Genomic DNA, 72,089 nt, shown 5'->3' on the forward strand with positions numbered 1-72,089 from the left:
ACAAGTTGGACCAATTAGATTGGTCAGTTCAAGAATTGGGTATTGTCCGATTCATTTATAAATTTAATTTTCAAAACATATTATACTAATTTATCAAATTAATATCATCTTCAAAATTTGATTTTTCACAATTGAATGAAAATGATAAAATTATTATTTATTAAGGATAAATTTCTGTTTCTTTTTTTTTTTCACATATACTTCTATCAACTAACGAAAGGTTCTTTTGTCCATAAAATTAAAATTTATGTTGCATTTGGGAGGATGAGTTTAGAACCTTGGATTTGAATTTGGAAAATTTTCAATTCAAATTTACTTTTTATCTAAATCCACTATAAATTCAAATCCAAGGACTCCCCAAACATGGGGTTAATGAATTTTTTGATAGTTTTCATAAACTCAAGGGTGGAGTCATATTAAAAAAAATAGGAGCATTGGTGGATTTTATCCTTTATTTTTTTTATTTTTTATTTAAAAACAATGTGGTGAGAAATTTTTATATTTTATAGCAGCAAATAATATATGCAAAGTCTAATAATTTCTCTCATTAATTTTTTTTACGAGAATTTCATTCACATGGACACCTTATTTTTTGAACTAATTTGTTCCTAATATTTTGACTAATTTATATTAATGCTCCCAAAAGATAATATTATGACATGTTATTATTATATTTAGAATAATAAATTAACATTTATTTCGTTCCTTACATTTAGGAGCATGTATTTGTTGGGTTATTTCCTTCCATGTGGAGGAAAGCTCAAGTGGAATTTATTAAAAGTACAAAGTCCAATCATTTAGTGTGATAACTTAAAAGAAGTCATAAAAAGAGAGGGGAGAGGGGAGGAGCCGCCACTTTTCAAAAGAAAGAGAGAAAAAACGTGATTTTTTTTTTCTCTCATACTGCCCAGATTTCATCAAGACTCTAATTCCACTTCGTCCGTAGTTCGATTGAACTCAAATTTGGAGGAGAGGTTCACTACTTAAAGAGCTATAATCTGAACGGTGGATATCGAATTTTGAGTTCAGGAGTTGGGATTTGTGCTTGTAATAACCGCGATTTTGATATATTCTCTCTAATTCTCTTTGTTTTTTCCAAGATTAATGACATATTGATGACATATATTTGTAGCCTCTAATTGCGTTTGGAGAAGACTTTGTATACCTATTATTTGGTTGATAGTCGAAATTTCAATTGAACTAGGTCCCGTGGTTTTTCTTCCTCACACTAGGGAAGTTTTCCACGTTAAAAATTGCTTGTGTTCTTGTGACTTGGTGTGATTGATTATTTTTCTTATTATTTTCAGCACGTATAAAAGTAGAGATACACTATATTTATATGCTTATAGGGAGAAGAATTATTCCGCTGTGGTTGTTCGTTGATATCTCTCCCAACAAAGTGGTATTAGAGCCATGTTGACAGATTGTCAGGTTGGTAGTTTGAGTTATGGAAGCAAATACGAGTAGAATGATTAATCTCAATTGTTCAAATTATCACACATGGAAAGGAAAAATGGAGGATCTTCTTTATGTGAAATATTATTACCTACCGGTGTTTAGTGTTGAAAAATGAGAAAAAAAGTCTGATGTGGAATGGACTTTGTTACATCGACAAGTGTGTAGGTATATCAGGCAATGGGTAGATGATAATGTTTTGAACCATATTAGTGGAGAAACAAATGCACGTTCTCTATGTAGTAATCTTGAATAGCTATATGCTAGAAAGATTGGAAATAATAAGTTTTTTCTGATTAAACAAATGATGGCTTTGAGGTACTACGACAGGACTCCTTTATCTGATCTCCTGAATACATTCCAAGGAATTATTAATCAGTTGGCTAGAATGGGTATTAAGTTTGATGATGAGATACAAGAGTTATGGTTGCTTGGTTCATTACCGGACTCATGGGAGACGCTCAGAACTTCATTATCTAACTCCGCTCCCAAAGGTGTAATCACAATGGATATGGTGAAAAGTTGTTTGCTAATGAAGAGATGAGAAGAAAAACACAGGAATCCTCTTCACAATCAGAGATTTTGGTTATAGAAAAGAGGGAGAGAAGTAAAAGCAGAGGTCTGAAGGACAGAGATATTAGTAGAAGCAAGTCCAACAAGTTTTCAAATGTTAAGTGTCATCACTGCAGGAAAAAGGGACACATCAAGATATATTGCAGGTAATTGAAGAAAGAAAATAAGAATGAGAAAGGGAAGGAAACAACAAATGGAGATGACAAAGATGGTGATGATAAAGTTGCTACCACCACTCATGTAGACTTCCTCATTGTTTGTGATGATGAGATGATAAATGTTGCATACCATGAGACCATTTGGGTGATTGACAGTGGTGTCTCCATTCATGCTACATCTCGGAAGGATCTCTTTACATCCTATAGATCCGGTGACTTTGGAACTATAAAAATGGGCAATGCTGGCTTGGTTAAAGAAATTGGAATTGGGGATGTGTATCTGAAGACAAATAATGGCAAGAGTTTAGTTCTCAGAGATGTTAAGCATATTCTTGACATTCATTTAAATTTGATTTCTGCAGGTAAACTTGATGACGAAGGGTATTGCAACACTTTCAAAGATGGCCAGTGGAAGCTCACCAAGGGTGCTATGGTTGTTGCTTGAGACATAAAGCACTCTGCACTATACGTTCTGCAAGCAAAGATCTCCAACAACATTGTTAATGTGATGGAGGATAATGGTACAATAGAGTTATGGCACAAGAGACTAACTCACATGAATGAGAAGGGACTAGCTCTACTAGTGAAGAAAAGTCTACTATGTGGACTGAAAAGTACACTTTTGAAAAGGTGTACTCATTGTTTGTCAGGGAAGTAGAGTAAAGTTCCCTTTAAGAATTCCCCTCATTCGAGAAAGTCAGAGATACTGGATTTGGTACATTCAGATGTGTGTGGCCCTATGAAGACGAGATCACTTGGTGGCTCCGAATACTTTGTGACCTTCATAGATGATCATTCAAGGAAGTTGTGGGTATATACCTTGAATTCAGAAGACCAAGTGTTAGCTGAGTTCAAGCAATTTCAAGCCCTGATTGAGAGATAGACTGAGAAGAAACTGAGGTGCATCCGAATTGATAACAATGGAGAGTATTCTGGTCCATTTGATGAGTATTGCAAACAATAGGGTATTCGGCATCAAAAGACAACTCCAAAAAGTCCTCAGTTGAATGAAATAGTAGAAAGGATGAACAGAACACTGGTTGAGAGAGTGAGGTCTTTGCTTTCACAAGCCCAGTTGCAAAAATCCTTTTTGGGGGAGGCATTGAGCACTGTTGCTCATGTGTTGAATCTTACACCCTGTATTCTTGTACAGTTTGATGTGCCAGACTGAATTTGGATAAGTAAGGATGTTTCCTATAATCACCTGTGTGTTTTTGGGTGCAAAGCATTTGTGCATATTCCAAAATATGAAAGGTCCAAACTTGATGAGAAAGTTCGACAATGTATATTCCTTGGCTACGGTCAAGATGAATTTGGACACAAGCTTCATAATCCAATTGAGAAGAAAATTGTGAGAAGCAGAGATGTCGTGTTTGTAGAAGATCGAATGATTCAGGATATTAAGAAGGCAGAGAAAACTATGTCTCAGCAAGGTGACAGTTTGATTGATGTGGATCCAGTTCCTTTGAAGAATTTTCCAGCTCAAGTTGAGAATGATGTTCAGGATGACCACTAGGGTAGAGATGATGTGGATGTTCCCTTACAGGTTTAGGGAGATGTTGATACTGATGAGCAGTTGACAATGGCAGAGATTCCACCAAAGATTCCATCCAAAAGGTCTACCAGAGACCAACATCCTTCCACTCGGTATTCAACAGAACAATATGTGTTATTGATTGATGGGAGAGAGCCCTAGTGCTTTGTAGAAGCCAAAGAAGATGAACACAAGATAGAGTGGGTTGAGACCATGCAAGATGAGATGTAGTCATTGCATGATGACCACACCTTTGAGCTAGTGAAGCTACCTAAAGGAAAAAAACTTTGGAAAACAAGTGTATTTATAAGAAGAAACCAAATAAGTTCTCTTCACGGCCACGGTACAAAGCTAGATTGGTTGTAAAAGGGTTCGGTCAGAGAAAAGGTACTGACTTTAATGAGATCTTCTCTCCAATTGTAAACATGTCATCGATCCGTATAGTACTCGACTTAGTTGTAACGACATGCTTAATTTTCACCTTTTTTTTCCATAATAATAAAACCATTATCACAAAACTCAGCAGATCATAATCCACTCGGACCCTTGGGTACCAGGGATACATCAGAACACATAATGGAAGCCTAAGCAGTAGGAAACATACATTCATATTATCTGTTGACTCTATGAGTCTAATCCATTTTTTGATAATGACAAATCACTTGATATTTGATATATGCATGGAGTTTGTGAACAAGAACTATATTAAGCATGCATGGAAAGCTAACGACTCATGGAAGCCTTCAAGTAAAGCTTACAAATCTTGGCAAGATCCATGGAACTCAAAGAGTACGAGAATCAAGATACAAGCGGCAAAGTTCAAGAACATCCTGGGAATTGGTATTTAGAACTCATGTACTTACATTGTCATATGATTTAATTTGAGGCTCAACATAACTTAGAATGATTTTAGGATTCATACATTTCATGTACATTATTAGGGAATTTTCATAGACTTGAAAATGTTTTTAAATCATGGAAAATATGTTTTATAAAAGACACAAGAAAAGAAGCAAAGCAGAATTTAAAACTAGAGAAGAAAAATTAAGAAAAATGGGACTTTGGTAGCTTGAACTTCACCTCAGTCGCCTGAAGAATTTCTTTAGGAGCCTGAAGATTTAGTTCAGTAGCCTGAAGAATTAATGGGAATCACAGCAAGTTGGCAGAGGCTCTTCGGTTGCCTGACCTTAGAACCTCAATCACTTGAACCCACTTCAGGAGCCTGCACTTCCCTCTTTAGGAACCTGACCCTGTATTCCAACTTGGTTTTTCAAAGGCTTAAGGAACTTCGGTCACCTAGGCTTTCGACCTCAGGCGCCTGAACTTGTGGGAAACTTAAAAACTTGTTTTTTTATTAAAAGAACTCACGAGCTATTTCATTGATCCAACAGCTGAGATCAATTCTAAGGGTAAGACACTATATATACTAAATATCTAAACCCTAGAACATTGCTAAGACACTAAACAAGAGAAGAACACATCGTATTGCAAGATTATAGAGAAACTTGAGGTGATTGTCTGCACTTCATTCTACTTTCATTGTCTTTGGGGAAATCTATTCTGAAAATCAAAGAGCATTCATTCATTCAACTGTACTTCAATCCAGTATTGAGGTTTGATCTTTCAATTTATTATTCTTAAGAACTTCTAATGCCATTACGTGCTATTGATTATCATTAGAAAAGTTTTGATCTTGAGTGTGCATATTCGTATAAAAATTGATTTTTGAAAAGATCATTGCTTGAGAAAGCTTGTTTAGCTTGGTTGATTGTTTTTTATTCATGAGTATATAAATATACATATATATCGTTCATAGAGCTTATTATTGAAAAACCTATTTTGATTAAAATGTTGATCTTGAAAGTGCCTATACATATACATAGTTATTCTAAACAAGATCATTACTTGATTTAAGTTGTGTGATTGATTAAAAGGTTCTTTCAAGTGTGTGTTTTCTAAAGGATCTATATTTTAGATATATTAACGCTTGATTAAATATCCTTGGTACCTATAACTATATATTCTATTGAGGAATAATTTTAGAAAAACAATATACATAGTTTGTGATTGAATACTTAAAAGAAAAATTTAGTGATTTTGATTGATTTAATATTCAAGACAAAGTTTTTGTTAACAAGTTCACTTCAAATATATTTGTGCGTTTTTGCAAAGTAAACAAAGAACCCTAGTATACTCCAAAACATTTTAAATATATCTTTACTTGGGAGTTTTGGTTAAATAGGGATTTGTGTGTTGAAGCATATCATACATTAAAACAATTGTATCGTTTTCATACATTCATGAGCTTCAAGTTATATCATATGTTAATGTATTAGGAATTTGATTTATACTCACACACTTTTGTTAGAAGCATTTTTGAGTGTTATTTTTCAGATTCTATTGTATACACGGTTCGGTGTGTGAACCAGTGTGTGAGGAGAGAGCTGTATCTCTTGTAAGCAGCGGAGTAGAAAGGAGTTGTACCTCTTGTAAGCAACGGATTGTAAGGGAAGCTCCGTCCCAATTTAAGGAGCAGGGATTTAGTGAATCCTTGAGTGGTTGCTCTAGGTGAGGACGTAGGCCAAGTCGGCTGAACCTCGTAAAATTGTGTTTGTCTTCTCTCTTCCCTTTACTCTTTATTTTTCAGCACAGCATTTAAATTGTGTATATTGCATGGATAGGTTGGATAGCCTTACACATACATAATTGAGTGACAAGAAGTTTTTGGTAAATATATAAGAAGGGTTTAAGAGGTAAATAAGTTCCAAAGAATTTTTTTAATACCCAATTCACCCCCCTCTTTTGGGATTACACCTGATTCAACATTTGGTATTAGAGCGGGTTTACTTAGACTTGATAGTTAATTTGTAAAACGATCACATGGCACATATTGGTGTAACTCCATTCGGTGAGGGACACTCATCCACTAGACCACCCATTTTCTGTGGTGTAAATTACACCTATTGGAAACGTAGGATGAGCATTTATCTACTGAACGTAGATTGGAAGGTTTGGAAAATAGTAACTAAGGGAAGTCATATTCCCATGAAAGTAATTGATAAGATTAATGTACCTAAAACTAAAGATAAATATACTGAGGAGTATTGGAAGTCAGTTCAAATCAATGCCACTGCCATGAACTTACTTTTTTGTGCATTAGATGTCAATGAATTTAATAGGGTAATGGCATGTAACTTAGCTAAAGAAATTTTGGAAAAATTAGAAGTTACATATGAAGGCACTAAGGAAGTCAAGGATAGTTGGATAAACATGGTCACTAGTGAATATGAAGCGCTTAAAATGACAATTAATGAATCCATTCAATCCATGTACACTAGATTCACACACATCATTAACTCTTTAAATGCTCTTGGAAAAACTTACCTTACTTATGAGTTGATCAGGCAAATACTCAAGAGATTACCTCCAGTGTGGGAAGCGAAAGTTACGGCAATAGCAGAAGGGAGAAATCTCAAGGAGATGTTGGTGGATGAACTCATTGGATCACTCATCACCTATGAGCTGGCAATAAACGAGAGGAAAAAGGAGTAAAGCAAAGCTAAGAAGGTCACTACACTTAAGGCATCATTAAGCTATTCAAGTGAAGGAAGCGATTTCGAAACAGATGATGACATGGCCTTACTAACAAAGAAGTTCGGGAAGTTCTTGAAGAAGAACAAAAAGTTCAACAGAAAATTCTGGAACTCTAAATCAGAAAGAGGGGAGCAAAGCATGAAGAAAAAGAAGGAGGATCCACTAACATGCTACGACTGCCGAGAAGTTGGACACATCAAGCCTGAGTGCCCCAAGCTTATAAAAGCTTCAAAGAAAAAGAAGAAGGCGCTGAAAGTCAGCTGGGATACACACAACACTTGCAGTTCAGATCTGAATCCAGTGACGACGAGGTTGCCAATCTGTGTCCAATCTGTGTCTAATGGCACAATCATATGATGAATTGAAACAAGAATACCTGAACACTATTAAAATGCTTGAGAAGAAAACAAAGAAAATTTCTGAGTTGAGAAGCAAAGTCAAAGAACTTTCAAATCTAGTTGAACACCAAAATGAATTCCATGCATCTTTCATAAAAGATAAAGATTTGAAAGTTGAGGAGTTAGAAAAGGATTTGAAAGATAAATCTGAAATTATCTAGAAATTTTTTGAAGGACAAAACAATTTTTAAAAGCTCCTAGGATCTCAAAGAAATTCCCTAGAAAAAGAAGGGCACGGTTTTAATGGTAAAGAAAATATAAAGAAAAGATATCTTACATGGGATATTTTACAAAAGAATCAAAGTCATATGTTCCAACCAAGAATCATTATAGAAATACTACATGTTTTAAATGTAGAAGGTTGGGTCACGTACAATTTGACTATCCTTTCAAAAATAAAGATGTAAAAATAAAGAAAGTATGGAAGGTCAAAGGTCAATCTAGCACTAATTCCCCAGGACCCAAGACAATCTATGTACCAAAGCTAGTTGTTTAATTGTGCCTTGTAGGTTTGCTTAAGATCAGCATTCTCAAAAGATAAATGGTATATGGATAGCGGATGCTCGCGTCACATGACCGGGGATAAAACAAAATTCACATCCATCATACTCAAGGATGAAGGATTTGTTACTTTTGGAGATAATGCTAAGGGAAGGATCACAGGTGTCGGTAAAGTCGGTAATGATCCGTCACTTGATTAGTGATGATGCTTTATTAGTTGAAGGTTTAAAGCACAATTTATTGAGCATAAGTCAACTATGTGATAAAGGCTACAAAGTATCATTTGAACATGACAAGTGCATAGTTGAACACAAAACTGATAATAAGATACTGTTCATTGCTAAGCGTCATGAAAACGTATATACCACAACCTTTGATAACTTAACTTCACAGAGGGTGACATGCTTATCTGTTATGAATGAAATAAGCTGGATTTGGCATAGGAGACTAGGACACGCAAACATGGATTTAATCTCAAAACTAGTTAAGAAAGAATTAGTTAAGGGACTGCCTAAGACTAAATTTGTGAAAGATAAAATCTGCGATGCATGCCAACTAAAAAAATAAGCAAGAACAAGCTTTAAGAATAAGAAAGAGATCTCCACTACTAGGCCACTTCAAATGCTACACTTAGACTTATTTGGACCAAACCCAATTCAGAGTTTAGGAGGAAAGTCATACGCTTTTGTCATAGTTGATGATTTTTCAAGATACACATGGGTACTATTCTTAGGTCACAAAGATGAAGCATGTGAAAAATTTATAAACCTGTGCAAGAAAGTCCAAAATGAAAAGGGATACACAATTACTAAAATTTGAAGTGATAGGGGTAGAGAATTTAAAAATCAAGGCATGGAAGACTATTGTAATTCATTAGGAATTGCCCATAATTTTTCAGCTCCTAGAACACCACAACAGAATGGTGTAATTGAAAGGAAGAATAGGTCTATACAAGAAATGACCAGAATTATGCTTAACAAACATAAATTAACTAAATACTTTTGGGCCGAGGCAGTGAATACCGCCTGCTATATGCTAAATAGAGTTCTGATTAGACCATCACTTAATAAGACTCCTTATGAATTATGGAATGGTCGTAGACCAAACATATCATATTTTCATGTCTTTGGTTGAAAGTGTTTTGTGCTTAGAGACAATGAGCATCTAGGAAAGTTTGATGTGAAATCAGATGAAGGTATCTTCCTAGGGTATGCTTTAGATAGTAAAGCCTATAGAGTGTATAACAAATGAACATTGACGGTCATAGAATCTATTCATGTAGTGTTCGATGAGTCAAATCCCTTCTCCAAAAAAACTAATGAAGATGAAATTGAATTAAACAAGGAACTAGAAGAACTATTAATTGAGAATGATTCAGAAAAGAAAAATGAACTTAAAGAACCATCCATTGAAATTGATCAAACTACAAATGAGGTTAATGAACCACCTAGAGAATGGAAATACATAAAGAATCATCCCATAGATCAAATAATAGGTGAACCATTACGTGGAGTACTTGCTCCTCTCTTAGGAACATGATTAGTCATTTTGCATTTCTATCTCAAGAAGAACCTAAGAATGTGAGTGAAGCTATAGAGGATGAATCTTGGGTGTTGTCCACGCAAGAAGAATTAAATCAATTTGAAAGAAACAAAGTATGAACTTTAGTTCCTAGACCTGAGGATAAGTCAATCATAGGGACCAAATGGATATTTAAGAATAAGAAAGATGAACATGGAGTAGTTGTGAGAAATAAGGTAGATTAGTAGCTTAGGGATATAATCAAGAAGAAGGTATAGATTTTGAAGAAACATTTGCCCCTGTAGCTAGGATGGAAGCCATACGAATGCTTTTAGCATATGCAGCTTTTAAGGATTTCAAGCTATATCAAATGGACGTCAAAAGCGCATTTTTAAATGGCTACATAAATGAAGAAGTGTATGTAGAACAACCCCCAGGCTTTGAAAACCATAAGAATCCAAATCATGTGTATAGACTGACGAAAACCTTGTACGGTTTAAAGCAAGCTCCTAGAGCTTGGTATGAAAGGCTAAGCGGTTTTCTATTAGAAAATGGATTTATAAGAGGAAAGATAGATACAACCCTATTCATAAAGTCTAAGAAATATGATATTCTCCTAGTGCAAGTATATGTAGATGACATTATATTTGGCGCTACAGATAAAGAATTGTGTAATGAATTTGCCAATACCATGCTAAATGAATTTGAGATGAGCATGATGGGTGAACTAAACTTCTTCGTAGGACTTTAGATCAAACAAGAAAATCATGGAATATTCATAAATCAATCAAAGTATATTATAGACTTACTCAAAAAGTTTAATATGGAAGACGGAAAAATAGTAGGTACACCTATGAGCGCTTCATTGAAATTAGACAAAGATGAACAAGGTATACCAATAGACGTCAAGCTATATCGTGGAATGATAGGTAGCTTGTTATACTTAACTGCCAGTAGACCAGATATAATGTTTAGCGTATGTTTGTCCACAAGATTTCAGTCTGCTCCAAAAAAGTCTCATTTGCTAGCTGTTAAACGGATACTTAGATATTTGATAGGAACCGTGGACATTGGGTTATGGTATTCTAAGTACACATCCTTTGAGATTCTTACTTATTCATATGCTAATTTTGCGGATAACAAAGTGGATAGGAAGAGCACTAGTGGTACTTGTCATTTCTTAGGACACTCCTTGGTCTCTTGGTTTTCCAAGAAACAAAATTCAGTTGATCTTTTCACAGCTGAGGCTGAATACATAGCGGCAAGTAGTTGTTGTGCTCGAACGCTTTACATGAAGCAACAATTGAAGGATTTTGGATTAAGTTATGAAACAATCCCTATAAGATGCGATAATACGAGTGCAATAAATATCTCACAGAATCCCATATTACATTCACAAAATAAGCACATAGAAATACGACATCACTTTCTTCGTGACCATGTGCAAAAAGGGGATGTAACACTAGAGTTTGTATGCACGGATGAACAATGGGAAGATATATTCATGAAACCACTTATGAAGGATAGGTTTATCCAAATTAGGCGTGAATTAGGTCTCATGCATAGTCGAGAGGTTGCTTAGAATCATGTTAGATGATATAATTCAATGGGAGCAACATCATTTACGATATAATCACTTGGTATTGCATTAATCAACAATTGGACACATTCAAAACCTTAAGATCTCTAAGGGGAAAAGAACATAAGGGTGCGTCTACTCATGTTTTATTTGTTTACATCTTTTTGTTGATGTCAAAAGGGGGAGAAAACTTGGAAGCAAAAATAATGCAATGGAACCAAAGGGGGAAAAACAGTTGGTTGATGTCATGGTTGAAACATCATGAGCATATTTATTATAAGCATATTTCATAATTTATTTGGATTTAGGCTAAACACTTTGTGTATGAACACGAGCATATTGTCATTCATTGATTATTTGATGCATTAATTGAGGGGGAGCCTTGTTAGGTGTAACTCATTATATATTTTTGCTCGTGCATTTGTCATCATCAAAAAGGGGGAGATTATTGACTCTACGAGTCCAATCCGTTTTTTGATAATGACAAATCACTTGATATTTGATTTGTGCATGGAGTTTGTGAACAGGAACTATATTAAGCATGCATGGAAAGATAACGAGTCATGGAAGCCTTCAAGAAAAGCTTACAAATCTTGTCAAGATCCATGGAACTCAAAGACTATGAGAATCAAGATACAAGCGGCAACGTTCAAGAACAACTTGGGAATGGGTACTTAGAACTCATGTACTTACATTGTCATATGATTTAATTTGAGGCTCAACATAACTTAGAATGATTTTAGGATTCATGCATTTCATGTACATCATTAGGAAATTTTCATGGACTTAGAAATGTTTTTAAATCATAGAAAATTTGTTTTATAAAAGACCCAAGAAAAGAAGCAAAGAAGAATTTAAAATTAGAGAGGAAAAATTGAGAAAAATGAGACTTCGGTAGCAAGAATTTCACGTCAGTCACCTGAAGAATTTCTTCAGAAGCTTGAAGATTTAATGGGAATCACAACAAGTTGGCAAAGGCTCTTCGGTCGCCTAACCTTGGAACCTCAGGCACCTAAACCCACTTCAGGAGCCTGAACTTCCCTTTTTAGGTGCTTGACCCTGTATTCCAACTTCGTTTTTCAAAGGCTTAAGGATCTTTGGTTGCCTGGGCTTTTGACCTCAGGCGCCTGAACTTGTAGGAAACTTAAAAACTTGTTTTTTTATTAAAAGAACTCGCGAGATATTTCATTGATCCAATGGTTGAGATCAATTCTAAGGGTAAGACACTATATATACTAAATATCTAAACCCTAGAACATTGCTAAGACACTAAACAAGAGAAGAACACATCGTATTGCAAGATTGTAGAGAAACTTGAGCCGATTTTCTGCACTTCATTCTACTTTCATTGTCTTTGGGGAAATCTATTCCGAAAATCAAATAGCATTCATTCATTCAACTGTACTTCAATCCAGTATTGAGGTTTGATCTTTCAAGTTATTATTCTTAAGAACTTCTCATGTCATTACGTGCTCTTGATTATCATTAGAAAAGTTTTGATCTTGAGTGTGCATATTCGTATAAAAATTGATTTTTGAAAAGATCATTACTTGAGAAAGCTTGTTTAACTTGGTTGATTGTTCTTTATTCAAGAGTATATAAATATACATATATATCATTCATAGAGCTTATTATTGAAAAACCTATTTTGATTAAAAGGTTGATCTTGAAAGTGCCTATACATATACATAGTTATTCTAAACAAGATCATTACTTGATTTAAGTTGTGTGATTGATTAAAAGGTTGTTTCAAGTGTGTGTTTTCTAAAGGATCTATACTTTAGATATATTAACGCTTGATTAAATATCCGTGGTACTTATAACTATATATTCTATTGAGGGATAATTTCAGAAAAACAATATACACAGTTTGTGATTGAATACTTGAAAGAAAAACTAAGTGATTTTGATTGATTTAATATTCAAGACAAAGTTTTTGTTAACAAGTTCACTTCAAATATATTTGTGCATTTTTGCAAAGTGAACCAAGAACCCTAGTATACTCTAAAACATTTTATATATATCTTTACTTGGGAGTTTTGGTTAAAAAGGGATTTGTGTGTTGAAGCATATCATACATTAAAACGATTGTATCGTTTTCATGCATTCATAAGCTTCAAGTTATATCATATGTTAATGTATTAGGAATTTGATTTTTACTCACACGCTTTTGTTAGAAGAATTTTTGAGTGTTATTTTTCAGATTCTATTGTATACACGGTTCGGTGTGTGAACGAGTGTGTGAGGAGAGAGTTGTATCTCTTGTAAGCAACGGAGTAGGATGGAGATGTGCCTCTTATAAGCAGCGGATTGTAAGAGAAGCTCCGTCCCAATTTAAGGAGTAGGGATTTAGTGAATCCTTGAGTGGTTGCTTAAGGCGAGGACATAGGCCAAGTCGGCTGAACCTCGTAAAATTGTGTTTGTCTTCTCTCTTCCCTTTACTCTTTATTTTTCAACACTGTATTTAAATTGTGTATATTGCATGGATAGGTTGGATAGCCTTGCACATACATAATTGAGTAACAAGAAGTTTTTGGTAAATATATAAGAAGGGCTTGAGAGGTAAATAAGTGCCAAAGAACTTTTTTAATACCCAATTCACCCCCCCTGTGAGATTACACGTGATTCAACACTATCATAAATACAAAACCATCTATCATAAAACTAGAGTTACTACATCCACTGTATTTAAGTACATACATCCCAAAATAAAAAACCTAGCGACATTTCCAAAAAAATTCGACTGTCCCTAGCAAAACTTACCCTTCGGAGATGGCAAATAAATAGTACTAAATCGAAGGAGCTTTACCTGCTCTCCTATCAGGGGCTCCTGAAATGTTTATAAAATTTTGGAGTGAGACACCTCTCAGTAAGGGAAATAAACTAACACTAGGGTGTGGCAACAAGAGCATTTCTGTGGTATACATATATTCATAAACATAACCAGTAAAACTGTATATATAACATTTATGGGAAAACATGTATAATGAAAACATGACAGAATATACTGTATTCTCATAGCATAACTCATCTTGTATAATAATAATACAAAACAATCCTAGTAGGTTAGCTGGCTATTGTCATGTATTACCCCCACATGACTGGGTTGTGTGGCTCGAAGGCGAGAGCTCACAATGGTTGGCTGACCACTACCAAGTCAAAAGTACAGTATGTAAGTCAGATGGGTCTACCAGACCTGGTCAGTACACCAAGGGCGCTCAAACACTTCTTAAAAACCACATCGACCATCCAATCTCACACCACTTCATACAATGACGTTAACACAAATATCATGATAAATCATGAACACATAGCATCGATACTGTGCAAGTGTTAGCCTAAACCAAGCCAACCAGGTTCTGATATCATATAGCATATACTGAAATAGTGATACATGGATATTTTATACCATTAATTATCAAATCAATCATATCATTTTGTATATATACGTATATCATGAAAATCATCGGCCCGTACGCCGGTATTTCATATTTTACCATAACTCGGCCCGTACGTCGGCAAATCATATCCATAACTCAGCCCATACGCTAGAAAATCATATCCATAGCTCAGCCCGTATGCCAGAAAATCATATACATAGCACGGCCCGTACGCCGGCAAATCATATCCATAGCTCAGCCTGTACGCTGGCAAATCATATGCATAGCTCAGCCCATATGCTGACAAATCATATACATAGCATGGCCCGTATACCGGTAAATTATATCCATAGCTCAGATCATATTTTGGAAAATCATACACATAGCACGGCCCATACGCCAATAAAACATATAAAAATCTCAGCCCATACGCCGATTTTCCATTATACAAACAAATCTCTATCATATTCCCAGAAAATAATTTTTCATTATAATTTCTACTTATGCCACACGAAAGAGGATTTTTCATATATCTAACCTACCATCATTTTCAACAGCATTTCCAAATATAAATCATATATAAATATATTAATTTCCTTGAAATCAAATGCTATAATATTATACATATTTTCTATAAAATACTAGCTTAGTTTATCCCCTTACCTAATTCCTGAAAAGCCCCAAAAAGAAATACTCCTGCACCCGTAGGGTTCCCCGCTCAACACCTTGAAAATGACATTTTTCATAACTAAAGTTTAGTATTTCTACGCATACTACACTTTCTACAACTGTCAAATAGTCAAATACTGAGTAGAAAACCTTACTCTACATTTGGGATGGTTTCCAACTCAGCCCCACTAATGATCTGCTCCGGTAAACTTGGAGAGAACTTCGCCAAGAGCGTCATGGTGGCTTCAGAACGTCGAACCGGCGAGAATTTGGCCCGAGATCGTAGAGAGAAGATAGGAGGAGCATAGAGGAGAGAGAGAGAGAAATGTTTGCGCAAGATTTTGACCAAAAATGAAAGTTGGCCCTATTTATACACTGAGCTTCATCGACGAGCCACATCACCTCGTCGATGAGGTAAACAGGAAATTCTTTGACAAACTCTCCCCTTCGTCGACGAATTTCAGAGTCGCCCAAAAAAATTCTCTTGGTATTTTCTCGTCGATGATACATACCCTCGTTGATGACACCCTATGTTATCCTCATCGACGAATCCCCTGTATTTGTCAACGAGTCCTTGATTAAATTCCTCAGTTATTACTCCCAAAGTGCAATGTTGTCGACGAAGTCTACTGTCTCCTTCTGTTTCTGTTTCCATTTTCCTCCCTTTTTATTATTTAAATACCATTATTCTTCGGGCCATTACATTAGTAACTAGTCTTGACTTGGAAGTTGAGCAGATGGATGTAAAAACTGCCTTCCTTCATGGTGATTTGGAGGAAGAGATTTATATGAAGCAGCCAAAGGGTTTCAGAGTAAAAGGGAAAAAAGGATTATGTGTGCAGGCTAAAGAAAAGCTTATATGGTTTGAAAAAAGCACCAAGACAGTGGTACAAGAAGTTTGAGTCTGTTATAGGGGAGCAAGGCTAAAAGAATACAACTTCAGATTACTGTATATTTGTTAAAAAATTATCTCATGATGATTTTATATTTTTACTGCTATATGTGGATGACATGCTAATTGTTGGCAGGAACCCTTCAAGGATTGACCAGTTGAAGAAGCAATTAAGTAAGTTATTTGCTATGAATGATTTGGAGCCAACAAAGAAAATTCTTAGCATAAGAATCAGTGGTGAGAGGAGTGCCAAGAAGTTATATTTGTCATAGGAGGAGTACATTGAGAAAGTGCTTTAGAGGTTTAATATGGACAACACTCATGTGGTTAGCTCTCCTCTTGCTACCCAATTCATACTAAGTATAAAGGAATGTCCTTCTAAAGATAAGGAAAAGGAAGACATGAAAAGAGTTCCTTATGCCTCAGCAGTAGGAAGTTTGATGTATGCAATGGTTTGCACAAGACCATATATAGCCTATGCAGTTGGTGTAGTTAGCCGATTCTTGTCAAATTGATGTTGGACTCAACCCTCAATCAACACACATGAGAAACACTTTAAAATAAGAATTGAATCGACCAAACATTAATCAAACAAATCATGCTTTATCACATGAGTCCAAAATTTTGAAAAGGTTTATAGTTCAATTCGAAATTCAATCCTAAGTGGTTCTTTCACAAAAGAATCAAGTGATATGCTTATGAAAAGGCTATTCAATCATTCAATAAAAAAGGTCTATTTAATCACAATCATATTCCAAAATTGAAAAGTAAATATATATTAAAATTCTGAGAATTTTAGTTTTAGGGAACTTCAGTCACCTAGAGAGGAAAGGTCAACAGCATGGGGCCACAAAATCAGGGGTTTTTTTGGCTAACAGAACAAGGTCAGACGACTGGGCTTGGGAGGGTCAGTCGACTGACTGAACATTCAGGTGAGATACCAAGAGAGGAAAAGGGTTAGCTGACTGAGCTTTATGGGTTAGTCAGCTGACTGAATGTTTGTGGGGATACCGAGAGTTAAAATGGGTTCAATTGACAGGGCTTTTGGGGTTAGTCGACTGAATAGTGGGGAATGGAGATAAAAATTGGGTTTTTAAGGGTTTTGTGAAACAAAGGCTTATGAGGACTTAAACATGGATCTCAAATAAAGTTAGGGTTGGATTAGGATGGATATTACCATGTGGAATCGTTGGATATCTTACCAATGATCAACGAACTCGAATCAAACCAAGAAATTCATCAAGATCACGATGAATCGGCGTAGGTTTTGTTGTTGTTGTCGAATACGAACGGTGTGGGGATATGAGATGGTGAAGATATAATGGATAGATGTGTTCGTCTCACACCAACTGATCTTCGGGGAGAATGTCGTAGCCTCTCGCCACTCAATCTCAAGGATCGGAACAAAGCTCTGAGCTTTCAAAGGAAGAACCTTTATTCAATAAATAATAATACTTGGCAAAAACTATCTTCCAGCATTTATAATAGTAATATATATAAGGAAAATAAAGACCTAGCAATAAATGACCTAAATGTCCCCGTACAGGCATGGGAGACAACTCACCTATTGTTCACAAATTAAAACTCATTAACTTATAAATTAAATACCTAGCACAACTCAATGAAATTAATTAAATGTAAATAAGGTCAAAAGGGAAGCCTAAGTTTTGTGAGGCCTAGAGGAGCTATGTGGGGCCCAATAGGTTCATGTGGGGCTCACAAAGGTCTTGAGCTCGAAATTGCAAAATCATAACTCAGGGCTTCTTTATTTGGAAAAGTCTTAAGTATCTCCATAAGGTCTTCAAGGGTCTCCATAAGTTCTTCAAGTGTCTCCATAAGTTCCAACAATGGTTATCAAGCATTGTGGACATCCAGGGGTCGTCCACGTGTGACCATGTCTACGAATGAAACGTAGTCACCATGTTAGTGAAGAATGTAGACATCTGGAGGTCGTCCACGTATCAGAACATCTACAAAATGAAGGGGTAATGCATGCCGATCTCCATCATCTCTTCCGGGCCCAAAAGAATTCTTCTTCGAAGAATTAAAGACGAAGTGCTGGGAGTAACATTTCGAGTTGAAACGAATTAGATCTTCCTTCAAAATCGAACTGCACTCTAAAAGTGGCTTATCTCTCCACTTTATCTAGAATTTATGATAGGATCCAGCTCATGTGATCATGGTTTTGTTATCCAGAATTTCCTCAATTTCATCACGGTTCTTGGATATTGGTGGTGATGGGGGCAAAGGAAATTTCTGTGGTTTAGGTTCATGACGAGTGGAGAATGGAGTGGGATCACCTACAGGGTTAGAAATAGGTGGCTTTGCAAAAGTAGATACTTCAAGAAATGGAGTTAAGTCCTCAACATTAAACTCATTACTAATGCCAACTTCAATGGAAATATCAATCATATAAGCATTAGAACTGATTTTCAATAAAATCTTGAAAGGACCCATCTTTTTTGGCATATAACTTTCTTTCCTTTCCTATCAGAATACGTTCGAGACAAATACAAATCATAACCATATCACCCTTTGAAAATTCTTGTAACCTACGATGAATATCAGTAACAGATTTATAATTTTCATTGTTCCGATTGATCTTCATTCTAATTTCAAAGTGTAAGTCATGTATGTGTTTAGCAAAAGTATCAGTCGGCTCACTCACTCTAGACTCAAGTGATAGTGGAATAATATATGCAGGCTTTTTAGGACTATATCTTGTGATATCTTGACATGGGTTGAGTATGGAGGTCCTATCCATTGAACTACTGAATGTAAATTTGGCTACAAGAAGGCATAAATCCCAATCTATGTTGTGGTCAACTATGAAACATCTCAATATGCTGCTAAGGCTCCTATCAACTACCTCGGTTTTCCCATCAGTCAGAGGGTTATAGGCACTAGAAAATTTGAGTTTGGTGCCTAACATAGTCCTCAAGGCCTTTAGAAAGTAACCTATGAGCTTCACATCTCTATCAAAAACAATGATTTTGGAAAACCTATTCTTGAAGTCAATTTTGTTGGTTACTCTACAATTGATGCATATGCTCAAAGTTTTACCTTTCTTGGGATTAGGGAAAGTAGGGCAGGCAAGTGGAACTAAATTCTTATGAACAAATTCATGTTCCTTCAATTCATTCACTTATTTTAGCTCCTCATGTTCTATCGGGTTTACTCTAGGATGTCGTAAATGAGGCAAAGATGAACAAGAAACAAGATTTGTGACAATGCAGTATCTTTTCCATGAGGGGTAGCTCACTAGGTGGCTCAGGAATGACATTATCAAACTCAAATGGTAGGGATGATACTTCTAAGGGTGTTTCTTTCTCAGGAAGGGGTGTTTTAGTCTCCTTAGTAACATCCATCAACACTACCTTTGTTTCTTGACTTTCTTGCTCAGACAGCTTTTTACCTATGGTGTTCAAGGATTCTCCACTAATTTCTCTCTTTTCCTTCTTTTTTATCTCACTATCTTCCTTTTCAAGTGCCAAGTTTAGGGGTGCTTTTCCTTTGTCCATAGATTGTTGGACTGGGAAATTGCTCTCTCGAGAGGTGACTAAACCTGATTGCGTGGGTCAGTACTTGTCATAACTTTGTATCTTTTGGGAGTATGACTCTTTGGAAGAGCTATCAAACCGTTTTCCCATAGGCCTTTTAGTCATTTGCTCAAAATCATATGCTAAATTATAGGCATGTTCAAGGGACCCAATATGATATGGAAATAGTTTACTCCTTAATTCAGGCTTTAGTCCTAGGCAAAATTGGAAGATATGCTAACTGACAGTCACATAGACACCACATCTTATAGACAACTCATCGAATTGACTCATGTATTCTAACATAGTCATGTTACCTTGACACAAAATGTAAAGTTGATCTATAATGTGCTTTATATAAATAAGGGGTTTATACTTCTCTCTTAACCTGTCATTCATTAGATCCCAATGCTCAATGGGTCGATGATTTAACCTTGCTTCCTGCCGCTCGACATTTATCCAATGGAGCTTGGCTTGCCCCGTTAATCGCATTTTTGCAAACATAACCCGATGAGGGTCGGTCATCTTACATCAATCAAAATAAGCATCCATCCCAGTCAACCAATCTTGGAAGACTTTAGGATCTTTTTGTCCATCATAGGTGGGGGTTTATATCCTCATTACATCCTTGTATGGATCACGATGGTCCCAACGGTAAGGTCTCCTAACATGAAGGTCATCAACGTCATAGTCCTCATCATCCCAATGTTAGGCATAGGACTCATGATGTGGGGGTCTCCTAGCAAAGTCATTCTGATGATTCAATCATCATTGTGAAAGGAGAGGAGGTCTCTCTCTAGGAGGCATAGGTTGTCCTCTTTCATCAATAATCCTACGTCCTCGGTAAGGATTCCTGACTTGTTAGACATCCTAGGGGTTGGACAAGGATTCAAACACACTAGGGAAGCCCTTGGAATGGTTTTTGGTCACACAAAGCAGGGTCAAGTGTAAACCTAACCAAATAAAGTTCCAAATATCAAAAATTCTAAATATAGGTGGGCTGGCTTGGGCAAAACCATCACCTGTTTTTCGAGAAACCCAAGAGCTGCTAATGGCTTTTTAGCAACGGACACCTTTCGGTATTTGGGACATAACTTTTGTTATAGACCTCCAAATAAGGCGATCCTTGTGTCAAAAGAAAGCTAATAAAATTTCCCACAACTTTTTTGTTTACTATTTGTGAATATGGTAAGGTTTTGATAGTAAAATCACACATCAATTTGAAAGACGGACAATGAAGATGTTGGGACTTAGAAGGTTCGCCTAATCCGACCTAGTCTCTAATACCAAGATGATGTAGGACGGGGTAAGGTAACCTAGTCCTACGAGTTTCAACCCTCAATCAACACACATGAGAAACACTTTAAAATAAAAATTGAATCAACCAAACATTAATCAAACAAATCATGCTTTATCGCACGGGTCCAAGGATTTTGAAAAGGTCTATAGTTCAATTCGAAATTCAATCCCAAGTGGTTCTTTTGCAAAAGAATCAAGTGATATGCTTATGAAAAGGCTATTCAATCGTTCAAGAAAATAAGTCTGTGTTATCACAATCATATTCCACAATTGACAAACAAATATATGTTAAAATGCTGAGAGTTTAAGTTATGGGGAATGTTAGAATTGGTGTATTCCCAAAAGGGAGGGTGAATTGGAATTTTAAAATTTATCTCCTAAGTTAAATGAAATACTCGTATAATACAACCTAGGGTCTTTCTATGCAATTCCAAATGCGCTAATAATATAATGTGAGGAAATTTAAATTAAGCGCATGATTCACACCATAACATACATGTGCGGTAAATATAAAGTGCAAAAATATAAATAAAGCCCACGATATGTTATCGGGGTTCGGCCAACTGTGCCTACGTCCCCGCCTCTAGCTCGCAAGCCCAATGATTCCACTAATAGCTCACTTAACGGGTGGAGCGGCACCTTATACAATCAGGTCAATTAGCACTGGACTGACCTTAACCTTTACAATTAGGTCAATTAGTGGGGCTAACCTCAACCTACAACTTAACAGGATAGTGCACCTAGCTTTCCTAACTGGATCTAAGCTAATCCGGGACTATTTCAAAGGGCTAGTCTCCCTCTTCAGGCTTGTGCCTGGAATACAACATTTTTGCTCAATCAATGAAACAGTACAGTGATTGTGCTTTCAAGTAAAGCAGATATGTACCCAATTACGCGCAATCATATACACCACCAACAGGATATAATAAGTAAGCTCAATGTGGTTCAATATATAAACTCTCAAATATGTTTTCTATCAGTGTAATGCGTGCGTAAGTGTGTAAACCAATATAATCTTTGTGTCACAAGGTATTCAATCAACGTGCTCAAACAATGATATCATCCAATCCTCATATATTTCAACTAGAAGATCTTCTCAATCGTATGATGCTCAAGTAATGAATATGTTTTGTTTGCAAAAAGAGTTTAATCTTTGTATTCAACGAATGATATAAATCAATGAATATTGCAACAACGATTTTTATCACACAAACAAATATCTCTTCAAAGATTTATCAAGATGAATTACACTAGATATTTGAAAGTGATTTTAAAAGAATTTTTGTATAAACTTCTTAAGATATTGCAATGACGATGCGATACTCAGAAGCTCCAGCGAAGTCTTCTTAAGAAAGACTTATTGATAAAGCCCCCTAAGAACACTTGAGGATGTGCTCTCAAATAAAATAATTTCATACAAACATAATCTTGAGAGAGCAATCCTTAAGGAACAACAACACTTAAATCACACTCACAAAAATATTTGAGAAGTAAGATCTGGTAAGAATAAGTGTTGGAGGCTCAAAGACAAGTATTATGGATTTTGGGATTTTCAGAGAATTTCTCCTAATCAAGATTGCTAATCCCCCCTTAATCTTTGCAAATGATGGGCTATTTATAGAAGTTGGAAAAATTATAGTCGTTAGGACATGTAAGGTATTATTAATATTGTTTTAAATCATTTTAACCCTAATTAACTCAGTTTAAAAAATAGTTAACCGTGGTAAAAATTCGGAGCAACCCGAGAGCACCGGTTGACCAAAATACTTTCAGTCGACTGAAGTTCATATGGTTTGGTCGATCGGGCCAAAAATGAACTCCAGGGTCAGTCGATCGGAAGGGTATGTCTGAGGCGATTTTTCCAATTTAGCGAGGTTCGGTCGACCAGGAAGATTTGATCTGGATAGTTTGGTCGACCATAGCGTTGGGACATCTCTCAAGGACCCTCGGTTGACCAGAGCGTTGGAGTACATTTTGGGCTCGATCGACCAAGTGGTCAAAAATTTGACTCCTAGGAGGTTTGGTTGATCAGGTGCATTTGAACTAAGTGAGTTCGGTCGACCGGACTGTGGTCAAACTGTTGACCTAGTCTGGGTTTTGTTGACCGAGGCATTTTGTACATGGGAGTATGGTCGACCGAACATGTAATTTGCATACATTTCGGTCCTTTTTAAGTTGTGCAAACATGTGCAAACACTCTAATCAAATGACCAAACATATATGTGCATGAGCGAGTGTCCTAGGGTCATTTCTAGGTCTTTTTGAAGATACCAAAAAAATCCGGTGTCGACCGATCGACCGAAGGGTAATCCCTAAGGTCTTTTTCATTTTGAGCTTACCTATTAAATCATGCAGGTGATGCATGCAATTATTACAAACCAAAACCCTAATTACTATTGCAAACCCTTTGCATAAATAAGATACATTTCAATACATAAAATTGGGTCTTCAATAGAAATTTAGTCTTCAATCTTTGATCTTCTCTTTGTGTATTATGATCTATCAATTTGGGTTCCTGCACATAACTTCAAACACTTATAAAAAAATATAATAGATATTTACCATTATCAAAACCGGGCATGACCTATAAGGTCAATAGGGACCTTCAGTCGCATGGGGAGGAAAGGTCAGTCGCCTAAGGTCACAAAATTAGGGCTTTTTTTGGCTAGCAGAATAGGGTCAGTCGACTAGGCTTGGGAGGGTCAATTGGCTAACTGAATTTTCAGGTGAGATACTGAGAGATGAAAAGGGTTAGTCGACTGAGCTTTAAGGGTCAGTCAACTGACTAAATGTTTGTGGGGATACCGAGAGTTAAAATGGGTTCAATCGACTAGGCTTTCGGGGTCAGTCGACTGAACAGTGGGGAATGGATATAAAAACAAGGTTTTTAAGGGTTTTGCAAAATGGAGGCTTATGGGGACTTAAACAAGGATCTCAAACAAAGTTATGGATGAATTAGGATGGATATTATTGTGTGGAATCACTGGATATCTTACTGATGATCAACGAACTCGAATCAAACCAAGAAATCCGTCAAGATCACGATGACTCGATGTGAGTGCTGTTGCTGTTGTCGAATACGAACGGGGTGGGGATATGAGATGGTGAAGATATGATGGATAAATGTGTTGGTCTCACACCAACTAATCTCCGGGGAGAACATCGTGGCCTTTCATTAGTCAATCTCAAGAATCAGAACAAAGCTCTGAGCTTTTAAAGGAAGACCCTTTATTCAATCAATAATAATACTTGGCTAAAACTATCTTCCAGCATTTACAATAGTAATATATATTGGGAAAGTAAAGACCTAGCAATAAATGACCTAAACATCCCCATACAGGCATGAGAGACAACTCACCTATTGTTCACAAATTAAAACTCATTAAGTCATAAATTAAATACCTAACACAACTCAATGCATTTAATTAAATGTAAATAAGTTCAAAAGGGAGGCCCAAGTTATGTGAGGCCTAGACGAGCCGTGTGGGGCCCAATAGGTCCATGTGGGGCTCACAAGGGTCTTGAACTCAGAATTGTTAAATCAAAACTCAGGGCTTCTTTATTCTAAAAAGTCTTCAAGTATCTCCATAAGGTGTTCAAGTGTCTCCATAAGTTCTTCAAGTGTTTCCATAAGTTCTTGCAATGGTTATCAAGCATTATGGACATCCGGGGGTCGTCCACGTGTCACTATGTCGGCAAACGTAATGTAGTCACCATGTCGATAAAGAATGTAGACATCTAGAGGTTGTTCACGTGTCAAAACATTTGCAAAAGGAAGGGGTAACGCTTGTCGATCCCTATCACAAATCCAAGAAGAGAGCATTGGAATGCAGTGAAGTGGATCATGAGGTATCTTCAAGGCACTTCCAATTTGAGAATTGGTTTGGGAAACAGACAACCATTGTTAGTTGGCTACACAGATGCAGATACGGCAGGGGATATGGATACTCGTAAGTCTACTTCGGGCTATTTGATCACTTTTGTAAGTGGGGCTGCAGCTTGGCAATCGAGATTTCAGAAGTGTATTGCTCTTTTTACGACAGAGGCAGAGTTCATTGCAGCAACGAAAGTGACTAAAGAGTTGCTATGGGAAAAGAAATTCTTGAGAGAACTTGGTTTCAAGCAGCAGAGGTATGTATTGTTTTGTGATAGCCAGAGTGCTATTCATCTTGCTAAGAATTCCAGTTTCCATGTAAGATTAAAGCACATTGATGTACAATACCATTGGATCAGAGATGCATTGAATGATAAGTTACTAGAACTTGAGAAGGTTCACATTGATGATAATGGTTCTAATATGTTGATAAAGACACTACCAAGGGAGAAACTTGAAATTTGTTATTCGATCGCCGGGATGGCGATTCCCTCCACATAGTCGGAAAGGGGGAGATTTGTTGGGTTATTTCCTTCCAAGTGGAGGAAAAGTCCAAGTGGGTTTTGTTAAAAGCCTAAAGCCTAGTCCTTTAGTGTGATAAATTAAAGGAAGTCATAAAAAGAGAGGGGAGAGAGGAGAAGCCGCCACTTTTCAAAAGAAAGAGAGAAAAACGTGATTTTTTTTCTCAAACTTCCTATATTTCATCAAAACTTCGATCCTGCTTCATCTGTAGTCTGATCGAGTTGAAATTTGGAGGATAGGTTCACGAATCAATAAGCTACAATATGAACGGCGGAGATCGGATTTTGAGCTCGAGAGTTTGGATTTGTGCTCGTGAACAGTAACCGCAATTTTGGTATATTCTCTCCAATTCTCTTTGTATTTGCCAAGATTGATGACATCTTGATGAGATATATTTGTAGCCTCTAATTGTGATTAGAGAAGACTTTGTGTACCTATTATTTAGTTGATAGTGGAGATTTTAACTAGATTAGGTCCCATGGTTTTTCTTCCTCACATTGGAGAAGTTTTTCATGTAAAAAATTACTTGTGTTCTTGTGACTTAGTGTGATTGATTATTTTTCTTACTATTTTCAGCACGTAAAAAAGTAGAGATACACTATATTTGCTTACACATAGGGAAAAGAATTATTCCACTGTGGTTGTTCGTTGATATCTCTCCCAACACTATTTTGAACTTTAAATTTAGGTTTAGGTCGATTTGGTTTGAACTCAATATAATTTTTTATTATATTTTTTATAGTCTCACAAATTCAAACCCAAGAAATCTCCCAAATATAGAATAAATCTAAAAGAATTAATTACAAATTAATTGGCTCTAAAGAAAATCTAGGATTTGGAGACCTTTCATTGAAATTGTGATATTAGTGTTATTTTGAATGTTTGATACACCTAGATATTTTAATGAATTGATCAGTTGATCCACGGGAAAACCATTGGAGTTTGTGACTATTGTTTAATTGCAAAAAATTCATGGCTATAAAATCAAGACAAGAAAAATTGGTACAAATGATTCATTTTTTTATATATTAAATTAAAGACGGATATAATAATGAATATAAAATTTTCTTTGATTTGATATATTCAAAAAGATTTATCAATTCGAGGGCTTAAAGAGCATTTTTACAAACAAAGTGATGATGGATCTCCTAGAGGATGAGTTTGATGATAAATGGTCGATTCAAGGGGTTGAGGAGCATATTCTTGAACATGGTAATGATAGATCTTTCGTGCAGTGAGTCTAACAATATATGTAAGATGATTGTGTGGATTTTCAATCCTTTTAAAGAGATTTTATGATTTTGGGGCCCAATCGAGGAGTGTGTTCCCAAAAAAGGTACCTATGGATCTTTGATGATATGTAGAAATAGTTTATTGTTGATGTTATCTTCTTAAAAGGATTTATTAATTCAAGGTGTGTTCTCAAGGCAATAGTGGATCGTCCAAATGACAAACTTGTTAACTTATTAAGAGAAGAATTTGTATTTAATCATTCAATCTTCTTAAAAAAAATTAACTAATTCAAGGGCTCGAAGAACGTGCTCCCTAATTAGGCAGTAGTGAATTTTATAAATGACAAATTTGTTGATATATAAGAATAAATATTTGTGTTGATCTTCGTTCTCCGAGGCGAGAGTATGTTCCCTCATGAAGAGACAATGGTGGTTCTATCAAAAGGTGAATTTCTATTCAATCTTCATGGGCATAAGTTTGATAAAAAAAAAAATAAAGAAAAAAACATGGATGTTCGAGTGAAAGTAATCAAAATTTTGATGTTCTTCCATCACTAGCAGTGCTAGTTAAGTTGTCAAATAGTGGGTCACGATAGTCCAACATTTGTTGTTGTTCAATCACAAACTGATTTTTATAGTATAAGTAGCTTTAATTTTCAGAGAATTACATGAGAATGAAGGGTAGAATTTTCTTTATAGGTTGATTTGTAACATGTCGTTGGATTCTCTTTTTTTGAGCAGTGAATGATACTTTGTAAGAAAAATTTAAGTTACGTGAAATCCAAGGACTTATATTATATTGGCATCTATTCATGGGTATGACACAGACTTACGGGCTAGCAATCATTACTAAATAAGTTAAACCTATATTTTGATAAAGCCAAAAGCACAGTTCAAAACGAGGCTCAATGTACTTTTTTATTAATTGAACTCTAAAATAATTAATCAAATAGGCTTTTATTTTGACTTATTAAATTAATTTTAAATATCAATAATTTTGTAATGCTTACTTATTTTTTGATATTATTTTTACTTACACTAATTAAATTTAGTTTTAGAATATAAATATTATTATAATCTTCTATAGTCACATAAAATTCTTCATATATATTCTATGCTAATAGTCAAAGGGTTTGGTAATTCTTGAGTTTTTCCTTATTGTATTAATTTTTTGTATGACAAGGTCATAAGTAATTTTTTATTGCTTTAAATTTATTTTATTTTATTTTATGAATGGATGATTGTATTCCATAAAAAACACAACAAAAGAAAATAAGTTGGTGCAGGAAAAGTCATAAATTGAATTCTCACCATACATACCAATACAATAAAATTCTATGAAAATTTTATTTTCTCTTTATTTTTTCTCTAAATTTTGATATTTTTATTTCATTTAAGATTTATTTAATCAAAAAATGACTATGGATATGCAGTGTATATGATTTTTTAAAACCATATTGCCCCACTATTTTGAATTATCACTATGACAGATACTTTGTTAAAATTATTACAACACGGATTTAAAATATAACACTTTAAATAATTTTATCAAAATATAATTATTTTTACGCATTATTTGACACACAAGCCAAGAAAATAATAATTCTATTTTTAAAAATATTTTATTTTCATGTTAAACAAACACCAACATAAATATACAAGCTACTGCAACAATCTCATAATAAAAATCAATTTCAAAAACAAACTTAACAAAAATATTATCTTATAAAAAAAAAGATTTCATCCCCAAAAGCCAAACACCACCCAAGCTCTTAAAAATCATGAATGTCTAATAATGTCTAATGTTGAATTTAGTGGTCGATGGGGCCTAAAGAATATCAACATTAATTTACCCCGGATTCCAAATTATTTGAAGTTCAAATCTCAGATACTGCTCTTAAAAATTATGGATGGCTAATGATGCCCCATCCAGCTCAGCCTTCATTCCAACAAAAGAAAAAATCTTGAAGGACAATCGTAACGGCAACTATATGGTTATTTAATTCAGAATGTGGGGTGGGACCTTCGTCTTCTTGATAGCAGAGATATGGAGAGAACATGCAGAATATGGTAAGGATCTTGTCCAACCTATTAATTTCATCCATTAATTTTTTATTGCCCCACATTTGAAGTCAGCAGTATATATTATAATCTTAGCTAGCTGTATTTTCGTTTCTTGCATTATTCATTTGGATGCACATGTTATTCTCCTGAACGTATGGAAATTGTACTTCTATCCTCTATATTTGGAGATGATTCTGATTTGGACATGTATTAAAATTTGAATTAGATTTAGTATAAAATTATATTGAAATTTATCAAAATTTATTTAAATTCAAATTCATGGGCTGTTTTATTATTGCGTCATCGATTGATTTTTAAGGTTTAGAGTTATAGTTTACAGGGCTGTTTTATTATTATTGTTATTGTTAATTTAAAGTTTAGATGAGTCCATCAAATTGTTAGGGAAAAAGTAAGGCAACAAATGAAATCAACATAACGGATCAATCTTTGAGCAAAATATCCAATAATAATAATCAATAATCTTAGCAAAAATTTAATTGGAAATTTGTCAAAAGCATAGGAAATCACACTTAATAGAGACCATTTTAATGGGGAAAGTTTCTTCAAAGTGAAGGGTAAAAATTATGGGACCTATAGGACCTAATAAAAAATTCGACTATAATTAACAATAATTTTATTATTAATATACATTTATAACATATGATTGTCACATTAATTTATGTTCAAAATATTATTAATAATTAATCTTATTATAAAAGTTTATAATGGCTCTAACACTACAAAATGCTTACAAATTTGGAGTCAAATAGATTTTCAAATATATGTATATATTACCTAGTGTAATGGCAGAGGATAAAAATTAATGAAGTCAATGATTACAACTGTTGTCAGACCATCGTGAGAAGTTGTATTTGTTCGCACGGTATATATTTATTTATAAGAAAAATGTAGCGCCCCGACCCACCACGTGGGCTCGGAGTGCAAGTAAAATACATATATCTCTCTCTCTGATACCAACTATAGCATATATAAATGCAACCCGCCCTAACCAGGGAATCTCGAGTGCACCCGCCTTTATGGAAATTAAACCATTCAGCGGAAGATTTCTAAAACATCCAAATGATTTACTAGAGTTCTATCTGTTCCCAAATACATACACACCACTATTTCTCTACATATTACAATCCCAAAATAACAAAATAAGAAATCTAGTATCTCACCGGTTCTGATAACCACTCTCAGAAGTCTAATCCCAGCCTCGAGGAAAGCTAAGTACGGTTCCCTAGAGGACCGGAAAAATAATTTGTTTAATGGGGTGAGACACTTCTTAGTAAGATGGATTATATTACTATCAGTATATGGCTAGCAAGAGTTCTCGTGTAAATATAAAACTTCCATTATTTAACTGTATATGAAATGACATTTAAAACTGTACTACACCATATATATTTGAAAATATATAATATCCGAATAATGAACTGTCGGCTCATTATAGCCCTTTTATAGTAAATTTTCTCATATACGCATAAAAGATACAACTTGGACTTCTGTATTAGTATCGTTACACTATCACATACTCATACTACATGCTTCCCCCCATGACGAGTTGTGCGACCCGAAGGCTTGACTCAATATATGGCCGGTCGAGCATAGCTGAGTTAGAAAAGGTAGTAAGTATGATTTTTCCTACCTATGGTCACATGGAACTACCTCGGATGGGCCCCTTGGAAAAAATCTCGGAGTAGTACTGTGGCCCAAGTCACCAAATCGTCTATCCATCATCACATTATCATCCTAGTGTGATTGCACTCCTTGCTAACATTTAGCTACGGTACCATGCTCATAACATCACATTTCATATCTACAAGGCTCTAGAATCATATATGGAAATTTACAAAATAAAAACTGTTTTATTCTCATTTCATATAAAACCTGTCATTTATTAAATCTCGGCCCCCGACCGTCATATTAAATCTCAGCCCCCGACCGTTATATTAAATCTCAGCCCCAGCCATTATATCAAATCTCGGCCCCTGACCTTCATATTAAATCTCAGCCCCCGACCATCAAATCATACTGTGTATTATCAGTAAAAACATTCTACTCATATATACCATTTAAAAACTATTCTCATACCACACAATTTTTATCTAATAGATCATAAATAAAATAAATTGATGGGTAAAGATATAAATTGCTAAAAATAAGGTCTGAGTATCTCCAAGGTTTTATTTAACGTAAACTATTTATTTTATAGAAAATAGGAGATTTCAAACCAATAATGTTAATTTTCCCCAAAACATAATAGTCAAAACCATCCTTTTCAAATACCCAATTCGTTTAGAAAAATCATATATGCAATTTAATCAGTCCATATTTCAAAATTAACTGACTTATAATCCTCTTACCTGGCTTACTGGGAACTCTAAATTCACGCCCTGTGGCGCTTGAAGATCAAAACCTTGAAATTACATTTTACTCCAAATTAATCAACTCAACTCACAGCATGTTTCTCATTTAGCATTTTCTAGGCCACATATACTCCAAATTAATAAGAAAACCCTAAAATACCCTAGTTTTGGAGTGGTGCCTAGAAAGTCTCGATCAAAAATTCACTCCGCTAGGCTTGTAGAGAATGTCTCCTAGATTCTCATGGTGACTTCCGATCGTTGATTTGGGCGAAGAATGGCGAAAAATCGAAGAGAGAAGGAGTGAGGATTCGCGGGCTAGAGAGAGAGAGAGAATTAAATTTCTTAATGAAGAAGCAACCTAAAATTCTATTTATACCCTTTTGACCCAACATGATTCGTTGACGAAATGGGACCTTCGTCAACGAACCGTAGAAAAACGTTCGTCGACGAAAGAATTGGTTCGTCAACGAACTGTACAATTGAAATTCCTCTTGGTATCTCTTCGTTGACGACGCCTGAATTTCGTTGACGAACTGCAGAAGGACATTCGTTGACAAAAGCAGGGGATTCGTCGACGAGCCTTGTTGTTTGCCCTTTTTAAATTTTCCTTTCTTCTTTTTCTTATTTCCTCTTTATTTTTCGAGTTCGGGTTTCTACAATCTCCCCCCTTATAAAAATTTCACTCTCGAAATTTACTAATTGGTTTCCATTACATCACTTGAATTAACTGTATATGAAATGGCATTTAAAACTATACTACATTGTATATATCTAAAAGTTCATAATATCTGAATAATAAACAGTCGCCTCAATATAGCCCTTTTATAGTAAATTTGCCCATATATGCATAAAAGATACAACTTGGACTGCTGTATTAGTGTCGTCACGCTATTATATACTCACACGACATGCTTCCCCCCATGACAGGTTGTGCGGCCCCAAGGCTGGACTCAACATATGGCCGGACGACCATAGCTAAATTAGAAAAGGTAGTGAGTACAATTGTGCCTATCTATGGTCACCCAGAACTGCCTTGGATCCCCCCCCCCCCCCCCCGGCGACAAAAATCTCGGAGTAGTACTGTGGCCCAGGTCACCAAATTGTCTATCCATCATCACACTATCATCCTAGTGTGACTATACTCCCTCCCAACATTTATCTACGGTACCATGCACATAACATCACATTTCATATTCACAGGGCTCTAGAATCATATATGGCAATTTACAAAATAAAAACTACTTTATTCTCATTTCATATAAAACCTGTCATTTATTAAATCTTGGCCCCCGACCGTCATATTAAATCTTGGCCCCCAGCCATCATATTAAATCTCAACCCCTAGTCGTTGTATTAAATCTCGGCTCCCGGCCATCATATGAAATCTCAGCTCCCGACCATCATATTAAATCTCACCCCCCGCCCGTCATATCTTACTACGTATTATCAGTAAAAACATACTACTTATATATACCATTTAAAAATCGTTCTCATGCCATACAATTTTTATTAAATAAAATAAACTGAAGGGGAAAAATATAAATTGCTAAAAATAAGGTCTGAGCATCTCCAGGGTTTTATTTAACTTAAACTATTTATTTTATAGAAAATAGGAGATTTCAAACTAATCACGTTAATTTTTACCAAAACATATAACAGTCAAAACCATCATTTCCATATACCTAATTCGTTCAGAAAATCATATATGCAATTTAATCAGTCCATATTTCAAAATTACCTGACATAATAGAATCCCCTTACCTGACTTGCTCGGAACCCAAAATCCACGTCTTGCGGCTCTTGAAGATCAAAACCCTAAAATTACATTTTTCTCCAAATTAATCAACTCAACTCATAGCATATTTATCATTTATCATTTCCTAGGCCTCATATACTCCAAATTAACAATAAAATCCTAAAATACCCTACTTTCCCTGGTTTTGGACTAGTGCCTAGAAAGCCTCAATCAAAAATCCACTCCACTAGACTTGTAGAGAATTTCTCCTAGATCCTCGTGGCGACTTTCGATCGTTGATTCGGGTGACGAACGACGAGAAATCGAAGAGAGAAGGAGTGAGAATTTATAGGCTAGAGAGAGAGAGAGAGAGAGAGAGAGAGAGAGAGAGAGAGAAAGAGAATTAAATTTCTTGATGAAGAAGCAAACTAAAATTCTATTTATACCCCTTTGACTTGGCACAATTCGTCTACGAAATTGGACCTTTGTCAACGAACCATAGAAGGACATTCGTCGATGAAAGGGCTTGAAATTCCTCTCAGTATCTCTTCGTTGATGACGCCTGAAATTCGTCGACGAAATGCAGAAGTAGAGTCGTTGACAAAAGCAAGGGATTCGTCGATGAGCCCTTCTGTTTGCCCTTTTTAAATTTTCCTTTCTTCCTTTTCTTATTTCCGTTTTATTTTTTGGGTTTGCGTTTCTACAATCTCCTCCCTTATAAAATTTCATCCTCAAAATTACTAATTGGTTTCCATTACATCACCTAAATTATCGCTGATTTGCTAATCCGACTCTAGGATGAGCCGGCAGCCACCCACATAACAGCCCTGTACCAAATTTATTAAATACCCTCACGTATGGCAGAGGAATATTGTGGTTACATATACTGTCTTGTGAGATTACAATATCCATACAAAATTCTCTAAGAGACCATCACAACCATAACAATAAACAACTGATAAAACTAAACAAACTAATCTAAGAAACCTATATACAAAACCAATACTTACCTGTTTAGTGCTGAGCCTCTTCGAATGGCTGTGGGTACTTCTGATGTATCTCTGTCTTTGATTCCCATGATGCTTCCTCCACTGCATGATTACGCCAAAGTACCTTTACAAGCGGAAGAGTACGTAGTTCCTATTCCTTATACTCTAGAATCTAAACCAGTATCTCCTCATATACCAACACATCCTTGAGGTCCAAAGACTCGTGTCTGATCACATGTCAAGGATCTAGAATGTACTTCCTTAGCATGGACACTTGGAACACGTTATGAATCCTAGACAATGCTGGAGGTAATGCAATTATGTACGCCACCAGACCAACTCTTTTCAGAATCTCGAATGACCCGATGTATCTAGGGCTTAGCTTCCCATTTTTCCCAAATCTCATTACCCCTTTCATCGAAGCAATCCTAAAAAATATGGCATCACCTACCTCGAACTCCAGCTCTTACCGGCGTGCATCCGCATAGCTCTTCTGCCGACTTTGTGATGTCTTTATTATTTCCTTGATAAACTAAACTTTTTTAGAGGTCTGCTGAACAAGCTCCGACCCTAAAATCTGTCGCTCACCGACCTCATCCCAATACAATGGAGATCAGCACCTGCGACCATATAGTGCCTCATACGGTGTTACCTCGATACTAGCCTGATAACTATTATTGTATACAAACTCAACTAATGGCAGATACTTAATCCAGCTACCCTTGAAATCCAATACACACGCCTGTAGCATATCTTTTAGAATCTGAATGGTCCTCTTTAACTAACCATCAGTCTACGAGTGAAAAGTAGTACTAAAAGTGAGTTGAGTTCCCAATGCTTCTTATAGACTCTTTGAAAATTGGGAAGTAAACCATGGGTCCCTATCTAAAATGATAGACACAGGCACCCCATGCAATCTGACTATCTTCTGCAGAGCTCTACCAGCCTATTTATAGAATGACTGATTTTAACTGAAATGAAATGGGCAGTCTTCGTCGGTCTGTCAACAACTACCCAAATAGCATTCTGTCCATGAAGTGCTTATGGCACTCTTATGATGAAGTCCATGGAAATGTGCTCCCACCTTCACTTAGGAATGAGAAGTGGTTGCAATAGTCCTGCTAGTCTCTGGTGCTCGGCCTTCACCTGCTGACATGTTAGACACTGCTCAACAAAATGGGCAATCTCTCTCGTCATGTTAAACCACCAGAAAGATTCCCAAAAATCATTGTACATTTTGTGCTCCTTGGATGTACTGTATATAGAGAGTGATTTGCCTCTTCCAAGATGGTTTGTTTAATCTCAACATCATTTGGTATATTGGTGTGAAATCTCAACACCCCGTTAACTGAGACATTGAAATCTGCATTTAACCCATCCTATAATCCACTCACAATCTTTGCCAGTTGTGCAAATTTCATCTGAGCTGTTCTGATCCTTTCTCGTAAGGTCGGTTGCACTACCATGCCAGCGATAAATGTCTAGTGATTTCCTTACACTAACTCCACACCCAGATCCATTCTGATCTGATGCTGAACTCCAACTGCTAAGACTAATGCAGCTACTGACTTCCGACTCAAAGCATCAACTACCACATTAGCTTTTCCTAGGTGGTAACTAATGGTACAGTCGTAGTCCTTTATCAACTGAAGCCATCACCGTTGCCTCATGTTTAACTCCTTTTGAGTGAAAAAGTACTTAGGACTCTTGTGGTCGGTAAAGATCTCGCACCTTTCACCATACATGTAGTGCCTCCAAATTTTCAATGCATAGAATACTGTTGTCAAATCCATGTCATGCCTCAAATAATTCTTCTCATACTCCTTGAGTTGGTGAGAAGCGTACGCGATAATTTTTCCTTACTGCATTAAGACGCACCTGAGTCCCTTCTTAGATGCATCACTGTAGATCACAAATCCACCATCTCCCAATGGAATGGTTAATACTGGGGTAGTAACTAGACACTGCTTCAATTCCTGAAAACTCTACTTGCACTCATCATTCCACTCGAACTTCATATTCTTCCTCGTGAGCCATGTCAGTAGACCTGATAGTTTAGAAAATCTTGCTAAGAACCGGCGGTAATATCCTGGCAAACCCAAGAAACTTCTAACCTCATGCACATTCTTTGGTCTTGCCCAATCAACTATTGCTTCTATCTTACTCGAGTTCACTGAAACACCTTCCCTGGACACCACATGTCCTAGAAATGCCACTTGATCTAACAAGAATTCAAATTTCTTAAACTTCGTAAACAACTTCTTTTCTCTAAGTACCTGAAGTACCAACCTCAAATGAGTTGCATGCTCCTTAGGACTTCTCAAATAAACTAGGATGTCATTGATGAATACAACCACGAACTGATCTAAATACTCATGGAATACCCTGTTCATCAGGTCCATGAATGTTGCAGGAGCATTGGTCAATCCCAACGGCATAACCAGAAATTTATAGTGGTCATACCTAGTGTGGAAGGTTGTCTTTAGTACATCCTCTCATTTAACTTTCACCTGGTGATACTCGAATTGCAGATCAATTTTGGAGGAGACTTGTGTGCCCTGTAACTTCTCAAATAGATTGTCAATTCGGGGTAATAAGTATTTATTCTTTATTGTCACTTTATTAATCTCTCTATATTCGATACACATCCTCATCGACCTATCCTTCTTCTTTACAAACAACATCAGTGCTCTCCAGGGTGAAACACTCAGTTTGATAAATCCTTTATCAAGAAGTTCCTACAACTGCTCCTTTAACTCCTTTAGTTCAGTTAAAGTCATTTTGTATGGAGCCTTAGAAATAGATGCTGTCCTTGGAAGCAACTTAATGGCAAACTCCACCTCACGATCAAGAGGCAATCCCGGTAAATCTTCTATGAAAACGTCGGAGAACTCCCTTACCACAAAAATATCCTCCAATTTACGTTCCTCCCTCGGTGCCTCTTTTATAAAAGCTAAATACCCCTACATCCCTCTAGGAGTAACCTCCTCGTCTGAATAGCTGAAAGAATCTGTGGTACAGAGCGCACACATGACCCGACAAATATAAACTTCGGTTCCTCAGGAGGTCAGAACACTACCTCCTTCCTATGGCAGTCAATACTTGCATAGTTGGCTACTAACCAATCCATCCCCATAATAAGATCAAAGCCATGCATGTCAAAGATAATCAAGTTAGTAGTATCATTCTCCCCTGAATTTCTACTGGGCAATCTTGGATCACTTTACTAAACACTATCACTGACCCTGTCGGCGTGACCACTTCTAACTCGGCATTTAACAATAGTGTTTCTACCACGCACAATCTAATGAAACCCTGAGAAATAAAAGAAAGTGTCACACCTGAGTCAAACAATACAATTGCTTTATTTGAAAAAATAGAAATTGTACATGTCACCATGTCACCGGCATTCTTAGCGTCGCCAAGAGTTAAAGAATACACTCGTGCCTGGGTCATACCCCTCAGATAGTTTCCATATGGTGCTTGGTTACCTCCCTGATATGGATGTTGTGGGGGTGCTTTTTTCCAAGCCGCGTGGCAATCACGAGCCAAATGTCCAAGCCTACCACATAGAAAGCAACCACCTGCTCCTGCCCTGCACTCTGCTGAATGCCTTTTTCCACACGTAGGGCAAACAGGGCCTAATGAGGTACCCTAAAATGCAGTAACAACTATATCCTACTGTTGGCTTCTGCCATTACCATACCTCCTCCAAAGACCCTGCCTCGAACCTATATGAGAACTAGGAGGCATTGGCCTCTTCTTCCGGTTCTAAGCCTCTACATCCCTCTGTAGACTTGCCTATGCCACAATTGCCTTATCTACCAGTATAGCAAACTCCTGCACCTGTAACATAACCACCTTATTTTTAATCCTTTGCTTTAAACCCCTCTCGAATTTCCAAGCCTTCATGGACTCTTCTGGTACCATGTAAGGAGCAAAGCGTGACAGCTCCACAAATCGGGCGGCGTACTACTGAATAGTCAGCTATCATTGAGTCAGGTTCAGGAACTCCTTTGCCTTTGCATTCCTTACAGAGGCTGGAAAATACCAATCAAAGAATACTTCTCTGAAACGGGTCCATGTCATCACCACCGGTACCAGTTTCTACTCCTCCAGCAGCTTTACCACTTTTGACCATCTCTCACCCTCTCTAGTCAATTTAAATGTAGCATATAGCATCCTCTTCTTGTCGGTGCATCACAGTACGACCAAGATCTTCTCGATCTCCCAAATTCAATTCTCCGCAAGAATTGGGTTGGTATTTTTCCACGAAGGTAGGAGGCTTTAAACGAGCGAATTTCTCAATAGAATCTCCTAGCTCAGTAGTGGGACAATCTTACCCCCTAGAGCTTTGCATAGCCTCAACCATAAACTGCTAGGAGAAATCCTAAAGCACCACTGTAGAATCGCTGCCACCCTCATAGGCAGCTCCCTCACTGCTTCTACCTCCAGCGACAGTGTTACTATCATTAGGATCCATCCTGTAGACATAGCCCAAATGAATTTAGAATCCTAATATCCTACCATGTCTGGTGCAATTATAACACAAAAATATTCACTTTAAATAGACCCCAATATCGGCCTAAATCTTTTCCCCTAGTTCACGACATACTCTGCTAATTTCACATTCCCGTTCTAGTTTTCAAGTTCCTGCCTCTCTACTCGAAAACAAAACCATCAATGGATTGCTGTTGTTTTCTGAACCCATCGACTGATCCAGAAAAACACAGAAGTCCGTCAAGGAATTTCTGTCTCTAGGCTTATAAAGCAAAACTTAAAATTCCTATTCTACCCATTCCTATCCTCATCCTACTTAAACCTATACTATGACGACTTGCTTAATTTCCACTTTTTTTTATATATAAAAAAATCAATATCACAAATCTCAACTCAGAAAATCATAATCCACCTGGACCCGTGGGTACCAGGGATACATCAAAACACGTAACGGAAGCCTAAGCAATAAGAAACAAACAATCATATACATCTCAATATACCATACATCACAATACCAGAGTTACTACAATCACTGTATACATATATACACAACACTCAACCCAAAAATATGTCTTAGGGCCATTTCCACAAAATACATCCAACCCTATCAAAATACTTACCCTTCTGGAAGGGCAGATCTACTGTACTAGATCAGCAGGGTTTTACCTGCTCTCCTATCAGGGGCTTCTGAAAAGTTTATAAAATTTTGGAGTGAGACTCCTCTCAGTAAGGGAAATAAACTAATACCAGTGTGTGGCAATATGAGTATTCCGTGTTATACATATACCATACAGAACATATTCAGTATCTATTTTGTCAAATCTAGGAAAACATATATATCATTAAAACATGGCAAAACATACTGCATTTTCATAAACATATTTCATCTCATACAGTAATAATAATACAAAAACATTCCTGGTAGGTTAGCTGGCTGTTGTCATGTATTACCCCCACGTGATTGGGTTGTGTGGCCCGAAGGCGGGACCTGACAATGGTTGGCCGACTACTGCCAAGTCGAAAGTACAATCTGTAAGTCTGATGGGTCTGCCAGACCTGGTCCATACACCAGGGGCGCTCACACACTTCTTATAAACCACATCAACCATCCAATCTCACACCACTCCGTACAGCGGCGTTAACACAAATATCATGATCATGATGACCATGGACACATAGCAACGGTACCGTGCAAGTGCTAGCCTAGACCAAGCCAACCAGGTTCTGATATCATATAACATATACTGAAACTGTGATACATGGATATTTCATATCATTAATTATCAAATCAATCATGTCATTTTGCATATATATGTATATTATGAAAATCATCGGCCCGTACGCCGGTATTACACATTTTATCATAGCTCGACCCGTATGCTGGCAAATCATAGCACAGGCCGTACGCTGGCAATCACATCCATAGCTCAGCCTGTACGCTGGCAAATCATATCATAGCACAGCCCGTACACTGGCAAATCACATCCATAGCTCGGCCCGTATGCCGATAAATCATATACATAGCTCAGCCCGTACGCTGGTAAATCATACACATAGCTCGGCCCGTACGTTGGAAAATATATATAAAAATCTCAGCTCGTATGCCGGTTTTTCATTATATAAATCCGTATCATAATCACATTTCCAGAAAACAATATTTCATAACAATTTCTACTCATGCCACACTAATAGGTTTTTCGCATATTCAACATATCATCATTTTCAATAGTGTTTTCTCAAATATAAATCATATATAAATTTATTTATTTTCTTGAAATCAAATGCTATAACAATATACATATTTTTCATAAAATACTAGCTTAGTTTATCCCCTTACCTGATTCCTGAAAAGCCCCTAAGAAAATCTGTCCCGCGCCCACAGGGTTCCCTACTCAACACCTTGAAAAAAACATTCCTCACAACTAAAGTTCAGTAGTTCCTCCGCGTATATCACTTCCTACAACTGTCATTAACCAAATACTGAGTAGAAAGTCTTATCCTGGATTTGGGATGGTTCCCAACTCAGCCCCATTGACGATCTGCTCTGGCAGACTTGTAGAGAAGTTTCCCAGGAGCGTCGTGGTGGCTTCAGATCCTCAAATCGGTGGAAATCCGGCTCAAAATCGAAGAGAGAAGGGGGAAGGGTCGTAGGGTGAGAGAGAGAGAGAGAGAGAGAGAGAGAGAGAGAGAGAGAGAGAGTTTCTACGCTTAATTTCCATCAAAAATCTGAGTTCTTCACTATTTATAGGGCTGGATTCATCAACGAGCCACATCATCTCCTCGACGAGTCCTTTAATAATTTCGTCGACGAAACCCACTCCTCGTTGACAAAATTCAGATGGCCCAAAACCTCTCTCGGTATTTCCTCGTCGATGAGCCACGTCACCTCATCGACGAGCCCAATTATATTTTTGTCGAAGAATCCATCCTCATCGATGAGCTCCTATTATACCCTCGTCGACGAGCCCCCTGTATTCGTCAATGAGGAGCTGAAAAATTCCTCAAGATTTATCCTTTCCAAAATGCAATGTCGTCGATGAACGCTTCGCTTTCGTCGACGAAATCGACTGCCTCCTTCTGTTTTCGATTTCCATTTACCATTCTTTTATTCTTTAAATATCATTATTCTTTGGGTCGTTACATATACTCTGGGAAGATCATCTAACCTAGACTGCAAAACCTAGCAACCTAGGCTCTGATACCAATTGTAGCGCCCCGACCCGCCATGTGGGCTCGGAGTGCTAGTAAAATAAATATATCTCTCTCTGATACCAACTATAGCATATATAAATGCAACCCACCCTAACTAGGGAATCTTGGGTGCACCTGCCTTTACTGAAAAAAAACCATATAGCGAAAAATTTCTAAAACATCCAAACGATTTACAAGAGTTCTATATTTTCCCAAATACATACACACCACTATCAGTCTACATATTACAATCCCAAAATAACAAAATAAGACATCTGGTATCTCACCAGTTCTAATAACCACTCTCATAAGTCTAATCCCAGCCCCAAGGTAAGCTAAGTAATATTCCCTGGAGGACCTGAAAAATAATTTATTTAATGGGTTGAGACACTTCTCAAGAAGACGAATTATATTACTATTAGTGTGTGGTTAGCATGAGTTCTCGTATGAATATAAAACTTCCATTATTTAACTTTATATGAAATGGCATTTAAAACTATACTACACTGTATATTTCTGAAAGTATATAATATCTGAATAATAAACTGTCAGTTCAATATAGCCCTTTTATAGTAAATTTCCCATATATGCATAAAAGATACAACCTGGGCTATTGTATTAGCGTCGTCATGCTATCATATATTCATACGACATGCTTCCCCCCATGACGGGTTGTGCGGCCCAAAGGTTAGACTCAATATATGGCCGACCGACCATAGTTGAGTCAGAAAAGGTAGTAAGTACAATTGTGCCTACCTATGGTCACCCAGAACTGTCTCGGATGGCTCCCCTCAGCAAAAACCTCGGAGTAGTACTATGGCCCAGGTTAGAAAATCATCTATCCATCATCACACTATCATCCTAGTGTGACTGCACTCCCTACCAACATTTACCTACAGTATTGTGCTTATAACATCACATTTCATATCCACAGGGCTCTAGAATCATATATGGCAATTTACAAAATAAAAACTACTTTATTCTCATTTCATATAAAACCTTTCATTTATTAAATCTCGGCCCCCGACCATCATACTAAATCTCGGCCCCGACCATCATATTAAATTTCAACCCCTGACAGTCATATTAAATCTCAACCCCTGGTCGTCATATCAAATCTCAACCCCTGCCCGTCATATTAAATCTCGCCCCTCGGTCATCATATCATACTATGTATTATCAATAAAAACATTCTACTTATATATACCATTTAAAAGCTATTCTCATGCCACACAATTTTTATCTGATAGATCATAAATAAAATAAATTGATGGGGAAAGATATAAATTGCTAAAAATAAAGTCTAAGTATCTCCATGGTTTTATTTAACTTAAACTATTTATTTCATAGAAAATATGAGATTTCAAACCAATCACGTTAATTTTCACCAAAACATATAACAGTCCAAACTGTCCTTTTCATATACCCAATTCATTCATAAAATCATATATGCAATTTAATCAGTCCATATTTCAAAATTAACTGACATAAGATAATCTCCTTACCTGGCTTAGTAGGAACCCAAAATCCACATTCTGTGGCGCTTGAAGATCAAAACCCTGAAATTACATTTTTTTTTCCAAATTAATCAACTCATCTTACAATATATTTCTCATTTAGCATTTCCTAGGCCTCATATACTCCAAATTAACAATAAAAATCCTAAAATACACTGGTTTTGGAGTGGTTCCTGGAAAGCCCCAATCAATAATCCACTCCACTAGACTTGTAGAGAATTTATCCTAGATCCTTGTGGTAACTTCCGATCGTCGATTCGGGCGATGAACGACTACAAATTGAAGAGAGAAGGAGTGAGGGTTCTTGGGCTTGAGAGAGAGAGAGAGAGAGAGAATTAAATTTCTTAATGAAGAACCAACCTAAAATTCTATTTATACCCCTTTGACTCGACACGATTCGTCAACGAAATGGGACCTTCGTCGACAAAAGAAAGGGTTCGTCGACGAACCATACACTTGAAATTCCTCTCAGTATCTCTTCGTCGACGACGCTTGAATTTCTTCGATGAACTGCATAATGACATTCATTGACGAAAGCAAAGGATTCGTCGACGAAAGCAGGGTATTTGTCGACGAGCCCTGCTGTTTGCCCTTTTTAAGTTTTCCTTTCTTCTTTTTCTTATTTCCTTTTTATTTTTCGGGTTTGGGTTTCTACAAAAAAATATATTTGTTCGTAAATTCACAATGTTTCCATGTTGTATGCCTTTTCTACAGGCTTAGAGACTGTGAAATGCTAGACAATGTTATTTGGGAAAATATAGTTCAAGAGAATTAAATCACTATAAATTCTTATGTGCTTGTGTTTATGCTTGTAATTGTATTTAGGTGACTTGTTTAGTGTTTTTTTTATTTAACTCTTGCTCTAAATTTGATAAAACATAAATTCTTTGAGACACTCAATTCACCTCCGCCCCTCCTTAGTGTCATACCTGGATGAACATTTGGTATTAAAGTAGTTGCTCTAATATATGTTTGTACCTTTAGGTAATGTTTGGAAGTGTAAATACAGGTTCTTGGATGTGGATGAGAGGCAATTAATGTTGCAAAGAGGTAATGGGATGTAGTAAAGTTGCCAAGAGAGGAAAATTTGACGACCATTAGGAGTTCAAGTTTCAAGTGGCTGGAGGATGGAGTAAAGATGCTGATGACTTTAGAGAGAGAAACTATGGTTTAGAGAGAGGTAGTCTCTAGTAAGAAATGAGGACCAAAGATCCCCAAATGAGCACACAAAGCCAAATCTCTCTATAATATACCAGAATTCGAGATTGATCAGGAGACCTGACATATGTTTCGTAATTAATCCCGAGCACACATTCAATGCCCGACTCCTACAAAAGTTATGAGATTAAAAGTTAATCAAGTAAGAAATTAATATGTGATTGTGAAATGTAATTATTAGACTAAGATAAAAGTACGTATTTACATTTTTCCCCCTACAGAAAAAATTGGGTATGTTTGAAGCGCATAAAAATAGAGTTTAAGAAAGGAACTGCCACCAAACGTAGAGTCAATTTCTAAAAAGGACTTCCTTGGAAGAAAGGTTGTGTAATTCACATAGATGCTTAAGTAATTCTATTTATTTTTCTTATAGGGGATAAAATGTAAATACCTTTTTTCACCTTAATCTAATTATAATATTAACCATAGTTTGCAATCACATATTAATTGCTTGATTAACTTTTAATCTAATAATTTTTTCAAGAGTTGGACATTCATTGCGTGCCTAAGATTGATCACAATCAATGAGAAATGTGGCAGGTCTCCTAATCAATCTTGAATTGTGGGATGTTATAGAGAGATTTGGCTTGGTGGGCTCGAATTAGGGTTTCTTAAGGATGATGCACTTTCCTTAACCTTTCATTAGCTAGTTTAAGTGTTACTCTTGCCATGTGGCATTTCCTTATTTTCTTTCTAGCTACGTGTTTCAAAAGTAAGGTGTACTCTCAAGAGGGGGTGAATTGGGTTTTTAAAAATTTCTTTGTAAATTCTTGTTTTACAAATTCTTTTAGTTAAGTATTAACCCCTTTTTCAATTTGAGTTAATTTGCAATCACACTTTACAACTCAACAACTTTGTTGACTCTACGAGTCCAATCCGGTTTTGATAATGACAAATCACTTGGTATTTGATCTGTGCATTGAGTTTGTGAATAGGAACCATATTAAGCATGTACAAAAAGATAACGAGACATGGAAGCCATAAAGTAAAGCTGACACATTTTGACAAGCTCCATGGAAATCAAAGAGTATAAGAATCAAAATGCAAGCGGCAAAGTTCAAGAATGTCTTGGGAATGGGTATTTAGATCTCATGTACTTACATTTTCATATGATTTAATTTGAGGCTCATAACTTAGAATGATTGTTAGGATTCATGCATTTCATGTACATTATTAGGGAACCTTCATGGACCTAGAAATGTTTGGAAAATCACGAAATATATGTCTTATAAAAGGCCCAAGAAAAAGAGCAAAGGATTTTCTAAAATTAGAAAAAGGAAATAAAAAATTTGGACTTCAGTAGCCTGAACTTCACTTCAGTAGCCTAAAGAATTTCTTCGGTAGCCTGAAGATCAAGTTTGGTAGCCTAAAGAATTAATGGGAAAACATAGCAAGAAGGCCGAGGTACTTCGGTTGCCTGAACTGGAACTTCGGTCGCCTGAAGTCACCACTTTAGGAGCCTGAACTCACTTCGGTTGCCTGAAGTCGCGAGAAAGTTTAAAATTCATATTTTTATTAATAGAACTCGCGAGCTTTTTCTTTGATCCAACAGTTGAGATCAATTCTAAGGGTAAGACACTATAAATACTAAATATCTAAACCCTAGAACGAAGTTAAGACGCACAAGAAAAGAAGAATACATATTTTTGAAAAATATTGAGAAACTTGCTTTCATTGCTATACGATTGCCTACACTTCAACTTCTACTCATCGAGCTTGGGCAAATCAATTTAGAATCTCAAAGGGATCTCTCTTATACATCTTGATTGTCAAGTTGGTATTGAGGTTTGATCATTCAAGTTATTATTTTCAAGAACTTCTCATCTCATTACTTGTTATTGAACATCATTAGAAAAGTTTGATCTTGAGTGTGCACATACATATAAAAATTGTTTTTAAAAAGATCATTACTTGAGAAAGTTGTTTAGCTTTTGGTTGATTGATTTTTTATTCAAGAGTATAAAAATATACATATATTTTTTCATAGAACTCATTATTGAAAAACCTATTTTTGATTACTTGATTGATCTTATAAGTGCCCATACACATACTTAGTTATTCTAAAAAAGATTGATACTTGATTTAGATTGTGTGGTTGATTGAAAGGGTTGATTTAAGTGTGTGTTCTCTAAAAGATTTATATTTTAGATATATTATAGCTTAATCAAATGTCCTTGATACTTATAACTATACAATTGATTGAGGGATATTTTCTGAAAATTAATATACTCAGTTTGTGATTGAGTACATGAAATAAAACTTTGTGATTTGCATTGACTTAATATTCAAGACAAAGTTTTTGTTAACAAGTTCACTTCAAATATATTTGTGCATTTTTGCAAAGTGAACCAAGAACCCTAGTTGACTCCAAAACATTTTAAATATATCTGTACTTGGGAGTTTTGATAAAAAGGGTTTTGTGTGTTGAAGCATATCATACATAAAATGATTGTATCGTTTTCATACATTCATGAGCTTCAAGGTTTATCATATGATTATGTACTAGGACTTTGAATTGTACTCACCAGCATTTTTTAGAAGCAACATTGAGTGTTTATAGATTTGATCCTAAATTGTAAACACGGTTAGGGTTGTGAACCGGGTGTGAGGAGGAAGTTGTACCTCTTGTAAGCAGTGGATTAGGAGGAAGCTATACCTCTTGTAAGCAACGGATTAGGAGGAAGTTGTACCTCTTGTAAGCAGCGGATTAGGAGGGAGTTGTACCTCTTGTAAGCAGCGGATTGTAAGGGAAGTTCCATCCCAATTTAAGGAGCAGGGATTATAGTGGAATCCTTGAGTGGGTTGCTCAAGGCGAGGACGTAGGCTGGGTTGGCTGAACCTCGTAAAATCACGGTTGCATTCTCTCTTCCCTTATCCTTTTTATTTTCTGTATTGTATTTTAATTTCTGGCTTGCTTGTGTATGTTAAATAACTTTACACACACTTAATTGGGTAAAAAGGATTTCATTGATTTAGTAACTCAAATCAACATCAAATTCCAGCCATTAATTAGTTAAACATAGAAATAGGGATTGATTGGTAAATAAGTTTCAAAGAATTTTTTAAAATACCCAATTCACCCCCCCCTCTTAGGATTACACCTTAATCAACAATTGGTATTAGAGCGGGTGTACATAGACGTAATTGTTAATTTGTAAAAAGATCTCGATGAATTATTTTGGTGTATCCCCAATTGGTGTGGAACAAATCTCTACAAGACCTCAAATGTTTTATGGTGAAAATTTCACCGAGTAGAAAATGAGAATGGCTATTTTTATCAAATCCATGGATTGGAGAACTTGAAGAGTAATTGATCAAGGAAACCTAGTTCCTATGAAAATTATTGATAATGTTGAAATCCCTAAATCTAAATATGAGCTGAATGAGAATGACATGAAATTAATGCAAGTAAATTTCGGTGCTATGAATATTCTATTGCTTGGTTTAGATACTAATGTTTTTCATGAAATCAAGTCATGTCAAAGTGCCAAGGATATATGGGAAGAACTCAATAGGAGATTTGGAGAAACCAAAGGAAAGAAGTCTTCTACTTGGGAAGATCCATACTCAAATGATAAGGTAGTACAAAACTATGGCCTAGTTGCCTTAATTGATGAAGAGGTACACTCTACTCATTTTACTCCTTATTCAAATTCTCAAAATGATTCATGCAATGACTGTGATACATCATGTGATACTTTTGGTAGTTAATATTATGATGAATTTGATAATGATAACATGCTATCTTATGAGGATTTACAAAAGGGATTTGCTAAGGCTCTTAAAATGTAAACAAAGATGTCCAAAAAGAAAATAATGTTGGAAAGTGAAAATAAAGACTTAACAAAACAGTTAGAAGATTTTCAAGAGTCTCATACTTCTTGGGTAAAAGAAAAGACTGAAAAGGATTTAGAAATTAAGATATTAGTAACCAAAAATGAGGCATTACTGAAGGATTTAGAATCAAAAAGTTGTGTTGAGAAAGAAAAGGACTTGAAAATCTTGAAATTAGAAAACAAGAATGATATGATGGCAAAAGATCTAAAAGACTTAAGATCTAAGATTTCGAGTAATAATGCAAAAGATCTTAAAATCTTTGAACTTGAATGCAAAGTAAACAAAGTGACCGATGAATTGGTAAAATTACAAGCTAGTTGCAAAGGCTTAAAGAATCCAAAAATTCAAGACCTAGAAAGAAAGATAGAAGATCAAGCTAAGATCATCCACACATTTACTAAGGGAAAAGAAAATTTTGACAAACTCTTAGGTTCCCAAAAGAAGACCTTAGACAAAGAAGGTATAGGTTACAATGGAATTGAAAATAGGAGAAGAAAGAACCTATACATGGGGTATTTTGTTAAAGCGTCAAAATTCTATGCTAGTACCTCCATCGGTCCGTATGCTCACACCACTTGTGTATTATGAAAAAATAAAGGACACATTAAATTTGATTGTCCATTTAAAAGGAAAGGTATGAATCTCAAACAAGTTTGGAAAATCAAGGAAAAATGAGTACCAAACAAACCCCAAAGACTCCTTGTTAGACTTTAGGATTGAGAATTTAGTGAAATCAGTCACATAAACAAAAGAGGGTAGTGATAACTAATAGGCTTGGGAATAGTATATGCTTAAAATGTAAAATCTTAGTATGTGCATTTACTACACTATTATTATACTAAGAATCCTCAAAGAAAGTTAAGTTAATATGATTCTTGTGAGCAATATATCCAATCTAACGACCTAATGCTTATATATCATAATGATAGGGTAAAATGTTAAAACATTGAATAGCATGCAAATCTTGATGTATTCAAAGTGAAGGTTGGGAGATTAATTGTTAGAATATTAGGAACCTTATATCTTTGCAGTGAGTAACATACATCATAACATTGAAAAATAAATTCACTTCCAAATGGATTAAATCATTGATGTTTAACGAACAATACTTAGTGCTTAACACATGCTTAAATATTAAAATCCTAAGTTAAGCAAATCATGTTCAATGCATAAGACTGAACCTTAGGAATAAATCATATATTAAAAATCATCTAATCATAAACTCACTCTTGGAGCCTCAAAGGATTAAAATCAGTCATCACTCTAGCCACAAGCACTAATAATCATAAACTCTATATCTTTCAAGTGCTTATTAAAAGATATCCCATTATAATCAAATCTGGGGCATTCTCTAAGGGAATAAAATTGTTTACAAGGACATTCTTAATGAATATTCCCGTTGTGCTTAAAATGTAAAAATCCCTAAGTTTGATATGTGATTAAGCAACATCCTCCACAAGAAATCTTTACCATACCAAGATCATATCCGGTAAAGATTCATCCATTATAGGGAAGTACCCTTGCTTAAAAGTGAAGACATACTTATAAGGTACCATCCATAATTGGATAATCAGAAATACCTAAAGAGCAGTATTCCAAAATTAATATTATTTAAAATTGGTCTTTGGCCTATGTAGTTGGATATATTCACTTCTCACGAAAATATTTTGAATGTTGTCCACACATAATGAATATTCTTCCAAACTTAATGATAATTAAATTGTTAAGAGTATTTGCGAAATCTCACTTCGCAAGCTCTCAAACTTCAAGTCAAATCTATTAGACGAGTTTGAATGTGTCAAATGGGTAAACTATATGCTATAGGTTTCAATCTATATGATAGTTCAAATGACTAGGAAATCTGTGCATTGAGATCCATAAGAAAGGTAGCAGTATAGGCTTATGACTCTAAAGTAAAATGGTTTATAAATTTTTGATTTTCTATGCTAAGTTGGTAAAGTCAAGTATAAATCATTCAAAATGAGAACACTTAGCAAAACTAGTGAAGAATGGTTACATGGAAAAGACATAAAAGTATGATAAGTGCAAAACTGAAGGGGAGCAAATTAACTTGAAAATTGGCTCTGAAACATAAGCATAAGCACATTTAGTATCATATTTTGGGTATCAAATCATGAATGATATGTGTAAATTCTTATGTGCATATTTGATACAACATGTTAACCAAAATGATTTTTTTATACTGAACTAAATTGGTTGCATGCTTGAAAATACTTAGGGGAGCTGAGCTCCATTCCTAGAGAAAAAGCGTAAAGAACTTGTGTGCATCATAGTATCACTTTAGTTGGTCTAAAAGATTTCACAATGATTGCTTATATGGCTTTGAACTAGTAGTGACATAAATCTTCGATAAGTATAAGCATTTTATTTCATCTACGCAAGTATTCAAATTCATAGGGGGAGCATCTCGAAACTATTTCCTATCTTATTATGCTTACCAATATGTATTGTGTTTAGATGTGCAGTGAACTTTCTGTTGCATGCACTCAATTTTGATGATTCTATTGAATATGCAAAATGAGAAATATATTACTTTGCTGAAAATTGCTTAAGTTAACCACATGACCTGGTTTTGAAATGCATTAATATAATGAGGATCTGTATGGTTAGTCTTTCTGGTTACAATTCTTTTCAAAATGTACTTAAAGCAAATATCTATAGCATAATTTGGTTTGAAGATCCAAAAGGTGAGAGATATATACCAGAGTAAATTTCTAATGAGAACTAAAGCGGGAGAGATTTTTTTTAAATTGCATAATCCATAATGTGTTTGAGCTTAAGAAAGTAGAACATGGGAGAGCTTTTCTGAGTTAAAATAAACATGGTTGCCCAGAACTATATTAGATGACATAATTCAGGGGGAGCAACGTCACTTAAGATGTGATAACTTGGTATCAAATCAATCAACTTTTGGTATCGCATTAATCAACATTTGGTATCAACATTAGTTCACCTTTGATATCCCATCAATCAATAATTGGCATCCTCACATAATCGCTGAAACTTATGCAAGGGGGATGGCTGATGTAAAAAGGGGAGAAGTAAAAGTTTTCAAATCTGATGGTTGAACAAGATTAAAACTTTAAAATTTCAAATGGGAGAAGAACATAAGGGTATGTCCATTCATGTCTCATTATTATACACCTTTTTGTTGATGTCAAAAGGGGGAGAATGATCAAAACTTCAATATTCAAATTCCAGCTTTTCAATATCAATCCAATTAATGAGGTGAGCTTGATATCGCAATATGGAATAAAATAGAAAATTCAACCAAACTTCCAAAATTTGAATATTAATATCAAATAAGTATCTTGAATTTAAGTATATAACCAACCAATATATTAATGAGCTTTGGCATTAATCAATCAACATACTCCCTTGCAGTTTCCACAATATAGTATTGATCAATCAACGTACTCCCTTATGGTTTTCACAATTCCCAAAAGCAAATTAATTTTTAGCAAATTAAGTAAACAACCACACAGTTTATATATGTAGAAAATTAAAGAGAATAAGGAAGAGCAAGACACCAAGATTTTATGAGGTTCGACTATCCCCGCCTATGTCCTCACCTTAGGCAAACCACCTAAGAATTTCACTATACCGCTCCCTTGACAGGGAAGAGCAAACCTTTACGTACTCCTTCAAGTAGGATAAAGCCCTCCTCTCCAAGAGATACCCTATGCTCGGTTAGCCAACGATTCAATCAACCCTGAATCGTTAAAAACAACAAGAGAAAATTTTGTGTATAATGACACTCTCAAAAGAGCTAATTAGTACAATTTGAATATCGCAATATACTTCAATCAAATATTAATATAGAAAGGTGAAGCTCAAGTGTATATCACTGAGTTCTTTCTTAGATTGAAGATTTCAAGTAGAGAACAAGAATCGTGAGTAGTATGAGCAAGAACATAGCAAAACTCTAGAAAAAGTTTTTCAACAATGGAGCTTTTGAATGTAAGAGTATATACCGATTTTTTGATTGTTGTTGGTATTTAATTCTTGGGTTTAACATGTATTTATAGATAGAAAAAGTAGTACTTCGTACTCCCCAAGTTTCTTTGAGTATTCCCCCAAGTGTTTACAAAGTTTCGGGGCCAAGCAAGCACTTTTGGAAACCTTCCCACACTGTTTTAAATTTAAATATATGAAGGTCATTTGTCTGTCAAAAAGTGTCTGGCACCCATCACTTTAAAAATCCATCGTATTTCAAAAGTCAATGTTGTGTCAAGCACTTGAATGTGTTCAATCAATTGCCTAACTCATCCTCAGAAACTGGTCAGGCGCCTAAGAATACTCAGTTAGGCGCCTTAGCTGTCAGCTTTGACCACCCTTCAGTATTTTTGTCATAAAATTTTTGTTTGTAACTCCAAATTGGATGTTTTTGGTATCAAAGGAAAGCTGAGAAAAAATCCCACAACTTTCATGTTGAGCACTTTTTAAGATAAGGAGTGTTTGATAGAGAAAAAGTGCTCATTAATGTAGATGTAGAAAAAAGAAAGGAATTTGGAGAATCTTGTTTTGGTGCTTTTCATTCCAAAAATAATTTAAACCTTTTTGAAATAACTTTTGACCTTATAAAAATATTTTCCAAGTATTTTAAAAGGTATCTAGGTCCAAGTAATTAACCTAAGAGTTTCATGTGTCCATATTGAAATTTTGAAGTACTTACATGGGACTTCTTAAAAGACTATAACTTTCTAAGCACTAAGTCTTCATGTATTTGCTTTACTCTCAGTATCTTCATGTATTTGCTTTGTTTTCAATATCTTCATGTATTTGCTTTGACTTCCTTCATAGCTCATTGACTTAAGTACATACTTCATCAAGTTCTTCTAGCTTTAAGTTCAAGCTTTCAATGGACTTTTCAAGCACTTGACCTTGGTTTTTTATCAACACTCTTGAGTCCTAAAACTTCACTTAACCAAATATGTTAAGTTCCTTTGCTTTGTTATCATCAAAACAAGATTCTAAACCTTGTGAGGCCAACAATGTTGTTTTACCATTGAATGAGTTTATTTTATTTCCGGTGAAAAGTCTCAAACACAACCATGATCCTCCCTCACTAAGTTATAGTTACATCCCTAATAATCACTATAAATACCACCCTTCTCACCTCATTTAAGGATCTTTTGCCCTCATTTCCCACTAAATGCTACCTTTCTTTAAACCAAAGTCTCTCTCTCTAAAGTCATCAGCATCTTTACACCATCCTCCTGCCACTTGACACTTGAGCACCAAAGGGTTGCCTAGTTCTCCTACTACATCCCATTACTTGTATGCAGCGCTGCCTCCCATCCACATCCACTACAAAAAAATTGGTTTTTAGTGATGAAAGTATTAGTGACGGTTTCAATTTCGTCACTAAAAGTGACTTATCAGAGACAGTTTTAAAAACCCATCACTACTAGTGTAAGTATTAGTAACAGTTTTGAAAACAGTCACTAATAAGGAACTTTTAGTGGCAAACTTTAAACCGTCACTAATACTTGTGTCACTAAAAACCAATTCTCCCACTCAAACCATCACGGAAAATAACTTTTCGCATGAAAACTATTCCTGGAAAATATTAGTGACATTTCTTGGGGTATTAGTGACGAATTCAAGGTGTCACTAAAAGGCACTAATTAGTGATGATTAGTTCACCGTCACTAATAGTATTATATTAGTCACGGTTCCATGAGCCGTTATTGATAGCGCATGTTGACTAAGAAAAAGTAAACAATATTAGTGACGGTTCCAAATTTTCGTCACTAACAATGTATTATTAGTAACGGTTTTCCTCAACCGTCACAAATAGTATAGTATTAATAACGGTTTATAAAACTGTCACTAATAGTGTATTTGTTTACTAGGAAAAGTCAATGATATTAGTGGCAGTTTATGTAAACTATCACTAATAGTCCGTTATCAGTGACAAATTTCTTTAAACATTCACTAAAAAAATTTTTTATTTTAAAAATATAAAAACACTTTTTTTTAACTATATTAGTCATGGTTTATGCAAACCGTTCACATTCAAATTTTAAAAATTTGTGTTGGGTTCTTGAGCTAAATCGTCGACTAATTAGGGCAAACCATCAACTATTTCAGGCAGGATGTAAATTGTCTGAATTTTAAAGCTATTCGTCGATAGTTTCAGCCAAATAGTTGGTTGTTTGTTGCTCCTCCTCAATAGATGTGATTTTCAACTATGTTTTCTTCCTTGTTTATGCAATCCATCAAGTATATGAGCCACAAAAACATAACACTTGTGATATGCAAATTACATTTTGATGGCTTTGGTCCTTCTATAAAAGTTAAAGACATCAAGTTTTACTTAGAAAATATACTTTGTTACATTTGCACCTGCTTCATCAATTGTTAGTGTAACGCCCCTGAAATTAATCCACAAATAATCATAATAATGACATCATCAATGTTATTTCTGATACCACACACACCATATTCTCGAACCCAATGGGGTCTAAAGTAATATCATCCCATAACTAATTTAAACAAACAAACAGCGGAAACAAAATATACTTTTACAACCATGCATACCAGAGTACTACCTCTTAACCTTAATATCAACATCTCCCCAAAAACATATTACAACCCCGAACAACCAAAACAACCAGATATAAACAAAATATTGTCCCAACACTACTCACTCTCAGCTTGCTCGTCTAGGTCCTGCCTTGAAGCTCCTAGACTCGATTTCCTGAAGGTCCTAAAAAATTTGTATATTCAATGGGGTGAGATACTTCTCAGTAAAATGAAATAGATTATTGTCAGTGTGTGACTAATATGAGTTCTCATGAATTTAAACACATTCTTTAATTTAATTTATTTGGCAAATATGGTATTTGTACAACATAACTCACACCTATACAATTAAAAATACACATTTCTTTCAGAATATAAAATAGTTCATTAAATAACCTCATTTAAATAAATTCACATATATGCGTAGAAGAAACCTCCTTTTGGACATACAACATCATCATGTATAACCCTCATGATCGGGTTATACAGTCCGAAGATTGGACTTAGCCCTGACAGGCCTACTAGGCTAAGTCAAACCTCATGTTTGAAAGTCCGATTTGCCTACCTAGCCTGGTCTAGACTCCAAGGGGTACACAACCCTTCCATGGTCAAATCGACTTGTCAATATCAACACTTCTATCTAGAATAGTGTGGTTGCACTATCTCAATCACTAGTTTTGGTACCGTGCTATCATCACAATTGGTCCTCAGGGTTCTTAAATCATATAATGCAATTTAAGTAATAAAAACTATTATTTAAACTCATTTCGTCATTCAGTATAAAATCTGTCATATAAAAACCCGACATTCAGTAGTCATATCAAACCTTCAGTATACAGCCGTCACATCAAAGCCTGACACTTAGCCATCAAATCATTCTCAGCATACAACCATCATATCAAAACCTGACACTTAGCCATCAAATCATTCTAGGCATTCAGCCATTATTTTCAAAGTCTTGCCATTTCCCACATTTCCAATATTTTCATTGTTGACTTTTTGAGTTCGGTCCCTGGTTTTGATAATGACAAGCTGCAAGATACTTATATGTGTGCACTCAATACTTGAACAGAGCTCTAATTCAAACACACATGTAAGGCAAGGAGATGGAAGCCATAAAGGACGTAAAGTGCATGTATTTCATGGCATTAAGCTTCAGAAGAGAAAATAAGAAGAAGAATTATTGTTTATTTTGTATAATGCATTTTGTTTCATTATTTGGCTTGTAATATTAGGGTCTGTAATATTTGCATCTGCATGCATGATATGAATGAGCTCAACATGACTGTAAATTGACCATAGAGAACCAAATGACCATAGGGGACCCTTCGGTCAACCGACGCCCGATTTTTGGGACTAAGTAAAAAGACCCTAGATTGACCCTAGGTCCCTGCACATAATTTTTTGCTACAAATCAGGATAAAATCTTGAGTGTGAAAGGGCTTCAAGCGACTGAACTGTGTGCAATGAAACAGCCTCGATCAACCAAATGGTTGACTGGTCAACAAGTTTGACTTGGTTTGGGTGACCGAACCAAATTGAATTGAGTGTCCCTGAGCGATCGAACCTTTGAGCGGTCACTTTTCACCTTCCCTAGGTGCCCGAACTTCACGTTCAAATCCACCGTAGGCAACCGAAAGTTGAAGTTCGGTAAATCGAACTTAAGACTGGGCAACCGAATCTCGGACTTTTGGAAAATCGCCTTGGTCAGCAAACCGAACCCTTATTCAAGCACCCGAACCTCAAAAGTTCACTTTTTCTGTTGTGTCTGTTCGGGCGACCGAACCTAAGGTCTAGGTGACCAAAACTCTCGAGTTACCATAATTTTACTGCAATAATTAGGGTTAATTTTTCATTAAATAATTTCTAAAATCCCTAATTGTCCTTAACGGTCAAAAATCTTCCTGAGTCTATATATACCCCCTCCATTACTCATTTTAAGGTTAAGATTAGAGAGAAAATCCTCCAAAAATATTTTTTGATTCTTATTCATTTTTTATACTCTCCCACACATTCTTATTTGAAAAATCTCTTTTGGAGAGCATATATCTTTTGGGCATATTTTTAAGCAATCATTCTCATACACACTTCATCTTTTGAAAAATCATTTTGAGAGAATTTCTTTAAAGCATTTCCCATATTATTTTCCTTGATAAATATTTGTTTGGGAAAACTCCTTTTAGCTTGTGAGTCTTTGCAGTATCATTGCAAGATTCAAAGGCTTACACAAAGTTTATTGCATAAATATTTTTGTAAGCACATTCCCAAATATTTCATACGCTTCTCTTTGCAAAATATTTTAGGAGAAATTATTTAGGTTTTAGATCTTTGAAAAACATCAATTGAATATCTTTTGTTTAGATCAAAGATCATCATTATTATTTTTTCTCTCACATTTTTACATAAAAATATTTTTGAAAGAAAATCACACAAACTCACTTGAGTTTATATTTCATATAATGTGTGAGTGTATTTGAGCTTCATAGTGGTACATATCTGCTTGTGTAAGAAGCATTTGTTTGTACATAAATTTTCATATATATTGTATTCCCAACACATGATCGAAAGAGGGAGACTAGCTCTGAGAATAGTCCCGGATTGGCTTAAACTCGATTAGGAAAGCTAGGTGCACCATCCTGGTAAGGTGTAGTTGTGAGTTGAGGTTAGCCCCTTTAATTGACTTGGTTGTAATCGGTGTCGCTCCATCCGTGAAGTGAGCCCATACTGGAATCCTTGTGCTTGTGAGCCAAGGCGAGGACATAGGCAGTATTAGCCAAACCCCGGTAACATATCTGGTGTTAGTTTTATTTTTTGCAATTTACTTTCTGCACCTGTATGTTTATGTTTATCGTATGAACATTTGATTGGGTTTGTGATTACATAGAAAGACCCTAGGTTTGTGTAATACTACTTGTGGAATCTAGTTTAACCTAGGAAGAATTTTTAGATACCCAATTCACCCCCCCTCTTGGGAATACACCAATTCCAACATTCATCAATCAAAATAAATCACATTTTTCCACGATAATACAACAAAAATATTCAGATTCAATTATATAGTAAAATATAATTAAATCTCATGCCACACGATTTATTCAATAGTTATAATTTCACCAATTGCCTGTAGAATTTTCAAAATACATAATTGGTAAATTTAATTATAACGCAGGTATGATCAATTACCCATTTTTAAATTAAATCCCTAATATATTTTAAAAAACCATATATAATCAAATTCCCGCATTTTAATTTAACTCCAAAATATTCTCAAAAAAATCTGATTTGATCAAATCCCTAGAGTTTAACTTAATTAAAATATATTCCCAAAAATCTCGATCTGATCAAAACCCTATAGTTTAATTTAAATAAAATTTATTCCCCAAGACATACATATAATAATTCAAAATTACCATTCCCATAAGCCTAAATACTTAGAAAATCATGTATATTATTCTTGAAACCAAATACTACAATTTAATTAGGAGTAATTTCAAAATAAACTGACATAATCTATTTCCCTTACCTTATCCTAGGAGTGGTGTCTATGACGCCCTAACGATGAAATCACCCCAGTTAAAATGTTGAAGACTGGAAATGGAACCTAGGGATATTTTTTTCTTCTTCAATCGGCGCACGTACCGCTGAAAAATTGAGGAGAGAGGAAGTGAGTTGAGGAGAGAGAGAGAGAGAGAGAGAGAGAGAGAGAGAGAGAGAGAGAGAGAGAGAGTGGAGAGATGGCGTAGGACTCTCAGGAAAAAGAAGCTTCGGGATACCTTTTATATATATAACATATTATAACATTATATTAATATATTAATATATTATATTATATTATTTGATTAATAATTATATATATATATATTGGAATCACTATATTCTCCCCTCCTTATAAAAATTTCGTTCTTGAAATTTGCTAATCTGCTAATCGTTACTTATTGCAATCTTCTCTGAAAATCACCGAATTGTTTACCCGACTCTAGAAAGAGTCGGCAACCAGCCACATAGTGGTCGTGTCCCAAATTTATTAATTATCCTCACTTATGGCGGAGGAATACCGTAAAACAATATCGGTATTTGGGGGATTACAAATAGGCAACTAAACCTTTCCCCAAAATCGCGCATAACACAAAAATCTCAACACGTAGACTTACACAATCAAACATAACCATACAACCTGCACAAAACACAATTATATTCAAAATTAACCACCTACCTGACCTATTACCCTTACCTGTCTAACATTGAATCCCATTGAATAGCTATGGATATTTCCATCATATTTCCTCTTCCAATTCCCAAAAAGCTTCCTCAACTGCATGATTCCGCCATAGTACTTTCACAACTGGTATTCTTTTAGTATGCAGTTCTTGTTCCTTCCAATCTAGGATCTAAACCGGCACTTCCTCATAGGATAAGGTATCTCCGACTTCCAAGAAATCATAACTTATTACGTGCGAAGGATCTGGGACGTATTTCCTTAGCATAGACACATGAAATACGTCATGGATTCTAAACAATGCTGGGGGTAAAGTTACCTGATAGGAAACTAGACTAATTCTCTCTAGAATCTCAAACGTCCCAATGTACCTAGAGATCAGCTTACCCTTCTTCCCAAACCTCATAAATCTCTTCATCGAAGCAACCCTTAGGAAAATCATAGCCCCCACATCAAATTCTAGTTCCCATCGGCGAGTATTAGTGTAACTCTTCTGCTGACTCTGAACTATCTTGATTCTATCCCTAATTAATTTAATCTTCTCGAAAGTCTGCTACACGAGTTCAGGCCCTAAAACCTGCTATTCACCAACCTCGTCCCAATACAATGAATATTGGCACCTTCGACCATACAATGCTTTATATGGTGTCATCTCGATACTAGCCTGATAGCTATTATTGTAGGCGAATTCCACCAGTGGCAAAAACCGGAGTCAAATAATAGACACAGGCACACCATGGAGTCAAACTATCTCCTGTAAGTGAAGTTTTTCCAGCCTATTCATGGAGTAACTGACTCTGATTGGAACAAAATGCGCGGTCTTTATTATGATAAGTGAAAATTTCACATCTTTCACCATACAAATAGTGCCTCCGAACTTTTAAAGAAAATACCACTGCTGCCAACTCTAAGTCGTGCGTAAGATAATTCTTTTCGTACTCCTTGAACTGCCAAGAAGCATATACAATAACCTTTCCCCATTGCATCAGTATGCACCCGAGCCCTTTTCGCGACGCATCATTGTAGATCACAAAACCCCCTTCTCTTAAAGGGATTGTCAGTACTGGCACAGTGATAAGTTGCTGCTTTAATTCCTGAAAACTCTACTCGCACTCATCTTTCCACTCATATCTTATACTCTTCCTGGTCAACTTTGTCAGAGGACTTGATACCTTGGAGAAGCGCTCCAAGAATCAACGGTAGTATCCTGCCAATCCCAAGAAACTACTGACCTCATGGATATTTTTCGGTCTTACCCAGTCCACTTAACCTCTATCTTGCTCGGATCCATAGAAATACCATCCTTGGATACCACGTGCCCTAGGAATGCCACCTGTTCCAGCCACAACTCACATTCTTAAATTTAGCATATAGTCTCCTTTCCCTCAACACCTGAAGTACTATCCTCAAATGATCTTCGTGCTCCTCAGGATTCTTTGAATATACCATGTTGGCCTAACATGACTTTTGAATCTCGTTCTGATGATAACAAATAAAGGTTGATTTAACATGTTGTGTTTAAGTGATGATATTTCAAGAAAGCTTGAATGAAAAAGTTTAAAAGATCTAAAGAAATGCAAATTCAAGATCACAAGGACCATAAAGCCACACTCATCTTCAAAGTGATCCAAAGAAAGCTCAAATGGACCAAAATGATCAAAGCATGTGGAAACCTAAAGTTGACTCAAGCCCAAGTCTAAGAGGATACAAAGCAAAGACTCATATGAAGACTTCAAACTTAGAGTATTTAAGGCTTTAGGAAAAATTATATATGTAAGTACTTCATAGTAAATATCATGTTGAATTGTTTTGAAGCTCATTAGGGGTTATCATGGACTTAGAGACCTTATTTTAAAAACCCCAAAATTTTTTTTTTTTTTTTGAAGTCACAAAGCAAGATGGCTGAGAGGTTTTGAAAAATAACCTGAAAAAATAGAAATTATAAATGTTTAGGTGACTGAAGAATAACCTTAGGCACTTGAAGATTTTCCTGAAAGAATTCTAAAGAGGCAATCTAGGCTCAAGTGACTAACCCTGGTAACCTCAAGTGCCTGACCTTATTTTTTAATTGACTTACCCCGAGACCTCAGGTGCCTGAACACTGTTAACAGTTATTTTTTAAAAAAGTTTTAAAATTCAAATTTATGTTTCTTGTGCCCCAAATTTTGTATAAACTTGGGAAACACTTCAAGTAACTAAAGTAACACGAATTAAACCTTTTTGAGCATATAAATACATGTTTTCTCTAATCAAAATCACACCAAGCATTGAAAATATGCTCTCATGCTAAAATCACTCTTGCTCTCTCAAAGCTCTCTTACTTGCATCTTAATACTAAGAATTGCTGAGAATTTTTGAGTCTCAAAACAATCTTCTCTGAGTTCAAACTTTTGAATTGCTGATTCTTATCAAGAGAAGTATTTCAAAGAATTAATTCTTAAGCTTCAATTTAATTTCTTTTGATATTAGTTTTGAAGTATATTAGTGCTTTCAAACGTACTAACTAGCTCTATCTAAGAGTATTCTTTGTACAAAAGAAATTATTTCTTGTTTCTTGTTTATTTGACGGTTTAGATCATTGGATCGTTGTAATCGAGCGTGGGGTACCGCTTAGAGAGGTGGCTCCACCCTAAAGGAGGGATTGTAAATGGTTTGTTCTACCTACAAAGGAATGTGTTAGTGGAATCCTTAGGTGGTCTCACCTAAGACAAGGACGTAGGCTGGGGATAAGCTGAACCTCGTAAAAAATCTCGATCTCACTCTCTACCCTTTTCTATTTAAATTTTCAGCTTCTATAAATTTTGTTTAAGTGTAGGTAGCTAAAATTGAGATTGGGAAGACCTTTTAATTTAAGAAAGTACGTTGGTAAATCCTTTGCGGAAACCTTAAAGGGAGTACGTATATTAATCATGTAGTAACATGAACCCAAAAACTAAAATAAAATAAATATAAAAGAAAGAAATAAAGGGACATAAAAAGAAAAAGAAGGAATTTGGTAAGATAGGACCCAAACCGGCGACGGTTTCATAGGTGTGAAGAAAATCGGTGATAGTTTCGGGTCAATTGGGCGAGTCAACCACAAAATCGGAGATAGTTTTCTAAAGTGAATAGAAAACCATCGACGGTTACGTGACTTTACATCGGGCCGATAATAAGTTAAACAGTAAATTTGGGCTGGTTAAAGATAAAATCAGCGACGGTTTTCTGGAGGCCTGGGAAAATCGGCGACAATTTTCTGCGCAGAGGTGGTATATAGAAGATCCTATGAGCATTCCTCAAAAGAAATAAAAATTTCCTCCCTTCTACTCACGGAACCCTACGGTTTCTCCCTATTCTTCTCTTCGATTATCACTCAATTAAGGCTTATTTTGACGATCTGAAACCACCATGAGATTTGTGGGATCATTCTCTGCAAAGCTACCAGAGCAGATCGTCGAGTTGGGATTTTGGGGCACCATCCCAAAATCAAGGTAAGTGAGATACTTTAAAGTTTTCTTGTTATATTGAGGAAGTGTTAAATGAGTGTTGTTCTGAGATTTGAGTAAGTTGGGATTTTTGGAATATGGGGTGTCATTTTTTCGTTCGGTTTAGGCAGAATCTTGAGAAGCAAGTAAGGGGAAAATGTTATAGCAGGTTTTTATTAATTTATAAACCGATTAAATTCGAATATACAAATTTATAGATTTATTTGTAATTTTCTAAATGGTTTAGGCTTTTGAATCAAAAATGATATTTATTATATATATCATATCTGGGAAAAACCGTGTGGTATAGAAATAACCTCGTAATTAAATGCTTGCGAGTACTATGTGATTATGATTATTGTTTGCTTATGGATACTATTTGGGTTGTAAATTCTTCTTGATTGTGAATACTGTATGATTTTTAATATTGTGGTGAATGCATTGGTGTGCTTGGATGATTGGTTATGTTATGGATGTGTATTGTTTTATAGCTTATGTAAATCGCAATATAGCGTTGGCAGTGGTATAAGGAGGTCGTTAGGTCGTACCTAATATAAATTGCCATATAACGTTTGTAGTGGTATGAGGAGGTCGTTATATAAGCATTTATATTAAGGAGGTAAAACATTGGCAGTGGAATGAGGAGTTTGTTTTACTGATTTACTATGAATGAGGTTGTAATGTGTGGATTTGTAACATGTGTGGTTGGGAAGCTTGTGTAGTAACCTATGTGGTTGTGAGTCTTGCGTGGATGATATTCCTATGTGGATGTAGGTTCAATGGGGATTGTATCACTTGTGTGGTTATGGACCCTTTGTGGGTGTGCATGAAATATATGTGTATCCTATGTGGATGGGTTGTGATATGCCTGTATACGTGGATCACTTTGAAATGATGGCATAGGATGCATGTAACTATAATTACATAAGTATTAAGTAGAATTCTCCACCCGAGGGCTTGTTGAGAAAGGCGAGTGCCCTGATAATTTTCTATGGGTACTTAAGCAAAGGCAAGCTACTTGTATGGACGGGTAATCTTCCCTATTCTCAAAGACTTTGCTTGGATACATAACCCAAGGGCTTACTGAGTAAGGTGAGTGCCCTAGCGTTAGTGTTAGAGTAGAAGGAAGCTACTTGTAAGGGCGGGTAAACTTCCTTATTCTCGGGAATTATCACTAAAAATATTTATGTTGTGTGTATGTTATCAGAGACGTGTGATTGGTCTCATAACACCCTAAGCCCCACGTAGCGGGTTTGGGGCGTTGCAAGTGGTATCAGAGCTTTAGCTTATAGATTTTGTAGACTTTAAGAGGATTAATACCAGAGTATATGTTTGAGTTGGATGAGAATAAGAATGGGTATATTAAGGTATTGATAGGAATCTGAGTTTTGTTTCATAGCTTGGAGGCAAAAATCCCTTGATGGACTTCTGTGATTTTCTAAATCAGTCGACGGTTTCAGAAAACCACGGTAAATCCATCGACGGTGATGTTTCCAAGAAGAGAGACTGAAATTTGGAATTTGACTTTGAAGGTTAAGATGATTGTGGATAATTGGATGTTGGATGTTTAATTAAGGATTTGAATATTAATTTGATTACCTGTTTTATGATTATGTTAGATATGTTAAGATGTATAAATTTTAAACTTGCCTCTATTATATTTATTCAGGATGGATCCTAGAGGTAAAGGCGTGGACAATGAAGGAGGAAATGAGTTGGGAGCTTCCAACAGAGATGAGATTGAAACCTCCTAACTATTACAAGGTATAGCTCGACAGGTCAGGGAAGAGATAAGGCGGGACTTCGGGGGATTGAGCTGCCCACCAGTGAACCAGGGCTGTTCAATTGATCAATTCAAATGCACATCTTTTGTGGGTGGTGCTGACCCGATCATGGCCAAGACTTGGATGCGAGAGATGGATAAAATATTGGCTATGCTGAATTGCACTAAGGAACAGAAGGTTCTTTTCGCCCCCTTCAAGTTGATTGGAGAAGCTGAACAGTGGGGACAAGCAATGAAGCTATTGGAAGGGTAGCAAGCAGTACCGATAGCAATGACCTGGGCTCATTTCAAATAGGTCTTCTATGACCGATATTTTCCTGTCCCCACCAAGAATGCAAAGGCGGAGGAATTTTTCAACTTGATTCAGGGGCATCTCACTGTTCAGCAGTATACTACTAGGTTCCTAGAACATTCCCATTTTCCACCTTTCATGGTTCCAGATGAATATCAAAAGGCGATATGGTTTGAAAGGGGCCTAAATCAGAGGATTCATAAGCCTATGGCGTGTTTGTAGATACAAGACTTCACAGAACTGGTGGATAAAGCCACCATTGTAGAGTCAAGTCTGTAGAGAGGTGTAGAGGCATCAAAATGAAGGAGGAGACTTGTGTCTCCCAGCCCACATGCAAGTGTCAAATAGGGGTCCTAGAGGGGAGATAGAGATACTATGGGTCAAAGGTCAGAAAGGAATGATCGAGGACAATAGGGCGATTCGTCATGCCCCCACTGTTCTAGATGCAATCAAAGGCATTGGGGAGAATGTCGGGGTAGGGGTATTGTTGCTACAGGTGCAACATATATGGCCATATAGCCCGAGAGCGTAGGGATTGCTAAACAACGCACCCACTCCAGATCAAAATCGGAGGAGCAACATGATGCCTCACAGTGGCGGCAGCCCAGCGCATGTGTATATGCTTGGCACAACTGAGGGGAACAATGCTAAAGGTGCATGTAATATGTTTATGTTTGCATAAGTAATAATCTTATTTGAATTTTAGTGATTCGATGTTGTATATGTTAGAATTAAATGAAATGTATGAATGTGGTTAGCTAGCTTTTAAGTTGTGAAAAATGAGGGATTAGCGAATTTTGAGGAAGAAATTCTTTTAAGGAGGGGAGAATTTAGTAATCTGAACATGGAAACTAAAAGAAAATAAATATAAAAGAAAGAAATAAATGGAAATAAAAGGAAAAATAAGGAATTTGGTAAGATAGGGCCCAAACCGGCGATGGTTTCACAGGCGTGAAGAAAACCGGCTATAGTTTCGGGTCAACTGGGCGAGTCAACCACAAAACCGGCGACAGTTTTCTAAAGTGAATATAAAACTGTTGATAGTTTCGTGATTCTACCATTGGCCGGTAATAAGTTAAACAGTAAATTTGGTCCGATTAAAGATAAAACTACCAACGGTTTTTTTGGAGGCCTGTGAAAACCGGCAATAATTTTCTGTGCAAAGGTGGTATATAGAAGATCTTGTGAGCATTCCTCAAAAGAAATAAAAATTTCCTCCCTTCCTCTGACGAAACCCTATAGTTTCTTCCTTTTCTTCTCTTCGATTCTTGCTCCATTAAGGCTTATTTTGATGATTCGGAGCCATCACAAGGTTCATGGGATCATTCTCTGCAAAACTACCAGAGCAGATCGTTGAGTTGAGATTTTGGGGCACCATCCCAAAATTAGGGTAAGTGAGATATTTTAAAGTTTTATTATTAGATTGAAGTATATGGAACCTAGGAAGTGTTAAATGAGTGTTGTTTTGAGATTTGAGTAAGTTGGGATTTTTGGAATACCCGGTCTCATTTTTCCGTTTGGTTTAGGCAGAATCTTGAGGAGCAGGTAAGGGGAAAATGCTATAACAGGTTTTTATTAATTTATAAACTGATTAAATTCGAATATACAAATTTATATATTTATATGTAAATTTATAAATGGTTTAGGCTTTTGAATCAAAAATGATATTTATTATATATATCATATCTGAGAAAAACCGTGTGGTATGGAAATAACCTTCGTAATTAAATGCTTGCGAGTACTATGTGATTATGATTGTTGTTCGCTTGTGGATACTGTTTGGGTTGTAAATTCTACTTGATTGTGAATACTGTCTGATTTTTAATATTGTGGTGAATGCATTGGCATGCTTGGATGATTGGTTATGTTATGGATGTGTATTGTTTTATGGTTCATGTAAATTGTAATATAGCGTTGGCAGTGGTATGAGGAGGTCGTTATATGGGCATTTATATTAAGGGGGTAAAACATTGGCAGTGGAATGAGGAGTTTGTTTTACCAATTTACTATGAATGAGGTTGTGTGTGTGTGGATTTGTAACCTATGTGGTTGGGAAGCTTGTGTAGTAACATGTGTGGTTGTGAGTCTTGTGTGGATGATATTCCTTTGTGGATGTGGGTCCTGTGTGGACTATATCACTTGTGTGGTTATGGACCCTTTGTGGGTGTGCATAAAGTATGTGTGTATCCTGTGTGGATGGGCTGTGATATGCCTATATACATGGATCTCTTTGAAATGATGGCATTGGATGCATGTAACTATAATTACATAAGTATTTATGGCAAAGTAGAATTCTCCACCTGAGGGCTTGCTAGGAAAGGCGAGTGCCCTAGTAATTTTCTGTGGGTACCAGAGCAGAGGGAAGTGACTTGTATGGGTGGGTAATCTTCCCAGTTCTCGGAGACTTTGCCTGGATACATAACCCAAGGGCTTACTGAGTAAGGTGAGTACCCTAGCATTAGTGTTAGAGAAGATGGAAGCTACTTGTATGGGCAGGAACTTCCTTATTCTCGAGAACTATCACTAAAAATATTTATGATGTGTGTATGTTATCAGATGCCAGTGATGTAATTGATGATGTGGATTCTTTGGTGCTAATGTTATTGAATAATAAATGATTATTTTTGTATGAACTAAACTCTTTACCACACACAGTTATAGCTTTTTATTCCTTACTAAGAGGTGTCTCACCCTCGCGATTTATTATTCCTTTCAGGTCCTTCAAGTGATTGAGCTTAGAAAGTTTTGGGGCCGGGTTTAGTTTTGTGAGTGGTTAGAAGAACGGATATATGTACAATTTTATATTTAATTTTTTTTTTCTAGATATGTAATATAGAGAATTTTGGTTATATTTCTTTATGAGTTTTAATGTATGTATATAGTACTCTGATATTTTATTTGAGGTTGCTTAATTAGTTCTGTTGCGTGAATGGTATCAGAGACGTCTGATTGGTCTCATAACACCCTGGGCCCCACTTAGCGGGTTCAGGGCGTTACAAATTGCTTGTGAAAATGTTGATTAAAAGAAGCGCAAAAATATTCATTCATACGGGGCTATAAACTGAAACTTTGCAAACGCTGAAATAAGAAAGTGCAGTAGCACTTTGGTTTGTGATTGGTATTGTGTTTATGATTGTGGTTGATGTGATTGAGTATTTAAAATCAAAAACTTCCTTGTGTGGTTACTAAGTATACAAAAGGATTGTGAATTTGTTAAAAAGACTTAAAAGAATTTTATAAACCCAATTCACCCCCCCTCTTGGGACTACACCTTAACTTTCAATTGGTATCAGAGCTAAGTTATAGCAAATCTTAATTAGAAGTTGTATAAAGGTCTAAATGGCACACTTAGGTGTATCCCTTTTTGCTGAAGGCCAATCCTCTACTAGACCACCTATCTTTTGTGGTTAAAATTATACATTTTGGATATAAAGAATGAGAATATACATTCAAACTATGAATTGGAAAGCATGGAAAGTTGTCACACATGGTGACTACATCCCTACTAAACTAGTAAATGGTAAAGAAGTTCCGAAAGAAGAAAAAGACTTGACCGATAATGACTATAAAATGATGCAAGTAAACTCTAGTGCCATAAATGCACTATATTATTCTTTACAAGTTAATGAGTTTAATAGGGTCATGGCATGTAAGTCAGCCAAAGAAATATGGGACAAGTTAGAAGTAACCTATGAAGGAACTATAGATGTTAGAGATAGTAGAATTGACATGCTCACTAGCGAGTATGAGGCATTTAAGATGAATCCGGAAGAAGCTATCACTAGCATGTGCACTAGGTTCACTCACATAATAAATTCCTTAAATGCTTTAGGGGGAAATTATTCAACATATGAAATGATTAGAAAAATCCTTAGAGGACTTCCTTCAATTTAGGAATCAAAGGCCACAACAATCACGGAAGGTGGAAACCTGAAAAATACCTCTCTTGATGAGTTAGTTAGATCCCTTCTTACATATGAGATATCAATAAATGAAAGAAATTTAGAAAACAATAATAAAAACAAGAAATCAATAGCCCTTAAGGCTAGTAAAGAAAGTTCTAGTGATGAGGATGAAGACAATGAATTAGATGATGAAGAACTAGCCTTTATCACTAAAAGACTTGGAAAATTTTTCAGGAAGAATAGGAAATTCCCTTGAAAGTTTAAAGGATCAAAAACTAACAAAGGGGAAATAAACACAAAGGAAACTAAGAACAATCCACCTACATGTATAATTGTAAGAAGGTTGGACACATTAAACCAAATTGTCCACAGCTGAAGAAAGACGAGAAGAAGAAAAAGAAGGCAATGAAAGCTACGTGGGATGACACAAGCTCAAATGAATCGGAGGATGAATCAAGTGAACAAGAAGTTTCCAACATGTGCTTTATGGCACACAATACTGAGGTAAATTCTTATTATAGTTCATTGGAAGAATCTTGTAGAGAGTTTAGTAATGATTCATGTGATAGTATGCCTTTATATAAGGAAATCCAAGCTGAATTCTTCACCTTACATAATAGGTTCATTAAAGTGTCTAAAAGGAACATATCTATGAAAGAACAAAATGAAAATCTTAAGAATCAATTAGAAAGTTCTAAATTGGCTAAAAAATAAAAAGATCCTCATATTGAAGATCTAATGAAAAAAATTAACAACATGTCTCAAGAGTTAGTAAAACTACAAGTAAATGGTGAAAACAAGAAAGACCTAGAAATAAGGGATTTTAAAAGTAAAATTGAAGATAAAGAAAAAATCATTTACAACTTTACTAGAGGAAAAGGGAATTTTGAAAGGATGGTTGGGCAACGAAGGATGATTAGTAACAAAGAAAGAATATGTTGCAATGGAATTGAAAACAAAAAGAAGAAAATTTTATTTATGGGATATTTTGTAAAAGAAGCAAAATACTATGCAAGCACATCTACTAAAAATATACATGAAAACACTACTTGCAAGAACCCGACTCTCGATAACGGTTTTTAAATATTTAAAGAGATGAGCATTTTGGTAAAAAAGCAGGCCTCATCGATGAAGCCAGATTTCGTCGACGAAGTCTTTGTCCTTCTCGTTGATGAAATTCAGGGGCTCGTAGACGAGGAAAGGCTGAGGGTTCTTGAGAAATTGAAATATCAGCCTCATCGACGAGGCCACCATCTCATCAACAAAGCCAACGGTGGACTCGTCGACGAGGACGCCAATTCGTCGACTAGTTTGTCCGGGTCAAAGGGCAATAAATATCATTTTTCATTGCTTAACCATTAAGAAACTTCAAATATATATATATATATATATATATATATATATATATATCTCTCTCTTTTTAGAACTCTCCCTACTCTCTATCTCTCAAGATTTCTTTGCCGATTGCTGGAACCGGGAATCTGAAATTACCACGAGGATCGTGGAAGGATTCTCTACAAGTTCTACTGATCGAAATCCCGTTTCGAAAATTTTCAGGTTTCGGCATAAAATCGAGGTAAGGCTCGGTTTTCAATTCTCATCAGGTAATTTTGTAGGAAATAGTCTTGTGAGTATATTCTGTACTGTGATTTGTAGGTTTTGGAACTTGGTTCGCTGTTTAGGGGCCTTGGAGTTCGGGATTTGCTATTCGGGGAAAAGATAAGGGGAATTGTATTTATATTGGTTATTTTTGAAATCGGACTAGGTGAAACTGTGGTTCACGATCCTGTGTGTGATTTGGCTACTCATTTGGAGGGATCTAACAGGGAAAACTATAGGTTTTTCATTATTACAGTTTTGGGAAAAAAGGGGCGACGGGTTGCATCCCTGGTTTTGTTGAAAACCGAACGTATATGTTGATTTATACTTTGTTATTGGGATGGTCGTGCCTTGACTTGTTTAAGTTGTATTTGTTTGTAAAACCATGATTTAAACTACCAAATGGGTGTGGTTTGTTTGGTTATATGAGCATGCATGTGTGTGTGACTGTTGAAATACTAGTAGGAACGGGGTTCCGAATTGTACTAGGTACTAAGAGTGTCCGGCTCTATATCTGAGGGTGTGTGTTTATCGCCTGCCATGTAGGCAAGAGTGTCCGGCTCTATATCTAAGGGCATGAGCCTATACCAGCAGATCAGGCCGAAGGGTGTGGATCGACCAGTTAGCGTCGGTATGATGCCATGGGAGTTGGGGACTAGCCATGTGCCGATGGTGCCGTGTTCGCGGGTTGGCTACAGGCCAACGCTGTATGTCACAGGCCGGCTTCGGGCCGAAGGGTGTGATGACACTAGGATTGCTGATCATGTATATGTGTATATGTGCGTATATGCACTATGTAAACTAGTACTGGACTGCATTTAACTGCGTGTATGTTGCATCATGATAACACTCAAATGCCACAATCCGATATAACCTGAGTTCTTCCTTACTGAGAGGTGTCTTACCCCTACTGTACGTACATTTTTACAGGTCCTTCGAGTAACTAAAACTAGCATCCTGGGGTAGGGAGCGTAGTGGCCGGTGTACTGCGATTTGCACTTCGGTAAGTGCTAGGACTGTATTTTGGTGGGTTGCCATTTTGAGATGTATTTGGGCACCCTTTCGTACATTTTGAGAGAGTCCATTTATACTCTTGTATAGACTCTGGTATTGTGACGCCCCGATTTTCATATAAATTTTTTTTTTCAATTATAAATAAATATTCACTCGTCATCCATAACATTCACAAATCGGCCACGCCAACCACCATATTACCATTCATATGACCTGACCAGCATTAGGTACCAGGTTAAAAATTATTTCGTTATACAACCTAACAACGGAAGACAGATTGTACATATCAGTCAGAATATAGTACCCAGAGTATCAATATACATCACCATAACAGACTCAAAGACAACTCAACTCTAGGGGAATTACACCTCCTCTATTCCAGAAACTCACCCTGTGTGTCAAGGTCCCAAATCCCTATGATCACAGAGCTCTATCACTTGGTCTATCCCTGTTCCCTGAAAAATTTAGATAATTTGGGTGAGACACATCTCAGTAAGAAGGAATAAATTATTTACAGTGTGTGGCTATATGAATTCGATTATAACATGCTTTATTTTTCAAAACAACATTTCATCTGAGAAAGTACACTGATATTCACATTCTCATAATCATATAGATATACAACACAAGCTTTTATAAGCTTTAAAATCATTTCTCAAGTTTATTCATTTCTAGTACACATAATTACACATGAAGTTCCTGAGAATAGGGAAGATTGCCCGCCCCTACAGGTAGCTTCCCTCTGCCCTAAAACGTTATGCTGCCAGGAATGGCCACATCTGATACCTATGAAGGCACTCACCTTACTTAGTAAGCCCTCAGACGGAGAGTTTCACTTCGCCTCAACTATTTATTTTATAAAACACACACTCTTTCATTTTTCATAATCATTTCCTATTTTAACTCATTACATATCTATGTATACATAAATTCACATTTAAGTACTTTACATAATACATTAAATCACATAATTCCAATTCTCAACACATTCACGATTTCCATACTGAGCATACCTCCCCAACGGTATCAGTAGGAATCTTATACTCACACATAGTCTCCATACTGAGCATACCTCCCCAACGGTATCAGTAGGAACTTCACACACACACACAGTCTCCATACTGAGCATACCTCCCCAACGGCATCAGTAGGAACTTCGCACACACACGGTCTCTATACTGAGCATACCTCCGCAACGGCATCAGTAGGAACTTCACACACACACACACATAGTCTCCATACTGAGCATACCTCCCCAACGGCATCAATAGGAACTTTACACACACACACAGTCTCCATACTGAGCATACCTCCCCAGCGGCATCAGTAGGAACTTCACACACACACACAATCTCCATACTGAGCATACCTCCCCAACGACATCAGTAGGAACTTCACACGCATACACACAGTCTCCATACTGAGCATACCTCCCCAACAGCATCAGCATGAACTTCACACACACACAATCTCCATACTGAGCATACCTCCCCAATGGCATCAGTAGGAAAGGAATACCACCCACCCGCAATTATTGTGCGGTGTTGGCATATCATCGATCATATTTCAGTATATCTCAATTCAATTTAATATAAATATTCTCATTATTTTCTATGCACAT

Source organism: Malania oleifera, chromosome 3, assembly GCF_029873635.1.
Source record: "Malania oleifera isolate guangnan ecotype guangnan chromosome 3, ASM2987363v1, whole genome shotgun sequence".
Taxonomy (NCBI): Eukaryota; Viridiplantae; Streptophyta; class Magnoliopsida; order Santalales; family Ximeniaceae; genus Malania; species Malania oleifera.